Below are 66,510 nucleotides of genomic sequence, written 5' to 3'. Positions count from 1 at the left end.
TCAATTATCTTTCTGGCCCAATTAATTTTTTTTTTTTGGTGCTAATGAGGTGGATAAACCACACGAAATGAAACAGAAAAGCTAGGCTACAAAGAAAATCAAAACAACACGAAGTAAATGACAGGAAAAATAAAAGAACACACTACTACCCTACAACCTAAAAAACAAGGCCCTCCTCTCCTTCAAGCAGCAATCGCAGGCACCTTTCGAAGCAATCCCACTCCACTGAGGTCCTCCAATAAAATAGCACGAAGACCCACGGGGGCCGCCTCCATGAGCACGAGTTTAGGTTCTAGTCCCACCCCATAGTTTGCCAACCAATCCGCCGCTCGGTTAGCTTCTCTATAGCAATGTTGTATCACCACTCGCCACTCTTGTTTTCGAATCATCTCTTGACATCTACGGATTATATGGTAGTAAGGAGAGCTAGGTTGAAGGTCCCCTAGCAGGACATTAGCCACGACCTTCGAGTCGACTTCGAGGATAACTTTCCTGAACCCTTTATTCCATGCAGAAGCCATCCCCCTAAGTGCAGCTAAGAGTTCCGCCTTAGTACTTGAAGCTATACCACAGTTTGCCGCAAACTTAACATACCCAATAGTTCCCCTTGATCTCCCCGTATAAGTCCACCCGCACCTGCTTGACCAGGATTACCTTTTGAAGCCCCATCTATGTTGATTTTAACCCATCCCTCCCATGGGTGTTCCCACTTAATAGTCACTTCCCGCTTTCTCCTTCTACCCTCCATACTATCCTCCCTCTCCATAGCTTTCTTGATCACGCCATAATGAACCCAATTTGGTTCTGGCCCAATTAAATATGGGAGGAAGTTGAAATTCATAAGATACCAAACTCATTATTGAATCTGTAACCCCCCACAAACCTCAAACAATGTGAATGTAATAAGTAATGAATTGAGTAATTAAAATAATTAAAGAATATTTATTTTATTTAGATGTTAAATGGTTGAATGAATTAATGGAGAATCAATTTAATTAATTTGAAGGTTTAGGAAGGGGAAGGTAAAGGGACTGAGAATACATAAAGGTTGTAGGTTGAGGAAGTATGAAATTCAACAATTCTTAGCCGCTTTGGGTTTTTTCCTTGATGAATAGAAATGACATGTGGCAGAATAAGGACTTTAATGGGAAAAGCCACATGCCAAAGTGAGGGGGGTTTAGGTTTTCTTTTTTAAATACTAGGTATTGATTATTTTATTTTACTTTATTATATAATTATATTTAACCTTTCAGTCACTTTGGGCCTTTTCACTCAATTTTTGGGCTGTTTTAACGTGTGGCCCTGTGTCGTGTCCCACTTTGGACATGTACAGGGCCGGGCCTGTTAACACAACAAAATGCGCGCGATATAAAATCGTTGGGTAACCAAAAATAACATGTGACACTACATAAGTAACACACAAAATTAAAGTAACATACGAAATGAAAAAAACTTAGACAACACTCAATTTGAACAAATAACATATTTTGCATGAATTAACTCAAGCAACAAAAAAAAACTGGAGGATTCACACGGACATCAGGCCCGACCCTAGGGGGTAGGCGAGGGGTGCGACCGCCTAGGGCCCAAGGCGGAAAGGGGCCCAAAATAATTGTCTATCCAGTAATTTAGTACTAGTAATAAACAACACATTAAATACACATGTAATTTCCTTGGCTCATTGGTAAAAAGCAGGTTCTAAAGTTTGATATCTACTAGAGGTCTAGGGTTCGACTCCCCTTATGTACGTACTCGGTTCTAATTGATATAACTATATGTGAGCAAATGAACCTTTATTTTCAAAAAATATCTCATACTTATATGTGAGCAATGAACCTTTATTTTCAAAAAATATCTCTTTACGCATATTAATTATCTTGTAATTAAGTGAGTAATTATTTTATTGAAATATTTCAAGAAATCGACTAGAGCCGGATTTTGAAATTCTAGGATCATGCAAAGGAGATATAGTAAGTTTTAATTGATTTGAATTCAACAATATAATGAACTAGATTTTAGCCCGTGCGATGCACGGATTTTATTAAATTATTAAGTTAAAATAAAACTCCTATATATACCAACTCCTATATTTTATATTAGATTAAATTTTTATTTTTATTTTGGATTGAATTTCATTTTACATTTATTTTTTAATTATTAAAGTGTTTGATTTTAGATGAAATTGTATATGCGTAATATTAATAATTAATTAATAAAAATATCTATGTGTAGCCTAATTATTTATCTACATGGCACCCGACTTTTTTAATTCAAAAGTAATTTCAACATATTATTTTTAATTGGCCGAAAGTATAAGATTTCCTACGTGGCGCTCTAATATTGGATTGGTGTTTGATTTTAGATTGAATTTTATTTTATATTAGTGTTTTATTTTGGATGAATTTTATTTTAGATTTATTTTTTAATTATTAGAGTGTTTGATTTTGGATGAAGTTTTATATATTAGTAATTAATTAATTAAAATATCTACATGGCACCTAATTAATTATCTACGTGGCACTTGATTTTTTTAATTCAAAAATAAATTAGAAGTCTTATTTTTCATTGACCGAAACCAATAGTAATCCTAGGTGGCGCTCTAATATTTCAGCAAATATGTCTCCTTTATATATATATATTAGATTTCACAAAAAAAAATATTATTTCAGTTAAAGACGTATTATTTTGGAAGGGGCCCAAATCCCTTATTTCCCCTAGGCCCCTCAAAATGTCAGGACCGGGCCTGACGGACATAATCATTTTATATTCAAAAAAAAGAATAATTTGTACAAAGTATGTCTCTTTCTAGTGGGTTGTGTACTTAAGGACACGCTAATAGAAAATTCGGCCGGATCAGGTTTGACCGCTTGACTTTTTTTTTGGGATAGAAGCATCTTAATTATCTTGGAAACTTCTATTATATTTTTTCAAATTTTGTTAACTTTTTATACATAGATAATATTTTTGAGGTGTACACAATATACATTTAATTATACCAGGATAGAAAAATAAGGAATAATAAAAGTCGTTTCCGTCCCAAAGAAGTTTCATCATAGAGCGCAAAAAAAGCCATCCATGGCATGCTCTTGAATTACATGTTGGAAATATAGTTTTTTGCAAGTGGAATACACTACCTGCACTATATTGTTCCAACAAGAACAATATAAACACGATAAATCATTTATTTTTTAAACATCTATAACTATGTTATTCCATCAAAAAAAAAAAAAACTATGTTATTATTCCAAATTAAAACTACATCTTATATATTGACATGTTATCTCATGATGGTGATACATAGATTTCATTAACTACTAGAAGAATTCATGTCATTTGGCTAAATATTTTTGAAACATTCATGTGTGTAAAACATCAATTTGCAAGCATATTCCTCACCAAATAAACAACTAAAATTCAATATGCAACGTAGATCTGCATGGCATCGAGTATCCTCGTTCGATATATAATCATATTTGAAATTCTCAACCATTACACTTTCAATAATGCACGCCACTTATCAAAATCATGGGAAAAAAATATCCTTAAACATTAAGAAAATATAATAATAACAGTCTTATGCTTATGCTTATACTTAAGTTGAGCTTGTGCTGAACACTCTTAAGAAGTCAACATACCTTCCACTACCACAAATCAAATCGAATGAATGAATGAACTTTCAACAAATCTAGATTTTCAACAACTCTTTCTCCCCTCATTCTCAATCATTATTAGAGACAATGAAAGTTTATGCTTAGATATGGAAATTAAAAAATGGATAAAATGATAAACTTCAAGCAAAGAAATGTCGATTTTTAGGGGCTCAATAATCAAAGATTCCATATTTGATCCAAGAATATACCTTTTCAAATATCCGAATTTTTTAATTTACAGCTGCTACAAAGTGAAAGTGTGTTCTTCATTCATTGTGGTATAAACTTTCGTGCCTAAAAAAATATGCTCTTCCAATTTTCAACATTTGAAATTTTCCTTTTTAAAACTTTTTATTTTATTTTGTTGTTTTTCTTTGTTGAATATGTCACTTTCTTTGAATAGATTCCTTTTTTCTTTTTTTAAAAAAATTAATTGTTTTTGAAAATAAAAAAGAAATGTTCTCATTGGTTGGTGGGCAAAGTCAGCATATTCTTTTGCTCATAGGATTATACCATGCTTATTTTATGCGCAAAGGACGGTCCAATTCAGCTGGGCTCGGCTCGGCTCGGCTTGAGCCGGTTTGTCCAAGCTGAGTTTTTTGGCTACGTATTTTTCTAGCTCGAGTAGCCTAAGCAAAATTTTCTTCCTTATACTCCCTCCGTCCCGGAATACTCGATCCGGTTTGACCGGCACAGAGTTTAAGGGACTTGAATTGACTTATTTAATTTAATAGATAGTACTACCTCCGTTCCTTAATGTTCTTTACGCTTTGGAATATGTGTCCAAAGTGTGAAAACTTTGACCGTGAATTCTCACTGTTATATACATCAAAATGTTATCATGTAAGATCTTGTTAGATTGATCTCATTATGTATTTTCAAAATATCAAGTTTTTATAATTTTTTCACATACGGAAATGGATATATAAGTCGTTAAATATTGCATTGGAGTCCGTGCAAATAGTAAGCGTAAAGAACATTAAGGAACGGAGGTAGTAGTTGATAGTGGAGTATTATTTTAATGTAGTTAGTGGGAGGTGGGTTAAGAGGGGTGGGGTTGGGGGAGAGTAGGGGTAGAATTTTTAATTATTTTTTGTATGTAGTAGGGGTAGGTGGGTTAATAGGGGTGGAGTGAGAAATAATATAATATTGTTAGAATATTTACATTTTTAGAAACAGGTCAAGTATGAAGGGACGACCCGATAAGGAAAACAGGTCAAGTATTCCGAGACGGAGGGAGTATATGACAAAAAATTACTCCTTTAAACGAATTTTGTTAAACTTTATGAAGAAATACGGTATCTTTGTAAGTCCTTTGAATTTAATGTCAGAGTTTTGTGAGCTGAGCTCATATCAGTTATAAGCTGAAATTCGATGTAAATGAGTGGCTCACAAAAATATATGTTCTTTCTTATTTGGAATGAGCTTGTGCTGAACACTCTTAACACGCCATATCGTAGCTTCAAGCAAAGGAAAATATGGCGTGTTGGCGCCATTAAGTAATTTTTATATGGTTGATGGCATTTTAATGCATCTTATCTTAACTGTGATTTATGTTAAAATCATTGGTCTAACACTAACCCATGTAAGAGAAGAGATTGACCACATATAAGTCTGACGAGTTACTTTTTAAAACTAATCGATGATAGGTGTAGTAGCCCCCAATTTATATGTTAGTCAATCTCTCTTTACTTCTCCAATGTGAGATAACTAGTCTCATACCTACTCCGTATAAGTTTATGAGGGAGCCTGCAACTTTTTCTTGTAAATTCCCTAGGAACGTGAGATTAACATAACACGGAGTAGCTTTCTATGAATTGGCTGTAAATTGTGAGAGTAATTATATTTCGTATCTATTAAGATTGATACTCTAAGCTAATGTCCTTTTTTAACTGGAGCAGAGGTCATATTTTTTTTATTTACGTACATCATCTTATAAATTGTTAACTGGTTTTTGGGATCGGGCATCTTTGGGATCATGCGATGTCCCATGTTACTACATTAATAACTGTTTGGGCTCCCAATTGACTCTCAATTGGGCCACTAAGTCCAAAGCCCAATGGCTCTAAACAACAACATCGAACCCACCAGTGGCTATTCAGCCACCCATTAAGGCCCAAGGCCCAATAGTAATAAATGACCTATGGGCATTTATTATGCAAACACTATAAATAGGCCGCCAAGGCTCACACCTCAAGGTACGTCCAATTTACCGCCTTAAGACTACTCTTCTAGAGAACTTCTCTCTAGAATCCGAGCATCATTCTTACTTAGGCATCGGAGGGGCTTTCCTCGGAAACACCCCCGAGGCTAGTGACTTTGCTCTTGTGCAGGTGAATTCGGACTCCACTCATTCAAACAAGCAAGATCTTCAACACATACAAAGGGGCCTTCATTCGAAGCCCATTGTTTCCATCTTTACAACACCGGAACAATTTGGCGCCGTCTGTGGGGAAGAACACTTCAAAGCCTTTGAAAGACATCAATCACCTCTTTCCGCGAAAATGGTGAATGATGTTGTTAACAACAATGACGACGATATGATGGTGCGGTCAGATTCAGAATCTGACCAAGAGGGGCACCCTCAATCGATGGCGAGGTCACAGCCAAGCAGAGCTACGACCGCCACAAATGCAGGACCTCCGATTCCAACTAGGGAAGAGCTCACTGCGGCCATGACCATCATGCAAAACTTCCTCTTCAATGAGAAGCAGCAAGGACTGGCAAATGACCGCAGAGAAGAGAGGAGGACCAGGCGAAGGCTGAACGAGCCACCCAGTGCGGAAGTGTCCAGACCCGAACGAGAACTCCTTCCCTTGACAGGTACACACTTGACGTCGAGGTGGATGGAAAGCACGTGGGACACCCAAAAAAGGGCACAACAGCAACCAGATTGGTTTGCGAGACCATCGCCTACTCCAACAGCTCTCCAAAGCGAATCAACTACTCGTAACACTCGGATCCGAAGCTCGGTACTCAGCAGGTTGAGGCCCTCGGTCCACTCAAGGTTAAGACCTTCGATCCATACGAGACTCGGGGTAGGTGAGTCGAGCAGATCTGGCGAACGACCCGAGGTCAGTAGCCGAGAAAGAAGAAGAGACAGGAGGCATGATCGAACCCCTAGCCCCCATCGTACGCCCGAACGTTCTAATCACAGAACCTCGGCAAACGAAGGCATCAGGGCTAGACTCGGGAAAAGAATCATGACTCCTACGTCATCCCCTTTCTCAGACGAGCTGATCATGGAAGAAATACCGAAGGTAAGACTGCCAGCTCACCTAACCTACAGCGGAATCACAGATCCGAGGGATCATGTCATCTCCTACGAGCAGCAAATGTTCTTGAGTCCCTACTCCGAAGCATGCTGGTGTAAATACTTCCCAACCACGCTAACCGGAGTGGCGGGAGAGTGGTTTAGATCGCTGCCGAAGGGATCGATCAAGAGCTGGAAAAAGCTGAAAAAGAGATTCTGCACACAGTTCGTGAGCAACAATCGCCCCGAGCGAACCACAGCAGAACTGACCTCAATCCAACAAGAAAGAGACGAAAGTCTGAGAGAATTCATGGCCAGATTCATGAAGGAATCAACAAACATACCAAACTTGCAGCCAGACGTGGCCATCTTCGCCTTGAAGCACGCGCTCCAGGAAGGGAAGTTCCGTGACGAACTCTCAATGAAGAACCCCTCCAGAATAGCTGACGTGCTCCAAATGGCTGATGCGTTCATCAGAACCGAGGAGTTCAACAAGGCCGCTGCAAGACTGAAAGGATCGTCGGATCCGAGAGACACAAAGAATACCCAGAGCAAGCCCGAGGGTAGCTCAAGGAAGGGGAAAGAGAAAGTAGGAGCTAGAGAGATGAGCCCGAAGAAAGACGGGAGAAGGGGTGAACTTCAACCCAAGTACACCAACTACACTCCACTAGCTCTGCCCCGAAAGGAGATATTCAGCCTCAACAGAAATGACGAAAAGTGGAAACTACCTGGGAAGCTCAAGTCCAACCCAGCTCGGAGAAACAAGAACAAATGGTGCGAGTTCCATGATGACTTCGGTCACCATACCGAAGAATGCAACTCGCTGAAAGACAACATTGAGGACCTCGTTCGCCGAGGCTACCTGAAACAGTACTTGTTAGACCGAAGGGAGGAAAAAGAAAAGGCCGCAAGCGGCAAACAACACGAGCAACCCCAGAAAAGGGTCTACGAAGCAACAGGGCACAAGAAAAATGACATCCTAGTGGTGTTCGGGGGACAGAAGTCTGGCCAGGCCAGCAAAAAACACCTAAGAGCCCTCTCCCATCGGGTCAACTTCAGCGCGGTGGGAGACAACCAGCCACACCCCCCGAACATGACCTTCACTGCTGATGATTGCTTCGGAGTCCAGTACAAACATGACGATCCTCTGGTCATCTCCATGGACCTCAATAACCACAACGTACATCGAGTGTTAGTCGACGGAGGAAGTGCCGTCAATATCATCTTCAGAAACTGCTTCGAGCAGCTGATCCTCGAAGAGCCAGAGGAAGCACTGACGAAAGTCAGTTATCCTCTGATCGGATTCAACGGATCCGCAGCTATCCCTCGAGGAAAGATCACCCTGCCAGTCACAGTGGGCGAAGGCCAGGCAGCAAAAACCCTTCGGGACGAATTTTTGGTGATGGACTGCGACTCCGTATACAACGTAATCATGGGGAGAACCATGATTCACAAGATGCAAGCAGTCCCCTCCACATACCACCAGCTGATGATATACGTCTCGGATGCAGGATTCGCCGAACGAATCAGAGGTGATCAAGAAGTGGCGAGAAGAACCTGCCACACTGCTGTCCGAAAGCCCAAACTAGAGGACGGCCCCGAGGAAGAAAAAGGAGCTAAGGGAGAGGAAAGCGAGGCAAAAAGGAGAAGAGCAAGCACGAGCAGCTTGTCTCCCGCAGAAGTTGATGCCCGCCCCGAAACCCTATCTCCCGAACCAGATCAAGAAATGGAGGATATCTTCCTCGAAGAGGATTCAGACAGGAGCGTCCGAATAGGCAAGGGCCTAAGCTCGGGGCTCCGAATCGATTTGATCCGATTACTCAGGGATCATAAAGACATCTTTGCATGGTCAGCAGCAGATATGCCAGGGATAAATCCGAAGCTGATTTGTCACAAGCTGGACGTCAACGCTGAAGCTCGGCCAGTCAAGCAAAAAAAGAGGAACTACTCCTCGGAGAAAAACAAAGCCATCGCCGAGGAGGTGAAAAAGTTGCAGGAGGCCGGATTCATTGAACCATGCATGTATCCGAAATGGCTGGCCAACGTGGTGATGGTCAAAAAAGCGAACGGCTCCTGGCGAATGTGCGTAGATTTCACAGACCTGAACCGAGCCTGCCCCAAAGACTGCTATCCCCTGCCAAGGATAGATCAATTGGTTGACTCCACCAGCGGCCATGCACTGCTCAGCTTCATGGATGCCTTTTCAGGCTACCACCAAGTATTCATGCACCCCGATGACAGAGCAAAGACAGCGTTCATCACAAGCGCAGGAGTGTTCAACTACAAAATGATGCCTTTCGGCTTGAAAAATGCCGGAGCCACCTACCAGAGGCTAGTTGATCACGTCTTCGCCGACCAGAAAGGGAGGAATGTGGAGGTCTATGTGGATGACTCCATCGTAAAAAGCATCAAGGAGGAAGACCACGTCAAAGACCTGGCAGAGACCTTCGGAAATCTGAGGAAATACAGCATGAAGCTGAACCCAAAAAAATGCGTCTTCGGGGTGAAATCAGGGAAATTCCTCGGATTCATGGTGAGCGAAAGAGGAATTGATGCGAACCCAGACAAAGTCCAAGCGGCATTGGATTTACCCGAGCCGAAGACCAAGAGAGATGTGCAGAGGCTAACCGGCAGGTTAGCCGCACTAACAAGGTTCATATCAAAAGCCTCGGACAAGGGAGCCCCCTTCTTCAAAGCACTGAAACCAAAGAACCTCCCCGGAGGAGAAGCAGAACCAGTCAAGAAAAAAGGGGTCCCGAGGAAAGTGGATCCCGAACTGATATGGGAACAGGAGCAAAGAGAAGCTTTTCAGCAACTCAGAGCCCACCTCGCTCAACTGCCGACACTGGCCAGACCAAAGGAGGGAGAAACCCTGTACCTATATGTCGCAGTCAGCCCTGGAACCGTCAGCGCAGTGCTTCTTCGGGAAGAAGAAAAGAAGCAACAGCCAATCTACTTCACCAGCCGAACACTCACAGGGGCCGAAACCCGATACCCACTCATCGAGAAAGTCGCATATGCAGTAGTGGTAGCCGCACGAAAACTGAGGCCGTACTTCGACTCCCACCAGATCACAGTGCTAACTGACCAACCGCTCGAAAAAGTACTCGACAAAATAGAGAGGTCAGGAAGATTGGCTGCCTGGGCCTTCGAACTATCAGAGTTCGGCATCAAATATCAGCCGAGGACAGCAATCAAAGCACAAGCATTGGCAGACTTCTTGGCCGAATGCTCATACCAGGAAATGTTGGATGATACGAAAAGCACTTGGGAGGTCTTCACTGACGGATCTTCCACAATAAACGGCTCAGGAGCAGGAGTTGTACTGATCCCCCCGACGGGGAAAAGCATAGAGTATGCATTGAAGTTCGGCTTCAAAGCAACCAACAACGAGGCCGAATATGAGGCCGCAATCGCAGGGATAGAGCTTTGTTTATCCCTGGAGGCCGAACATGTTTGCCTCAAAACTGATTCCCAGCTTGTAGCCAACCAGATCCGAGGGGAATATGAGGCCAAATGGCCCAGCATGACAGCCTATTTAGCAAAAATTAAATCCTTAACGTCAAAGTTAAGATCCTTTGAAGTCATCCTCATCCCCCGAGGACAAAACACGCAAGCAGACGCACTGTCAAAACTCGCAAGCTCAACACTCATCGACTTAAACAGGTCGGTCCACGTGGAAGTTCACCAAGAGAGAAGCATCGACTTGCTACCCACCACAGTATGCAGCTTACGTACCGAACCTAGCTGGATGGACGCAGTAGTTGCATACAAAGAAAGGGGAGAACTTCCCGAAGATAAGCTGCAAGCGAGAAAACTAAAAAGATTCAACAAATGGTTCATCATCAGCGCCGAAGGAGAGCTCATGAGGAAATCATTCTCTGCTCCGCTGCTAAAATGTGTGGGTCCAACAGACGCTGACTACATCCTAAGGGAAATCCACCTCGGGATATGCGGAAACCACATCGGAGGCAGGACATTGGCACATAAAGCCCTTCGGGCTGGGTACTGGTGGCCCACTATGGTTTCCGAGGCAAAGCAGATGGCAAGGAAATGCGAGAAATGCCAAAAGTTCGCACCAGCCATCCATCAACCAGCTCAAACCCTACAATCAACGCTGTATCCATTACCATTCGCACAGTGGGGGTTAGACATCATTGGTCCTTTCCCCTCAGCGACGAACCAGAAGAAGTGGTTGATTGTAGGAGTCGACTATTTTAGCAAATGGATCGAAGCCGAAGCTGTCTCCTCCATCACCGAACCTCAGGTCCGCAAGTTCATATGGCAGAACATCATCACAAGGTTCGGCATACCAAGACTGATGGTCTTCGACCACGGGAAACAGTTCGACAACACCCCGTTGCAAAAGTGGTGCAAACAGTTCGGCATACACCTAGCGTACTCGGCAGTCTGTCACCCACAAAGCAACGGGCAAGCCGAAGCTGCTAACAAACTCATCCTCAATGCACTCAAGAAAAGAGTCGAAGATGACAAAAACAAATGGTTAGAAGAGCTACCCGGAACGCTATGGTCCCTTCGGACCACTGAGAAAGAAGCTACCGGGCAAACACCGTTCCACCTTGTATACGGATCCGAGGCTGTAATTCCTGTGGAAATCGGAACAGAAAGCCTGAGGATCCAGGCATACAACAGGTATGATGGGCTCCAAGGAGAAAGCAACAATCAACTTCTATCCGAAGCTCTCGATCTACTGGACGAAGCTCGGAACGATGCAAGGACACTCAACGCAGCCTATTTGCAGAGGGTCAACAAGCATTACAACCGAAGAGTCAACGCCAGACCCCTAAAAGTCGGTGATCTAGTACTCAGAAACGCCGCCTCGGTTCAGAAAGGACGGATCCATGGCAAACTCTCAGCCACTTGGGAAGGACCATACATCATCCATTCCGAAAAAAGGCCAGGCACGTATATGCTGAAACAGTTAGATGGAACAATTCTGAAGAACCATTGGAATACCGATGTTCTCAAGAAATATTTTGTATGATCTCTGTCTGTAAACCAAGTAAGTTGTTTAATGAGAAGAGGAAAGCCATTGGCACCATGTGTTTCATTAAACTTATCTCTATAATTATTGTCCCTTTATATATATATGCAGCCTCGGATCTGATCAATCCGAGACTAAAAACAGGTTGACTTTGCCCATTCCTTGATAAAATGCAAGAAATGACCAAATCATACACTTCAGGGAATCGTCCAGAATCCTCGGATTCGCGGTACCCTAATAAAATTTGTTCGCAACAAACAGTCGCTCGAATCAAGTTATAAAACTCCGGCTCAGATCCACGGATCGCCGAAGGCATAACTAAAGAGGCAGACTAGCGATCTCTTGCCCAGGTTTCCGAACCACAAGAGATCGGAAGAACAATCCAAACCTCTGAGCAGATCGACGGATTTGAAGAGTCTGGAAACTAAAGAGTCTCTTAGCAGATCTACGGATTTGAAGAACTCGCAAAACTAAAGAGTCTCTTAGCAGATCTACGGATTTGAAGAACTCGCAAAACTAAAGAGTCTCTTAGCAGATCTACGGATTTGAAGAACTCGCAAAACTAAAGAGTCTCTTAGCAGATCTACGGATTTGAAGAACTCGCAAAACTAAAGAGTCTCTTAGCAGATCTACGGATTTGAAGAACTCGCAAAACTAAAGAGTCTCTTAGCAGATCTACGGATTTGAAGAACTCACAAAGTCAAAGAGTCTCTTAGCAGATCTACGGATTTGAAGAACTCGCAAAAGTTAAAAAGTCTCTTAACCGATCTACGGATTTAAAGAGCTCGCAAGATCAAAAGGTTTTTAGCAAGTCTACAGAAAGAGGAGCTCGAGAAATCTACGGATTTAAAGACCTAAAATTGCGAAAGAACAAGTTGAAAAGAAGCAGCCAAGTAACAAACATTCATTTTTTATTCAATATTTGGGGGAAGTACAAATACATTGAAAACCTCAAAAATTGAAAACAAAATGAAACAGTTAAAATCGGCAGCCATCAACAGACAATACCGGCCTACCGAAGTACTAAGAAAGCAAAAAGAAACGAGTACAACGCAGCGCCGAGGCAAAAGGGGGAAAAGCAAGCACATATTCGGAAGTCCTCAACTGGAACCGACCGACTCTGAAGAAGACGACTGCCCGAGTCCCTAACTCTTAGGAGTCTCAGGAGCGGCCCCCAGGGGAGCATCCTTCGAAGAACCCCCAGCAGTAGTATCACCCTCGGAAGTGGCCTTCTGGGCCCGAGCCTCTGCAAGAGCAGCTTGGCGTTCAGCTTCAGCTTCATCTCGATCAGCTTGGCATTCCACCAAGTGGTCCTCGGCCTGCATCCATAGGGGAACTTTCTCGTTCCAAGGGAAGTGAGGCATGTGCTTCGCAAACATGCGCCGAGCACCCAGGATGCCGTTCCAGTACTGCTCTCTACACTGATCAGCAGTGTAGAGGTTGACTCGCTCCTGCTCCAGCTTCCGAATATAGTCATCCTTTTCCCGAAGCTTCAGCCGAAGGACAGGCACCTTATCAGCTTGCTACTGGATCAGCTCCCGATGCTGGACAAAATGGTGGAGCCTTAACTCCGCCTCTTTATGCTCCTTGTCGGCCGCTTCAAATTTAGACTTCATCTCCTGGAAGAGTCTATCTTTTTCCTCAAGTTCGCTAGCGAACTTAGCGGCCATATCCTTCTTTTCCTCAGCAAAGGAAGCGATCTTCTCAGCATCCTCTTCAACTAGGAAGATGAGCTGGCCAACCTCGGTCCCGATCTTCTCAGCAGACTCTCTAGCCTCGCGACTATAATGAAGGTACAGCTGCTTGAGTCCCGTAAGCTCGGAGAGGAGTTGCCCAGCCTTCTGGTCCAAAATGGGAATATCACGAGCATAAGCCTCACGATATTTCCTCAGTTGTTTCTCCTCAACCGAGCTACACTCGGAAGCGAACGAAGACCAGAAAACAGCCTGGGAACGAGAGAAAGATGAGCAAAATAGGAAAAACATAAAACAAAAACACAACTCAAAGAGAAAAATCTAGCAAATTACCTCGTTCAGATAGTACTGGGCCATCATAGCCGGATTCCTCTCTTCGGCCCCAGGAACCCTCCACTGCGGGTTAGCACGAAGCAGATTCTCCCGAGCAGCCTCGGGGCCCACCAAGGATCCCACGTGGGCCAAGGGGTCCTCTCCCAAAATCGGAGCCCTAGCATATCGAGCCATCGCCTCCCTTACTTCTTCGGGGATCCGTTTTAGCGGAACATCCGAACAGGGATCAGCATGGATCAGCCTATCCAGGGCCGAGGTAGAAGTAGAGCCCAAAGTTGAGTGGCGCCTCTTCCTCGTCAAACCTTGCTCGGGCTGCTCCTCCTCTCCAGCAGAGGGAACCTCCTTCTGAACCTCGGGGACCGCAGCTTCGGGGCCCGAGAGATCTATCATCTCCTTGTCTGGACTCTTCTCTCTCTCGAAGGGAAGATCAGCAGACTCCTTCTCCTCAGCTACCTCAGGGACAACCAAACCAGGAACAAAATCGGCTTCAATCGCCTCCATCACCTCGGTGATATCCTGGATTTCGATCCCCGAAGCAGCAGATGGTTTCAGGGGAGAGGGGATGATATCTTCCTCGATCAGCGGCTGATCCACGGGCGGCGGTTCAGCAACCACCACACTCTTTAACTTCTGCCCCGGCAAGGGCATGAAGTGAAGAAGATTCTTAGGAGGAGGCATAACTTCCGAAACCGCTTCCTACATAGCAAGCGTTCAAAGATTAGTTTCAGAAAAAGGGAGAAACGAACTACAAAAACTCCAAGTCAGAACAAATACCTTCTCCGAGGGCTGAGAAGCCTTCGCTTTCTTCGGATGCGTGGAAGGCCTCAAAAGAGTGCTACCCTTCCTTTTGCGTTGATCCTAAAAAGGGGAGACCAAGGGTCAACGAATATAAAAGAAGAAAAAGGAAGAAATAGAGAAAAAAGCGGGAAATACCCGGTTCCTAGATAAAGAGATATCTATCCGAGCCGGAGATGAAACCGAAGGAACGGCACGCGGCACAGCGTCAGTCCCAGGACCCTAAAAAGATGGTCCAGGACCAAGACGTTAGCCGACGGCCAACCGAAAAGAAAAAGACAAACAGAAAATCGAGCCTATAAATGAACACTCACCGGGTCCGAAGTTGTCTTCAACTCAGGAAGCACAACCTTCACAGGAACAGCTTCAACAGAGGAGGCGGAATCCCACGGATCAGCTCGAACTTCGGATATCCGAGCAACCCCCGAAGGAGACAACACGTAATCCTTCAGACGAGGATTACGAGGGTTATCTTTTCCGAACTTGTACTCGGGAGCCGGGTCGTGAATAGTCTTCAAATCCAAAGAAATGCCCAACTTCTTAGGATCAATGCGGCTAAAGCCGTACTCTGCAAAAACAAAGCACAAAACATGTCAGCAAAACGAAGCAGGAAAGAGGACAAACTCACTGAAAAACGGTCTCAGCCGAAAGACACCTACCCCTGTCAAAGATCCTGCTGAGACCGGCAACAGCAAGAATGTCCTCCCTCAAAATGTAATTGAGATTCGGAAGCCAGCTAGACGGCAGTCGATGGTTATCCTCTTGAGCCAAGAACCACTGGAGGAGGTCCACATAGTGGCGATGGTTCCGATCTGGAGCTGCCACACCCCTCATATCAGGATCAGGAGCCACGAACCACTTCGGAGGACGATAAAAGTTGGGATGCTTCGGATCCGTCGGCACACGGACGAGCAACCACTCCGTTTTCCAATTGTGGTCAGAGCTAAGGTAGGGGTACGCCGTGATGTAGTTCGGATCCCCCCTCTTTCGGGACTTCTTGTTGACAATGGTCCACCAACCATACCCATCACCCTTGGAAGCATGGTTGAGAACCAGATCGTGAAGATCCCGAAAAACAGCGACAGAGCAGGGGAAATTGACGAAGTCACACACCCATCTAAATCCGATTATGTGCCTCATAGATTTGGGTGTGAGCTGGGCCAAACTAATGTTGTACGACACCAAAAGCTCGGATACGAACGGATCCAGAGGAAAGCGGAGACCATTCTCCAAATGGTGAGTATACACGGAAATGAACCCCCTCGGTGGATGAGTCACCCGAGGACGCTCTTGCTCAGGAAGCTCGCACCAATACCCCAAGGCATGCTGAATTCCGTATAGCTCCTCGGCCTTCCGATGATAATTCCCTAACTTCGCTTCCACCAACCAGTCACCGCTGACCGATTTCTCCAACGGACCGTCGATCTGCGTGGTCTCATGCAAAATTGAGGCATACTTGCCCTTCGGATCAGCTTCCGTCCAATGAACTGGAAACTCGGAGTAACGACGACGAGCACCCGAAAAGCCAGCTCTCTCACCAGAGGTTGCGCGTTCATCTTCGGAAGCATCCCAACCAATCGAACTCTTCTCCAACGGCCTCTCCGAAGGTCGACCCCTCGAAGATTTCGGTAACCTCCCCGAAGGCACGTTCTCTCTCTCACTCGAGGAGCCAACAACGAACTTGCTTTTGCCCCTATTCTTTGCCATGGTCGCGAAATCTCGATCTAGGGTTTAGATTGAGGGGTAGAAGGAAGAACGAAGAAAAAAGGAGAACTCAGAAACAAATTACCTTTTTCCGAAGCGGAATTCGCCGATAAAGCGAACAACACAAGTTCCCGAAGTCTAAAGTTGGCCGAATTTCGTAGATCTGAAGAAGCAAATTGCACTGCGATCGCCGGAATTTAGAGAGAGAACGGGTTTGAAATAAGGAGTAAAAAGTTCAAAAGGAGCAAAGCACCCAGTATTTATAGAAAAGAGAAAGGGCGCATCAACTTCCTCAAACCCACGATCTCCATGACACAGTACAATTCCCAACACTTGTCATCAATGCAAATCATCCCTTTTCAAAAAAGAGAGGGAACTTTCGGACTTCTGACAGCTGGAAACCCACCCATTTAATTCTAAATGGACCGGGTCTGGGGGGCATGTTGTTTGGGCTCCCAATTGACTCTCAATTGGGCCACTAAGTCCAAAGCCCAATGGCTCTAAACAACAACATCGAACCCACCAGTGGCTATTCAGCCACCCATTAAGGCCCAAGGCCCAATAGTAATAAATGACCTATGGGCATTTATTATGCAAACACTATAAATAGGCCGCCAAGGCTCACACCTCAAGGTACGTCCAATTTACCGCCTTAAGACTACTCTTCTAGAGAACTTCTCTCTAGAATCCGAGCATCATTCTTACTTAGGCATCGGAGGGGCTTTCCTCGGAAACATCCCCGAGGCTAGTGACTTTGCTCTTGTGCAGGTGAATTCGGACTCCACTCATTCAAACAAGCAAGATCTTCAACACATACAAAGGGGCCTTCATTCGAAGCCCATTGTTTCCATCTTTACAACACCGGAACAATAACATTTACTTATACTTATTTTTTGTAATATTAAGATGAAACATGCAAATATGCAATAGTTCAATGGTAAAGGTTCTATTATTTAAACCCCACTTTTTTATGTAGGTTAAGATTACAGGGAGCGAACGAAACCACTTGTTAATTGGAACAATACTCCATCTATTTGAAATTAGTATAATAATTGACACTCTATGTATCTATCTTTTGAACTAGCTAGTAATAGATAAGTGAAATTGAATTACCATTAGAACGCCAATCGAATTCTGTAAGATCTTAAAGAACCACCTTTGAATATTAGGACTATCTCTTCTATCATTTTTACTTTGAGATCTATTGGAGAGTGGGTGGAGATTGGGAATGCATATGAAATATATTTGGAAACTCGAAGCAATTAATTTGGACAAACATGGATTGATCATATTATAGACATTTACTCTGTAAAGTATTCCATATTATTGGAATTGGGGAGTGATATAAATTGGTGTAGATAATTGAGATAGTATTCGAATAAATGGATACTTATAAAAAAGGGGGTCAATCAAATATATATTGAGTAGTTGATTTTTTTCCTGTGTATGAAAATGACATACGCAAGTCTAGTTGAACATGACCTTGAATGTGCGTTATCGTTTGATTTAGCAGTCACCAATGTAATATATAAGAATTAAAGATTTTAAGAATACATTTGCTAACGTACGAAAAATACAAGTCTTTTAAAATCATACCTATATACATAAAATAACAGCCAAGAAGAATATTCCAACAATATACCCATAATATTATAACATAGAAATATTGTAACTAGAATACTATTATAATATTATAGTCCTATTTACTGGTGAAACTGCTCATAGACTAAAGACATCAAGATAGTGCTCCTTCATCTATGAGAAATTTGCTTTTTCAAAGGAAGTCCACAAAAGAACACTAGGAATTGCTTTATTTTAATATCTTAGCACACATACTTTGATTGATATCTATAAGTATATAAAAAATTATATGACTGAGAACAATTGCATGAATACAGTACGAATATACGTTACGTACCCCTTATTTAATTAGCATATGACGTTACATTTTCAAAGGATATTCTCCTTATTACACTGAACTGTCAAAAACATACTACTTACACTAAAATGACAACATATCACATATCTATTGCATTACTTTTCCATTACAATAATACAACTTTGCTAAGATTTGAAGACAATCACCCTTAAATTAAGCTAATCAAAACCTTATTAAAATTAGAAGAGAAAGAAGATACCATAACACCAAAAGCATATTCCACATGGAAACTACTAATACTTGTAAATATCACACCACTATTCCAACTAACTAAACTACCCCCAAAAACTTAATTCTAGTAAAGCCAAACAACACCTTACCTTAAGCCACCTCACAAAAGCCACTCTCCTTCTTATCTCTTTATTTTTATTTTTGTTTTTTATTCTATGCCAAATTGCCAACCAATTTGCAATTTTTTTTGGGAAAATAGAATGGAATAAAACCACGAAATATACTTCTCCACACATGAATTTGATGGTTAACTTTGATGGTTAAATCGATGAGAATAAGCCAATCTTATATATGCGGTAAAAAAGATTGATTTAGAATACGTTACATTCACATATCTTTTACTCATTTTTCCTAAACTTATCTGAACTTAATGAAACTCATTTTATGGTGCATATTCACCTGATTTTCACATTTTTTTAACTTATATTATCTGAATTTAATTGAACTTAACAATACTTGTTTTAGTTATAAATTGTACTTGGTCGAACTTTTTTTAAACTTATCTTACATAAATTTATCTGAACTTATTTTTCCTCAAATAAGTGAAATTAAGATGAACAGAACATAACCTTAGTTATAAATCATACTTGGATAATTCTTGTTTTTCTTAAACGTTGAAATAAGTGAAAGTAAGATGAATAAAACATAACTTTATTTAAATTCGGTTGGATACGAAATTAACTTATGCATGTATAATAAAAAGTTTGAATTATGTTTTCGGATTACTCAGAGGTTAACCTATTTCGATCAATTTAACCAATTTCTTTTTTTTTTTTTTTTTTTTTTTGTTGAAAATAGAAAGGAATAAAACCAAGAAATATACTTTCTCCACACAACATGAAATTAAAAAGAAAAGGATATTCCCACGTAACAATTTCGAATATTCTACTCTTTCTCTTCATCTTCATACCGTTTATATGATTCTTTACCTCCTCCATTTTTTTCTCTCTCCTCTACTACCTCCATCTTCACTTTCACGTTTCACCATTTTCTCTCTCCTCCAACAACAATCAATAAACCCTAAATTAGCTAAATTAATCTCTGCTCGTGATTATCTGATAATTTTCTGACGTTTTGCCGGCGATTTTTTGTTGTTATTGATTGATAGATCAGATGAAATTTGGGAAGAGTTTGAGCAATCAGATCGAGGAAACGTTGCCGGAATGGCGAGATAAGTTTTTGTCGTACAAAGATTTGAAGAAGCGGTTGAAGTTGATCGTACCGAAGAACAATAATAGTAATAATAATGTTAATGGCGGTGGTGACGAGAGCTGTAATGACCGTCCGATTAAGCGGCAGAGGATTGACGGCGAGGAAGCTATGACGAAGGAGGAAGTTGATTTTCTTAGATTGCTGGAGGATGAGCTTGAGAAATTCAATACTTTTTTCGTTGAGAAAGAGGAAGAATACATCATCACATTAAAGGTATAAATCCATCTGTTTGTTGTAATTTTGATAATTCCTTTTGAAGTTTTTGTTTAATTATGCTAAATTCAGCGGAATTGAGATGAATTTTAGGTTGAGTTTGTTGTTTGTGTGTTGGTGCTCTGTGGAGCTGTAAAAATGGAGGAAAACGGAGTGTTGAGCTGGAATTTTGGCTAGAAACTACGTCGTTTTACTGTTGAATAAGCTGCGAAAATTTGATTCTTTGATTAAGATGAAGATCTGCTTGTGTTTAACTGTTATGCTGTTGTAAGTTGTGAGATAATTTTTGGCAATCTGTCTGTCGTTTCAAGTGATATGAAATGTCGTTTTTGTATTTTTAGAAACTTCTATGATCATATCAAGAAGTAGGTCCCACTGTTTACTTTGAATGGCTTCCAAACTTGCCAGCTGTCTAGTTACTATTATTGGTGCTCTCTATCCAGTCTTGGATTGTTTGTAACTTTGTATGGTGTAGCAGAGGTTTGATTAAAGAAGGAGATGATGTTGCTTAATTAGGATCATATCAAAATTAGTGTAATTAATTAAGAAGTTATGTACGAAGTATAATTTTAGAGAGAATTGAAGTGGATACTTAGTTGTTGGTTGGTCTTTGTTTATAGGAATTGCAAGATAGAGTGGCAAGGGCAAAGGTTTTTAATTATGAAGAGATGCTCAAAATTAGGAAGGAGATTGTGGATTTTCACGGGGAGATGGTTTTGTTGGAAAATTACAGTGCCCTCAACTATACAGGTACCTTCCATCTCTATAACTTTACGCTACTATTGACATTAAAATTCTTAATTCTACGTGGCATGTGGAAAAATGGCATTCATTTTTAAAAGAAGCAAGTACTAGTTTGCTGGGAACACTGGTTTAGGAGCTACATGTTACGGAGTAGTTGATACGGGAGTAGATGCTTATATTTCGCGATACTATTCCACCACAGGAGCTAAGAACGAACAAATCGGATAAGGGTTGGTTGAATACTTGAATGAATGTGGACGTGATATGGTAATGAGGTTGCCACTTTCTTGCTTGGATATTCCATTGGCATATGGAATACAGTCCTTTGAATATGTTCCCTATGGATTGACTAGTAGGAGACCTTACGTGGTTGTTATAGAGAATAGTAACTTAGTAACCTTTCGTATGTGTTCAATGAGAGTGATCGTTTGTGCACTAAAAGGGTAAGTTTCACGAAGTAACATATAATTGGATGGAAAGTTGCGTTTCCTTTACTTTTTGTTACTAGTAGATTGGCCTAAAAAGGAAGATGGGAGTGGGTTGAATCTTGTCTTTGTGTGAATCAATAATAATTCTAGGTAAATGGCAGTGTTTCCAGGCTAAGGATATATCTTAGGTGGTAATATTGTCTCATTTGTCAGCAAGTCAATGAGAGAAGAGAAAAACTATCTTTTTGCTTTCGTCTGACTATGTTTATCTGGTTGATTAGTCTCCCAATATTAAAAAGAAAAGAAAATCTCAGCTAATGTTATTTTTGTTTGTGTTCTTTAAAATGATTATAATGAATTGACCTTTATATATACAATTATAGACACAAATTTTATGCGTATCTTACCGGTGCTTTAAAATCAAAATCAATTCAGAAACACTTGAATACAGAGTAGAAACTACTAGTAATCTTTTGTATTTTTAGCTAAATTGAACTTGTATATCAGTTGTGTTGTGTTTAAAATTGATGCTAGTCAATTCAGTTGTTTTTTGTTTAAAATTGATACTAGTCAATTCAGTTGTTTTGTGTTTAAAATTGATACTAGTCAAATCAGGCAAAAAAGGATATGTGGTCCTGGCTCTGTGTTAGAATTTTTAAGAAAATAATTTTATTTTTGTTTAGACTATTGTAGAGCTTTAAAGCTAAGAAGATGGGAATAATGAGAAAATGAAGATCAGATAGAGTGATTTAAACGTTATGTTTGGTGATCATGACTCTACAACCAATTTGTAATGATGTCGGATAAATCTACATTGTTCAATGAAACCGGTACATGACCTTGTAGTCCCTTAATATGTTGGAAAGTCAATATTTAAGGATGTTCATGACAATTGTGGATGTATTCGATGGACTATATCATGATCAGACCTCAGTCATGCCACAACTCACAACTTGTCTTGATGCACTTTTCAAAAGATAGAATAAAGGAGGGAAAATCTTTAGGAATAAAGAAAGTAATGTACCAAAGTAACTTCTTTTTAACAAAAACTTTTGTTGGGTAACTTTTACGGAGTAGAATACAGGTTCCTACTATTACTCTTTCCTCTTTTGGAAGCATGTCGCTTAGTTGAGAACATTTGGTTTGGATGATTTGAGCTCCCATTATACCTTTAATAACAAGATACATACCTTCATTGCGCCTTGCCTTTATTTATGAGTTGAACAGTTGGACTGTTGGATGTTTCTAAGCCCTGTTAGTGCAATTGTGCAAACTCCTCTGATTTCCCTGTATAAGATTTGAGATCAAGAGTAGGGTGTTAGTCAGAAGACTCGAAATTTTAGACCAAATATCCTTTTATATAACCTTGTTTTAAGCTATTGGTTTTACGAGGGTACTGTTCTCTTGATTTTTCTACTACCTAAAGCTGCTCCTTTCACTGGACAGTTAACCTTTTTATGCTTCCCACTTGAGAGACTTCACACTGGATTTAGATATCCAATTTAACTGTTTTTCTTGTCAGCATATAGTTAGGCCTTTTTCTTGAAAGTGGGCTTTTAACTTTTAAGCTGATTTCAGCTGATGGTGGAGGCCTTTAGGGGGTGTTATAGGAAACGAGATTACGAGAAGCAGGAAATAAGATTATGAGCTACTTGATGGAAGTTTACATGTTTTTCCATTGATGTCTGTCGCTGAATAAGCTATAGGATCCTTAATTAACACCTTTGAACCCCAGAGGGGAAGATAAAATGCAGGGAGATTCCTAGTTCCTTGCTTTCTGCTGCTAAAACATGAATAACAATCTCCTTTGATTGCCAGGACATTTTTTTGTGTTTATGAAATTTCTATTTCGCACCAAAGTGTTTGAAATTTCTGAGCAAATTTTCATGTCCATGTTAGCTGTCTTTAAATCAAAACAACCTAGATCGCTGTCTCTGTTTTATAGTGGTCGGCTCAGGGTTTTTTTGGTTTTGTGTGACGGTAGATTGTCTAGATGCTCCAATTTTGAAGGATGGGCAAATTTTTCTGTGTGTAAATGCAATAATATAGTTACTAACCGATTTAAGCTTTGATCGTTATAAAATTGGGGAAAATTACAAATTGCTGGATGTTAATGTGTTGGATGTCCTCTTTCCCTTTGGCTTGATATCTTTGTTTAAGCTGCTTATAGTTTAAAAATCCCTTTAAAACTTTCTCTTAAAATCTGACCTTTTCTTTTGCAGGTTTAGTGAAAATTCTGAAGAAGTACGACAAAAGAACTGGTGCACTAATTCGGTTACCATTTATCCAGCGGGTCTTGCAGCAGCCTTTCTTCACAACTGACTTACTTTACAAGCTTGTCAAAGAGTGTGAAAGAATGCTGGACGTTCTGTTTCCCGTTGATGACGAGCCAACAACAGCCTATTTAGGTGATGGTGATGATTGTTGCGAGCCTACAACCAGTTCCACCAGCAATAGTAACGGCCTGCTTAAATGTCCAAAGGAACTTGCAGAGATCGAGTACATGGAGAGCCTCTATATGAAGAGTACTATCTCAGCATTGAGAGCCTTGAAAGAAATCAGAAGTAAAAGCTCGACTGTGAGCATGTTTTCACTACCTCCCTTGCAACTCGCTGGTGTAGAGGAGACATGGAAGAAGATACCTATTCTTGAACAAGTAGCGAAATAAACTACTTGCTTCTAGAGGGGACTAGGGAGGAGACGTTACTCTCGTCTCCTTCGTGTAATTTTTTTTTCACTGTATTTTTTTGTCCCTCTCTTATGTCATAGATACTAACACGAGCTGTAATGCTCTTTACATCTTACTTCAATTACCACTATCAGGTATACTAAAAGGCATGAATTTATGCTCTGTATGATAAGTTTAATGTTAATGCAGAATGTATAAGTTTCAGAAGAAGTTAGCTTGCTGATTACGAGTTCCATCCATCTTTTATGTTTGAGCACAGCTGCGAGTCCAAACTCCAAGGCTTGATGAACCTAGTGAGCCACTACTTGAAAGTAAAATCTGTTATGACTTATGAGACAGTATGGAGACCTGTTGTAAGCTGAGCTCAAACATTAAAAAGCAGTTTGTAAAGTATATATTTCACCCTGTGGCTGCAACAACTGTTCTTTGCCTATTTTTTTCGCCATCAACCTGACTTGAATTTTGATGTCATAACATTCTCTGCGAGACTGCGACCATATGTAAAGATGGTCGTGGATCGTGTCGGGCTGTGTTGAATTGGCGTGCCATAGGCCTGAATGGGCTGGACCCATATATATCAAGTCCATTTGTATTGTGTCACGTGGCGATGATTTCAAAAGGGAGATCCATGTACGGCTTAAGCCCACGTGCATGGTGTCGGACTTTCGTGCCTAAGCCTAATTTCATTTAATTTAACCTGATTTGTTGTATTGGGCCTCATCGTGCTTTTAATGCGCACTGAGCCCAACACACTACTTCGTGCCTGTGCCAAACCGTGGTTTTTCCATGTCGTGTCGTGCCGTGTCTCAGGCTGGTCCAGCCAAGTGCCATCTTTAACCATATGCTCAGCAAAAATCACTAAGCTTTTCCAAGCAACAAGTAATCCTATCTCTACAATTATATACGAAATACAAGGAACCAAGTATATGCTAGATATGGGTTCGAAGAGAATATGAAAACTAAGGGTGCGCGTTCCCTTCAACTTTTTTTTTTTTTTTAAAAAAAGCAGAAGTTTTAGGTTTAATAAATTCAGATAAGTTATAATTAGGTCATTTGAAGTGAATATCTTATGAATTGACTCTGTCCGGTTTACTCTCTTACAACCAGGTCTGATCATGTTCAATAAGTTCCAATCAGATTTGATCGTTTCATCTAGAGGGAAAAAAAAGGGTGATGATAAAGGTCGCAACTTTCGACAAGTTTGAATTGTCGCAATCCTACATGGCGTATTCTTAGTGGTGCCACATGGGCGCCACATAGGTCATGAGTCAACAAAATATTTTTACTATCAATGCTAAATTTTTACTATGAAAATATGTAATTAAGGTAGTCGATACAAAGAAGGAAATAAATATTTAATATATGTATAGTAAATATATATTTCCATTTTTTTTGTAAATTTAAATTAAAACACAAAATTAAAATTTAATTATATATTTTGCGTAATTAAAAAAATACATTAATTTATTATCTAATAATATAATTTAATTTAAGAAATTAGTAATATCAAATAATCGATTACTGTAAAATCAAGAAAACAAAAACTAAATCAGTACGGAGTACTTTGTTTCATTCTCATATGATGTCTTTCATTGTGGCCAAAGAAATTTTTTTTTCGGAAATGATAAAGGTCGCAACATGCGACCTTTAAGCCGTGTCACAGTGGTGACATGACACGCCTATGTGTCATAAATGTATTTGGAAACTAAAATATTTAGATTATATAACTTTTATACATGTCATAAAAAAGGTAGGAAAATCTTAATATTTTAATTTACAAATTGAATAATGTAATTTTTTATTTCAGAAAAATAATTCTAATTTGTATAGGAAATTAGAAGAAAAAAAACACTTTTAATTATTTATATGATATAGGAAATTAAAGTAAAAAATACATTTACTAATTTATACTTAGAAAATAAAAAATACAGTACATTAGAAAATAAAAAAATAGGAAAATGATTTCGTCTTTATACAGTACTTGAAGTGTTGTTCTTCCTCTCCGAAAAAATTATTGGTTTATTAGGAAAATGAGATTTTTTTTTTTTTTTTGAAGGAAAAGAAAACTAATCTAATGAGAAGATGATGCCTGATTGTGGTTTTGTTGGAAGACTTATTGGAATAATATCACATCTTTACGGAGCAACTGACTTCGTACTCCGCATTGGTTTGATAGCAACATCTGACTTCAAATTAATTAAGCGACATTCACATATTCACTGCTCACATGAAATATTACCTAATCATTAAAATTAAAACATTATTTTAAAGTAATATATAATTATGAATATTTATTTACCTAAAATATATTATTAGATTATAAATTAGTGTATTTTTTTAACTAAATTGATGTATTTTTTTAATTGCACAAAGTAAGTAATTAGATTATAATTTTTATTTTTTTAATTTGTAATTTATAAGATAAAAGGAAATATATATTTACTATGAATATAATAAATATTTGTTTCCTTATTTGTATCGACTGCCTTATTTATATATTTTCATAGTAAAAATATTGAATTGATAGTAAAAATAAATTGATGACGTGTAGCCTACATGGTGCTTATTTGTACCAATGAAATGCCGACACGTAAGATTGCGACAACATTTTGTTATCGCAACTTGCGACCTATATCATCGTCCTTTTTTTTTTTTTTTAAATAACTTCTTTTCGTTTCCTCCTCTCAAACAGATTATCATTTATCTAGTTTTCCCTCATACAATGAATAGAAGAAGACATTGGGGTTTCGTTAAAAATAAATAAAAAGATCAAAGAGAGAACATCATGGGATCGAAAATAATAAAAACAGTAAATTCAATGGAATGATATATTTCAACAATTAGTTAGACAAAGTGATTTTCTAAACAGTACCGAGTATGTTTTAATCCTAAATCATAAAGCTATTGATTGTTGGGTGGATGATAGATTATACTGATGGAATTTTAATTGTTGTGGTGGGTTTGGACGGATAAAGAAGCATATAATAATTTATTTGTTTTGAGAAAATAATGTTAACGGATTTTATGAAGCAGCTTTTTCTTGTTGCAAAATTATTTTATTGTAAATTATCTTATTCAATTTGTAAATTAGGATATTGAAATTTTCTTCCTTTTTTTCTAACATGTAAAATATGGTATATAAGTTAAATATCTTATTTTTCCATTTTAAAATATGACATGTAAGCGTGACACGTCATCATTATGACGAGTCTTAAAGGTCGCATGTTGCGACCTTTATCATTTTGCAAAAAAAAAAAGCACCCTAAAAGTGGGTTCTCCTTTTGATTGTTTTTATAAACGCGTTGGAAGGTATAAAGAAAAGAAAGGGCGCCTACATTATCCTCCTTTATTCCCCAATCCCCCCACTAACTTATCTATTATTCGATTATTCTCCCTTTTGAATTACGCATTACATCCATGATTTCCGGCTGATTAGTAGCTATATACGGGTGGTTTTTTCCCTCCATCCCTCTGTTCTGCTCTGGCACTGGTTTCCGGCTGTTTTTGCTCGATTCTAGGCGGCTGATATGGTTGCTCGATTCTAGGGTATTGTTGTTGATTTTGCTGTTGTGGCCGGTATGAATTGGTAGGGTTTCCTCCCACCGAGTTGTTGTTACCATTTCCCTGCCTTGCCCTATACTGTGAGAAATACCCCTTTCTGACCATATCCTCAATGTTGTCTTTGAGGTCTCTGCAGTCCTCTGTTAGGTGGCCGTGCTCATTATGGAAGTCACAGAATTTCTTGACATTCCTTTCCCTACTCTGCATTGGTGGCGGCCTTCTCCAGCCATCCATCTTGTTGTTTATGTTATAAATTGCCGCCCGCGGTGTGTTCAGCGGAGTGTAGTTATCAAAGAGTCCTCTGGACTCCTTCTGTCTTGCCGGCTTCTCTGCCCTTGTGGATTGGCATTTCTGTTATTCTGGTTTCTCTGGCCTGCCCCTTGCTGATTATTGCTCTGATGAAAATTGTTTCCTCCTTTTCCCGTCTGTGGGTTATAGCCTGGATTGTACCCGACATTTCCGCCGGTTGCCACTACCACATTGGAGATCTTCATCATTTCATCCCCCCTGATGTACTCGTTGGCCTTGTGCAGGACGTCACCCAGATTGGTGTATGACTTCCGGCTGAGATATTTCTTGAATTCGCACTCTTGCATTCCCCTCATAAGAGCCAGAACAGCAACCTCCTGCTGCAAATTGGGAATAGTGATTGACTCGTTGTTAAAGCGGGTGAGATAATCCCTTAACGGCTCTCTATCTCTTTGAGCGAACGACATCAACTCTCCCGATGATTTCTTTCTCTTCTGTTTGCTCACAAATCGTGACAAAAACGACGCCTGCAGCTGTCGGAAACTGTATATGGAGTGTGCCTCTATGCCCTTATACCAGCTCGATCGCTGCCACTCCTAGGAGTGTGGATGGGAATACTTTGCACCACATGGCATCAGAATCAGTGTACATCATCATGTGCTGTTCGAATGTGGTGCAGTGATCCTCCGGATCTGTCGTCCCATCGTATCTTCCTGTCGGGATTTTTATCCTTTCCATCCTTTCTTCTAGGATTTCTCGGCACAGGGGAGAATCCTTTGGCTGGATTGTCTGCCGTCTAGCTATCTGTAGAACCGGCGCTCTTCGTTCATATTCCGCGGTGGGGACTTGCTCTGTTTCAGGCCATTCTGTTTCCGCCGGATCCGAGCGCTTTCTTTTTTCTGGGGTGTTCTCTTGATTCAGGGCGGTTAGGAGATCCCTAACAGGTAACTGGGGGACCGCCGACCTGGTCTTTCTTAGACTACCGACTGACCCTGGCTGCTGCGAAGCTGGTAGCTCTGACAAAGCGGCCATCACCGCTGACAGTGTTTTCAATTGCTCTCCCGTGAATACTTCCGACAGGGGAGACAGGCGCTCCTGCAGCGTCTGCTCCAGCGGAGTTTTCGGTTGCTCTCTGGCAGGGCTTTCTATTTCTAACTCATCATCATCCTCCACTGCGAATTCCCTTTGTGCCGGTATCGAGGTGTTTTTTGTTATTGGGCTGATAACTGATTGTGCTTGTGACGGATGGACGGGGTTTAGAAGTGAGGGTTGAAACTTGGAGGTTGTCGCCGGTTGTGGGGTTGTTGCTTTTTCTTGACTTTTCTTTGATTTTTTACCGTCTTTCTGTGAGAAATCCATGCTGACTGTTCTACCGTTTCAAGGGATAAGGTCCCCTCCTTCTAGCGCCAATTGTTCCGGGTGTGGAATGAGAACAGCTGACTGTGGGATACTGGATTCCTGTCGAGATTGCCGGTTGATATCTGCACAACAGAATGGATTAACTAGCCTCGGGGGTGGTTCGAGGATCCCCCCTCCGATGCTTAAGTAAGATTACTGAGAGATTAAGAGATGATTAAGAGATGATTAGGGAGTAAGAAAGAAGTGTGTTTAAGTGTTTGTGTACCTCATAGCAATAAATGAGGTGCTCCTTATATAGACCAATCCAAGGGTACGATCTGGTAGGTCCCTTGTGGTTAGATAGCGACCTGTTGATAGTGACCCTTGGTTGGTTGTCTTCATGATAATGCCGGTAGGTTGTCTTGCAAATAATGCCGGTAGAGGATATTTACCTAAGATGACCAGATTACCTGCAGGTTAAGTTTACATACGGGGAGTTCTGCCGGTACCAGGTGATGCCGGTAGGACATCCCGTACAACAGTCACATTAGGCCAGATAAAAGCTCGCACTGCACAACAAATCCAATTACTCTTTTTAAGCAAATTAACTATATCAAAAGTCAGAAATATGACATAAACCACCATTTCATGAATGGTCCTACACGTTTTCCTTAATATTTAAAACATGATTATTAATCCCATAATGCTGTACGTACGTCTAATATATTGGCCTGAGCCGCACCCATTTGGAGGAGAGATTCACAAGACCGAAACACCGTGTTCTATCTTAAAACCATATGGTGATAAGATGAGTCGCTTCTTACCCTTATAAAGTGAACACCTTAGTCCACTTTTATCATCAATGATGGTTCATGGGGCGTGATCTTAACATATAACTCTTTATTAGGGGGAAAAAACCTTGACAAAATAAGTTTCTTTTATATAAACGTTTGACTAAGCAGTGGCTCACAATTTGTGTAATACGTACGTGCACGTCACTTTCTCTTATTGGTTGATATAGATTTTTCACTTTACTTTCCTTCGATTTGTCCGTTGCAATGGAAAGATCCTATAAAGTAATATAAGTAGATAAATAAACGTCTTGTTTGACGTACAAGCAATATAATCAAATTAATTCATTGATAAGGCATATAACATCTAAATAGAGATTTGAATCTAACAATTACATAACAATTGAATCAAATGAAAATTCCATTTCATCAAATTCGAAGCTACGACAATTGCATATCGAAGATTCTTTCCTCTTTTGTATCTTTGCATATCGAACAACCTTCTTCAACGAGGGGGTCTATAGATCTGTTATAACCACGATAAGAATGATTTCCGTCCAATTCGATAAGTCTAGACGCTTTTACACAGTCTAAATATTAGCTATAGGCCATAATCAACATATATTAGTATAAAATAATGAAATGCAAGGAGGAGTCACATCATTAACAAAACCATTATATCCATGCACCATCTTTATAAGCCAACGCCAGCTAGTGCAGTGTATAGTGGAAGCTGAGTAGCTAGTGAAAGTGTGAAACATATCACGTTTTACAACTTGCTTGAGATTATATATTTAACTCTTAGTGTTTTTAATTTGGTCACTTATTGTTAACAACCATCACAAAAATGGAACAACCCAAAGTTTTATGCTTCTTATTGGTCTTAATTATGCTTGCTAATTCTGCTAAATCCCAATTAAGCATCGCTTATTACGCTTCGAGTTGCCCCCAAGCAGAAGGGATAGTAAGATCAACTGTTCAATCTCACTTCAATTCCGATCCTACTATCGCTCCTGGCTTGTTACGACTCCATTTTCATGATTGCTTTGTTCAGGTATTTTCGATGACATTCTCTTTATTTTGCCTATAGTATTCTCGTTAGGAGATAAATCAGTGGCGAATACATGAATTTAGTAGGGGACAAATGAAAAGGTACTCCGTAATATTTAACGTAAATATATTGTAGAAATATATGTACAAAAACCAACACATAAGTACTTGATACTTGACCATGATATATGCGTACACTTGCATAACACTTGGCTTAGTTGCACTTCAAATTTGCACTAACACAGGTAATTAAGGGTTGGTTATTAGCTGGTTTGATTATTTGTTAGTTTATATTAGTGGTTGACTTAATTATTTGTGTGATTATTCAGTAAATTAGTTGTTTAATGTGTAAAATGATCATTAAAAACGTCGACATAAAATGATATAGGTTAGTAGGCGGTTAAAGATCTAAATTTTGCCAATACTAGACCAAATTTGTCATCTTATACCACCTTATTCAAATCTATAATGCAAAAAGCTCTCATATTGAGCCTTTCGAAAAATAAGCTTTTTCATCTCAAAACTCTCTCAATTCCAAATCTCTCCTACTCAAACACTTCAATTAGCCTTTTAAAATAGTCAAACCTATATTTCAACTCATCATGCTCTTTTTCTCCAAACCCCCTGTAGACACCGAAATGAAGTTCTAACATTAGGGTTTCGGCAGGCTCAGATGGAATAAGTCACAAAGACACCATCACCTCCCTGGCTCCCTACTATCAAATAATAGGTATGCAGTATTGGAATAAGTCGACCAGACCCCAGTATTAACAACCCTAGAAGAGAAGAATCAAGAGAGTTACGAGAATTGTAATCTCAAAAACATCAATAAATAATATATTCAATATTCTTTTGAATTTTTATGGTTTACACCCCAAAAATAAAGTTTGATTAATTTGTTCATGTAATAAGGTTAATATATATATATATATATATATATATATATATATATATATATATATATATATATATATATATATATATATATATGTTATGATCATGTAGGGTTGTGATGCTTCAATATTGATTTCGGGGACTTCTTCAGAAAGAACTGCCTTTACAAACGTGGGATTGAAAGGCTTCGACGTAATTGACGATGCAAAGGCACAAGTCGAGTCCGTGTGCCCAGGAGTTGTTTCTTGTGCTGATATCTTAGCTTTAGCTGCTCGTGATTCTGTTGATTTGGTACTCGCCTACGAATTCATATATGTCTCCTTGTTATATTCATGATTCTTTCTTACTATAATTAAGTACTACAACGTACTAATATGAGTTTGACATGAATTTATTGAACAGACGGGCGGGCCGAATTGGGGAGTTCCACTAGGAAGACTGGATGGGAAGAGGTCCTCTGCATCTGATGCTGTAAACTTGCCTTCTCCTCTGGAATCAATTGCTGTTCATAGGCAGAAGTTTGCTGATAAAGGTCTCAATGATCATGATCTTGTTACACTTGTTGGTACGTCCTCGTCTTTTGACTCTTTGTCTTAATATCTTTAACTACATATTAATTAAAAGTAGATATATTGAAAAAGTATATTTAGATTTATCCAATAACAATTAAAAGATAGCTTAGGGATGATATTCATGACCTGATATCGAACAAAGTCTACATCATTTGCTCATTACGACTATCTCTGCCCCATTAAAAAAAAAACAAAAGACCATGCATATATTTTTACTTGTAAGTTGTAACATTAGTATTATATATACTACCTCCGTTTCATAAAAATATTTTTAGTTACTATTTGCACAAATATTAAGACAAAAGTAGAAAAGTTGGTTGAATATAATAAAATATGGTTAAAGTAAGAGAAATGTGAAAAGTATAATTCTTAAATGGACTTGGTCCACACTAAATTTATTGTGGACCATGTCTTAAAATAAAGTTAACAACTTGTACCTAATTTGTTTTGGCATTTTATTAGGATTATTATGGGAAAAAAATATCTAATTAGTGTCGTTGATACATGTTGTGCTTGTATAATGTGATTTAAAGTCATAATTCGCTTTTAAAAATAAAGGGTTACTATGCTTCAAAAAATGGTTACTATGTCTAAAAATGTTGGTGTTTAATTTATTATAGTTACTATATAAACAATAAAGGTCACTATGAGGGTAAAAAGGTGCTAGTGAAAATTATTGATTTTGAGTCCACACTAATATTATTGTGGACCAGATCCACGCAAGCATATTTCATGTGAAAAAAGGTGGATGTGTAGAAGAAAAAAATGAATAAAGTGGAGAAAAAAGAAGAAAATTGTAAATGTTGTGGGGTAAGAATAATTTAGTAAATTTCCATGTCCAAAAATAGAATAAAACAAAAGTGTAAAGCATATTATGAAAAAGACTAAAATGAAAAGTATAAATATCATTTTGAAACGGAGGTAGTACCTGCTTTCCGAACCAACCCATTATTAAAATATTTGCTCGCTCGGCTTGGCCGGCTGGCCCTAACCCGGCCCATATAAGTACTTCGTATTATCCTATATATGATCCTCAAGTTTGTGTCATCTGTAGGTGCACACACCATTGGACAAACAGACTGCAGATTCTTCCAATACAGACTATACAATTTCACACCAACAGGCAACGCTGATCCTTCAATTAACCAACCAAACATAGCCCAACTACAAACGTTGTGTCCCAAGAATGGCAATGGTTTAACCAAGGTGGCATTGGACAGAGATAGCCGGACGAAATTCGACGTAAATTTCTTCAAGAACATTAGGGACGGAAACGCCGTGCTCGAATCGGATCAAAGACTATGGGGTGATGATGCAACTCAAGCAATTGTGCAAAATTATGCAGGAAATCTTAGAGGGTTGTTTGGTGTTAGGTTTAATTTTGATTTCCCTAAAGCTATGGTTAAGATGAGCGGCATTGGTGTTAAGTCTGGTTCTGATGGTGAGGTTAGAAAGATGTGTTCTAAGTTTAATTAATTGAATGTTATTTTTAATTTGGTTGTTCCCAATAAATCATTTGTGTCTTAAAGGTACATGTAATCTATGGTCTCTATGTTTCAGAATTAGACCTATAGATAAGCCGAACACAAAAGAAAAGTTAATTTCAAATGATAAATTGTTGTATTTTATCTTCCTTATGTATGTGTGTGGCAATTGGCATTGTCACACAATCAACAACTATATACTCCGTAACTAAGTACTCTCGATTCCAAATGCTATGTACTTGCGGACATAAAGATGGTACACGTCCCTTGGGCCTTAACATGCCTGGCTCAGACAACCCTACTTATTATGTTTTGGGGGTGGGCCATAATTTTCTAAATAGTACGGTTGAGACACAATCAAGCCCACATGCCCTCAAGACTTCGAGAGCATATACTCCGTATAAAGTAATCAAATGAAGTCTTGTCCTAGTAGCCTAGTAGGTAAGACTAAGAGCATGTCTAGAATAGATTGAGTTTGAAGAGGAAGTCTTATTCTATAATTGCTAGAGATTTAAAATTTACTCACAATATAATAACACGTTTATACCAAACAACATAATTTGATTGAAGACGAGTAGTTGCATTTTCTCATGTGGTACCAAACAACATGGTTTGGTAACGTAGTTGTATTTTTATTTGGTACGAAACAATATATTTTAGTCAAAGATAAATGTTATTTTTCATGGGTCAGACTCAATTGATTACCCGAAATTACCATTTAGCCATTAGTATACCACCCGAAGTTACTATTTTGTCCTTAGTATACCATTTCTAATCTCTACTAGTTAGAGAATTAGAAAACCTCGAGTTTGAATTCCCTCCCTCATTAGTCATTAGTAATTGTATTGTGCATTTTTGACATTGTCTATTATCCTTGTGGCTCACTCGTACTTTTTATTTTTTTATTTTTATCATTATACATATTAAAAGGAAAATATTATTACGGCGTATTTTAGAATAAAACTAGTTTTGGATCTGGGCCATGCCCTGTGTTACTACAATAAGACTTTCACATTTAGTTTGTTTTTTCTTGCAATTATAACATGAAACATATCATATCCTAGTGATAAAAGCATTATTGTTTGAACTCAAAATTGGGGGTTCGAACCTTATACAAACCATGTTTAACATTTTTTATATATATGAAAATTACAAGACTCACACAGAGCCATGTGTCACACATACTTTCTTACAAACTCTTTTAAATATATAGTACAAATATTTATAGCAGAAGGACCTGATCTATTGCACCCTTCTATACACTTAAGCGGTGCACAAGCCCAAATAGAGGCCCAATTTCAATCCAGCATGTGATTTCAGCCCAAAAAATCAAGGGCAAATTTCATATTAGCTATTCCCCTTGCAAAGTTTTAGGTGTGCTGTGCATATCAAATTTGTTTGGATCATTTTCGGATCGGGTCATCATGACACTTGTTGATGAATAATTTGTTATTATGGTTCAAGTTCTTGTAAGTTGTTGTAGAAATTATGACTAATAACAACAATAATTAGAATAAGCTTATCTGTAATGTTGTGGTGTGACACTAATTAGTGCCCTAAAGTCGAATTTGCCTCGCTAAGTACACACAAACTCGTAGCAACCTATCCCCAGAGATACACGACTCCAACCATTCGGTGTACGACGACGAATTAGATTCAAAACACCCTTAAACAATGCCCAAAATAGTGTTGGTTTTGTGTTTTCATTTCGGAAGAGATAAATAGATTAATTTTCTGTGTATCTTTTCTGGAAGGGAAGGTGGAGTTTTATAGCCAAAAAACGGTCAAGCCAGAAAACGGAAACATAATCAATTAGTCCTTCATCGCGTCTGTAATCGAAGCAACAAATCAGGAAAAGATATTTGACGGAAATAAAATCGCCAAAGCAATCAATTAACCGTTAAGCAAATCACGCACCGGTTATACGACGAAAAATTATAACGGGTAGTAAAAAGGACCGCACCCACACCCGTGAGTGCACCCTCGCCCGACCCAACCCGAGCCTAGCTAGCCTGACCCTAGCCCGGTGTGGTTACTAGTCCCACCTTTCTTGTTTTCTAACAAGTAATTATAGGGTAGTGGGATATATAAAGAAGGTAAAAAAGACGTATTTTATCAATGTGGGGTAAAGCAAGTTTACTTCTTTTGAAGCATTACATTGGAGGAAGAAACAACTCCAATATTCCCGCACATGATTCAAAAGAACATATGCTAGTATGTCATACATCCATGTAAGGTAGAATTACCTTTGAACCTTGCATGGAGATTGTAGTAACATATCAATGCTCCAAACTTTTCTCAAAACAAGAAGTGTTCTCGCGAACTTTAATAGGCAGTGCCCCCACAAATTCCTTTCACGAATGCTCTAGAGGTCCTAAGCCAAGGGACCTCATAGGGGGTTGGGCGTAGCCCCCACATTCACATAGGTAAGTTCATCAGGTTTATACTGTCATAATTAAACTACCTCAATAGACTATGAACTTATTAAGAGCTTTAGCTCAACCTTACACATATGACAGAAAAAAGAAATGCTACATTACTTTATTAATAGGATGGTAGTAGTATACAAAACACGAGTTCTTTTGTGACTTAGTTTGACGCATTGAACTTAGATTTCTCCAAGATGAATATCCATCACAATTCACTCTTCAATGGGCTTGAAACCTATTCCTTGTGCCGACTCATGCACCATTTTCTACAAAGGCCTTTGGTGATAGGATCTGCAATATTCCTCACTGGTTTTACATACTCAAGTGATATCACATTATTTCTGATCAGATATTCAACAATAGCATCCCTCGCGCGAATGTGCCTCCTTTTTCCATTATATGATTAATTATTTGCTACTCCAATTACTGTCCGTGAGCCAAAAAACGGCCAAGTCAGAAAATAGAAACACAATCACGACCAAAAATTATAATGAGTTACTAAAAATGGTCCCACCCCAACCCGCGCCACTCAAGCCAAGCCCGGCTCGATGCTCGAGCACGTGTGTGGCTACTAGTCCCACCTCTCTTATTTTTTAACAAGTTATTATAGGGTTGTGGGATATATAAAAAAGGTAAAAAATACGTGTTTGATCAATGTGGGACAAAAGCAAATTTCCTTCTTTTGAACCATTACATCAGAGGAAGAAACAACTAACTCTAACTAGTATTTAAACCCGTTATGTAAAGCCATTGTTTGAAAAAGTGAGAACGTTCATCACGTAACGACCTTGGCGTATCATAAAATTTCGTTTTCTCTAATATTTTTGTCAAATATACGTAAATGGTTCGAGTTCATTATCAATAGTTGTCGAAGGGTTTTAATTTGACGAAAGAATGACAACATTCATAGAAGAAGTATGTGAAATTATGAATGAAAATGTCGTCATGTGACAACATAATGTCATGTTAATTTCAACCTTATAAAAGTCTATAATATAATAGCTTGGATTAAGGATTGAAATCCTAAAGGGAAAACAGGGGATACACCCCAGAGGAGTGATTACTAAGAACACAAGATGTAATTAGCTTTTTAAATTTGGTGTTACGACGTTGCCACTACTAATAATAATTACGGTGGTGTTACGTGTGGCTAATTATCTCTTGTGTTCTCAGGTCACCCCTTTGGAGAATATCTTCTTTCTTCAACATCGATCATTCGTGAATCAAAATATCAATTGCTCTTTTTCTTTTTCTTTTTTTTTTCTTTTTTTAATATTTAATGAGTTCCATCTTGGAGGCACCAGAAATTTCAAAAAAGGGACGGAGGAAGTTCATTAGAGATATCAATGGTTAGAAAAGGTTTGATTTTACATTATTATTTGGGTAATATGACTAATGAGTCTTTTGGTATCCATTTCGGTTCACTCTAGATTCATTCTCCAAGCTATGCTAATTGGTAAGTTGGTCATATAATATATTAGGGTATTGAAATTAAGGTTGTTTTGATAATTTTTTTTTTTAAAAATTTAAATATTAGATTATTCAAGTTTAAGAAATTCCCTCTAAAAACAATTGTTAGATTAAGTACATTATGCTGGACAAGAGCATGTACGATGTGCATTATTATATTCTTAGTTTAAAAAGATGTTGTAATTGAGTTACGTGACTTATCGTACATAGACTCTCAATTTTAATCACTAGACCACTAAATTATTGGTTCCTAGTTAATGTTTTAATGTGTGGAAACTCCTTTATCGAAATAATTTCTTCTTTTTCTAGCAGAGAGTGATCGAATTAAACTTTGAAGGTCAAAGGAATATATGAATTAAATAGTGATTGAATATTTTGCTTTTTGTTGATATTGCAGCGAAGTGATTGAACTAAATGGTTAGAAGCCCTCATTAATATTTGAATATTAAAGGAGGAAGATGAAGATGGATATTAAATATTACAGGAGGAAGATATTGTGGATGATCCGAATATGTGTCATTTGTTGGCCTTAACTTTATATTCCCAAGCCACTAGATTTTGAGGAAAAAAGACATTGTCCTTGAGCGCACCTTACTACCTTAGCTTCTTGAAGTGTTATCCATCATTGGATCATCCACATCCATAAACTCACAAAAAACAAATAACCACAAATTTCTTTTCCAAAAAGTAAAATTTCAAAATGCCATAAAAAAACACACAACTCCCATACCTTTTAAATTTAATTGTTACAACTCCATACATACACCAATTATCCATTTATCCAATGTATGAAGTAGATAAAACTAAATAAAACCATGACATTACAACTTTACAAAAAATAATTTATTTATAATTATATGCTTCCTATATTTCCAAATAGTTGTATCATTTTGACTTTCATATATATTTGTCAAACGTATGACTTTTACCATCGATATTTATAAATATTACTCCCTCCGTATTTTTTTAAGAGATACACTTGGTCGGGCACGGGTATTAAGAAAAATAATTGAATGAAATAAAATAATAAAGCAAGTGGGGTTGGATAGATATTTTAATAATTAAATATGTGGGGACCATGTCATTTTGGTGGGTGGAGGGTGGGGTGAGTTTATGAAAATATTTGTTTAATAGGATGGTGGGTGATAGAGTATATTAGATGTATTATTTAATTAGATGGTGGGGTTGATAAGTTACTAAAAATGGCAAGTGTATCTCTTAAATAAATACGGCCGGAAAAGGCAAGTGTATCTCTTAAAAAAATACAGAGGGAGTATAAAAAGTTGACTTATTTAAAATTAAAATACATAGAAACAAACCCAATTATATTTTACATAATAATATTTTTTTTTAATTAATTAGTAGAAAATTATGGTCAAAGTAAGATAAACAAATAGCGTCGGAAGTTAAAATGGTGCAACTAGTTAAAATCGGAGGTAATATCATATACTTCATATTATATTATTTTGAATAATGAACGCAAATTAAAATTCGGGTCCAACATTATCAAGATGGATATAACACAATAACATTTTAAAGCTTAGCTAGCCTCTAACTTTTTTAAGTAGCTCTCATTTAGCTAAGTGTCATTTTCATTATCTACCTAGGGCCCTTTTGGGTGGTGATTGTTAAAAAATGATAAATTTTGTGATAAATTCAATAAATCGATATGCGGTACGTGGATGTATGAGAGTGGTCTAACACTTATTATTTAAATCAATCTTACACCCCAAAGAAAATAATAGAAATTAATTTAAAATAGAGGTGTTTTAATTTTATAGAGGGTTTTTTCCTAGCGTAAATGTCTACTATTAACGGCTGCCTCACCTCTATCTCTCCTTCCCGTACTCAATTGAAAAATACCTCCACTTTAAGGCCAACTTTCATTGCTAACAGCAGGGTTAACCCTTCTTCTTCTGTTCCTCCTTCCCTTATTAGAAACCAGCCCGTTTTCGCCGCCCCCGCCCCTATCATCACCCCTACTTTGGTACGTACATGTGCATTTTAATTTTTCGTAAATATTTAGTCATTCCCGTGTTACATTGTTATATAAGTACGTAGTAGATAACTAGATACATATTGGGTGACAGATATGTACTTAACGCGCATGTAGACATTTTAAGCCTCATTGTTAAATTTGAATTGCGGTTTTTTTTGGGTTCAGAGATAAGAAGTGTTACGTTATTCAAAATGAAATCTATATACTTAGCTAAGGGGCGTTTAGTTTCACTGGAACTGCAGTTTTCAATTTTTTGTTTTATGATTTGGATGTTGCATGATTTAAGTTGAAATATAAACTTAAAATTAGTCATAATTATATAATAATCATGTATGTTAATTTTTAAAACTGATAACAAAAAATAGAAAATGTGATTTTCATATTCTTGTTTTTTATATTTCAAATGAATAAAAAATGACACAGAATGAGCCTTACTAATTAATTAATTAACATCGTTTTAGTAAATTTGAGTCCTTTTTGTTTGTTAATTTTGTCATTGGCGTAAATTCATTTTGTTCTTCTTTAGACATTAGGACAGACAATGATATTGTATTCGACCTCTAATAATAGAATTTACCATGCATTACATACTTGTATATATAATAATCTCAAATTCTTCTTCCATGGAATAACGGTTCGAAGTTATACATTTTGCAGAAAGAAGATATGGCATACGAAGAAGCCATCGCTGCCCTTAAGAAGCTTCTAAGGTTTGTAAAGCTTGATGCTCCTCTTTCTTTGTTTTTAATAAATCACGAGTGAAAAGATGAAATTGGTACACAACTGTTATAGGAGAGTTAAAGCTTCATACTTTTGTTAAGTTGTAATTAATTTTAACTAATTTGATGTTTAATATACATAATACCATTTTGGTGCATTAATACATTGTATTATTGGATCGATGTCATTTTCCTCTACGAGCTAGCTAGCAATAAAGTGGTCATGTTTAGGTTGTGCATGGTAGGGACGAATTTAAATAAAAACGGGTGGTATACGTAAATTCATGCAAATAAAGAAATAAGAAACCATGACTACCACATATTGTACATTTGCATTGCCTCCCCATGAAGATGTACGCATTTGCATATTACCAGTCCCTAACATATACATTTAATTGTTGATATCTATAATTATGAAAATTCATATTTGAAACAAATCTAACAAAATAACAATGATTTAAAAAATCTTGTTTATAATTAAACTACAAAAAAATGATCACGCGCAAGAATAATAAATTGGTACATTTTCAAGGAACAAAGGCAGTCCATTGGATAAGATTGAATTGGATATGCAAACTCAATATACTTGGTACGTATTTCTCTGTTTGGAGGGGACAAAAGGGATATGAAATATGTCAAAGGTATTTGGGGAAAAAAACATTGACAACTTGAATAAAGGGTTTGAATGTTTAATCCTTATAGAAGTATAAAAGACGTACGAGTAGTATATAAATTGTTAAAGGACTTGCAGACTACCAATATGGTTGAATAATTAAAGTAGCTTAAATTATACCGTTGGTCTCGGATCACCCAATAATTTTCGTATGAAAGCGACTTTTGGAATTATAACTCTTTTGATATGTGACCGATTGATGTTGTGACATGCTGTTTTTTCCCGCAATAGTAAAGTCAATTCACTAATAAATGGTGACATGTTTATTAATTGCAGCGAGAAGGGAGAACTTGAAAATGAAGCCGCATCAAAGGTGGCACAGATAACATCTGAGTTAGCCGACGGTGGCACACCATCCGCCAGTTACCCGGTTCAGAGAATTAAGGAAGGGTTTATCAAATTCAAGAAGGAGAAATACGAGTAAGTTGTTATTTTATCATTTAATTTGTGTAATGTTTATGTAAAATTCACATTTTGCCAAAAAGGACCTTTTATAACACAAATTTTGCGAGAAAGGACCTTATATAATTTTTTTTGTGAAAACACACCTTAAAGTAATTTTTTTTGCGAGAAAGGACCTAAGGAAATTTTCCGGCATTGACTGAGCTTTTCCGGCCATTGGCTTGCACGTGAGCAGCACGCGTGGCTTACGTTGGCTAAAGACATTGATTTTCCCGAGTCTTGAATTTTTAAACTTGATTTTATTTCGACTTTTTTTTCAACTTTAGGTTTTAAATCTTAGAATTTTGGAGGAAAATTGGGTGTAATTAGCAAAATAAAGCCACACGTGCTTCTCACGTGCAAGTCAATGGCCGGAAAAGCTTAGTCAATGCCGAAAATTTACTTTTGGTTGTCTTTCGCAAAAAAAAAGTACATTAAGGTGTGATTTCACCAAAAAAAAATTATATAAGGTCCTTTATCGCAAAAAAATTTACATTAAGGTGTGATTTCACAAAAAAAATTATATAAGGTCCTTTCTCGCAAAATTTGGATTATAAAAGGTCCTTTTTAACAAATTTGCCTAATAAATTAGACTGAAAATATATGGACATATTTATTTGTAGGAAAAATCCAGCATTGTATGGTGAGCTTTCTAAGGGCCAAGCTCCCAAGGTACTTTACTTAATTTTAACTAAGCTAATTAGCTAGATATATAAGATCAACTTGGTTATATATAATTAATTTCATACATAGTACTCGAATAAATATGTTCATCGTACAACTGGTTGTACCATTCACGAGATATAACCCGACTGTTGATCTATATCAAAAGAAAGTGATAGATTTTTGAAAATGGTGCAGTTTATGGTGTTTGCGTGCTCAGACTCCCGTGTGTGTCCCTCGCACGTACTAGATTTCCAGCCCGGTGAGGCTTTCATGGTTCGCAACATCGCCAACATGGTGCCAGTGTTTGACAAGGTATTGTTCAAATGTTTAACACCAACTTTAAATAAATTTACTACTCGTAAATAGTGAAAACATGGACGTAAAATGAAAACAAAAAAACGAGTTAAGTATGTTTTCCGGGCAGAAGTTTTGGAGTATGATGATTTCTTGTTGATGATATTATATATCTTGTACACAGGACAAATACGCTGGAGTCGGAGCAGCCATTGAATACGCAGTGTTGCACCTTAAGGTGAGTAGAAACGACCCAGTTCGTCATCTTTATACACATTGAAACGACTCTAATTATACACATTGAAACGACTCTAATTACACATTGAAACGACTTTAATTGTAACAATGTTGTTGCCAAAGGTGGAGAACATTGTCGTGATTGGACACAGTGCTTGTGGTGGAATCAAGGGGCTTATGTCTTTCCCAGATGCAGGACCAACCACAACGTAAGTTAATCATATACTACTAATTTTGTTAATACCGTTTATTTCCGAAGCTTATTTAGATAATTAATCCAAGTAATATGTACGTACGTAGTAGGTGATTAACGAAAAATATTTACAATTTGGCTAGTGATTTTATTGAGGATTGGGTCAAAATCTGCTTGCCTGCCAAGCACAAGGTGTTAGCCGAGCATGGTAATGCAACTTTCGCTGAACAATGCACCCATTGTGAAAAGGTTAGGTCTTTCTTCTTCTTTCTCATCATATTACGGCTTAAGTTTATGTCAAAGGATCAACTCAACCAAAAGCTTAAGCTGATGGTTGAAGCCTCAATATTAGTTTTATACTCCATCACGCCGCCTCACATGAAAGCCCTTTGGGCTTGAAGTGTGGATGCAGTATAGGCATCCTTATACCCAGCGCGAAATATTCCACTTTGAAATGAGGGGTGGATGAGATACCATGTCAAATGACCAATTCAACCAAAAGCTTAAGCTGATGGTTAAAGACCCAAGATTAGTTTTATACTCTATCAGTTTATTATCCGTATTGAACTACTCTGTACTAATGCATGCTTGACTTATTATATATATGTACCTCAATTTCAGGAAGCTGTGAATGTATCTCTCGGAAACTTGTTGACTTACCCATTTGTAAGAGATGGTTTGGTGAAGAAGACTCTAGCTTTGCAGGGTGGTTACTACGATTTTGTCAATGGATCATTCGAGCTATGGGGACTCGAATACGGCCTCTCTCCTTCCCAATCTGTATGAACCAACACAACCATTTGACTGCATGCTAATAATGCATCCCCCCTTTACCTCGTCTTTTCATTTCTTCTCCAATCTTTCTATATTTCTTTGTATCATGTTGTATATGTAATCATCCATCTTTGCCAAAATTAAATAATAAGTTTGTGATGATGATCTGATCTGATCTTATCTTATCTACTATATAATGTTAATGCAAATATATATGGAGATAATTAAACGGCTTCTTCGATCATCTTTGTCAAATTGTTGTTTGAAGTAAAGATCAATGGAAGATACTTCATTCACTTTATTGCATTTTGCTTCCTTAATTTCATTTTTAGGTAAAAGATGTCGCGACAATACTCCATTGGAAGCTCTTTTAAGTTACATGCATAGAGATGGATTTGAAGCAAAGATGGGCAATGGTTATATCTTATCTACCATGTTGGCCTTTCATTCCGATTCTCGTTTTCAATGCAGCGGTTCTAAATAACTCGGGACTTTCAGTCTTCCATGTATATGCTGCTCCTTCCGTTCCAAAATAATGATGAAATTTCAAAACTTTACCCGTCCAAATATATACTCTCTTGGGTTTTTTTCTACTTCCTCCCGTTCAATTTTCTTTCAGTTGCAACGTTTTCTATTTCTGAGACGTTCCATTTTAGTTGCAACTTTTTTATTTTTGATAACTTTATCCACTTAACTTGACTAAATTATCCTCATCCATGTTCAATAAATCCACGTCTAAGATTGGGTTAAACAGTAAAGTTGTAACTGAAACCAAACAGAGGAAGTATTTGACTAATTTGAACCTTTGAAGTTCAATCCAAATCAATATCATTCATACTCCATGTCTAAAATCATGACATAAACTCCGTCCCAATAACGACAGAAAGGCGGAAAATAAAGAAATGAGCACAATACTCCGTATTCCACGTATATTGCACTTCATCCGCATCTAATATTTTTATGGAATTTTGGTCAGAAATGATTTTTATGGTTAAAAAATTATGATAAATGACATTTTTAAAAAAGAATTGTGAAATTGGACCCAAATCAGTTTTCTTGTTGTGAATAGAGACCAATATCTATTTTTCGGCAGTCAAACTCATTCCTCTGGCATTGACTACCACGTGCACTGCACGTGATTCCTTAAAACGAATATTTTTTAAAAAAAATTTATTTCCCTCTAATATTTAACCCCCTTAACTAAATTCAGGAGCTCCAAATTTTTTGTATTTGTGAACTCTCAAAATTAGGGTTCATATGAGGTTATCCCTTTGGATGAATAGAAACCACTCTTTGGGACGATACTAATAGGCAATGATTTAACAGATGCGAAAACAAGTACCGAGTGTAACACATATATTTCTCTAAACAATGCCCGAAAATTGGAGGGATTCCATCAACAAGCTCCAAGTAGAAGATGGCTAACCCGGGAACACGACTCATATTGGTTTGATTCGCTATACTCTTAAAGTATTGGGGTGAAATTTTGTTGTCCATTTCGTTGTGGTACTTCTTTCGGTATACATGGTTTCATATCACCATTAGAGCAAGGAAGATATAACTTACTGGAAAATTCCACCATGAGGGAACTTGTAGAATATGAATGTAGAGTACTGAACTCAAGTAAATGAACTCAACCGACCAAATGCAACACACATATAAGATGACAAATTCATCTTGTATAACAGCAACAGGACTAAAAAAAATTAGAGAATGAACCGAGAGTTCAGAAATTGGAGGGAATTAGACTAATTTTTTTATTCGTTTCAATGAATCACGTGCAGTGTACGTGGTTAACGCCGGAGAAATGGGTTTGACTGTCGAAAAATGGGTCTTGATCCCTATTCACACAAAAAATCTGATTTTGGTTCTATCTCACAACTTTTTTTTAAAAGGTCTTTTGTCATAATTTTTTGATTATAAAATATCTTCTAACAAAAAATCCTATTTTTATCTATGTAGCTTACGGATCTAACAAGATTAGATATACATGACTACATTTTTCTTTCTTACGAGTAAATCACGAAAGTTTGTGAAATACCATTAGGTAAATCGTGTAAAAGTCAATATGATACAATTTTCAAAGAAAGGAAAAAATATTAGATATCTTAATCCATTCACTTTTCAACTTAATATTGAACTGACACTCAATTTTATTTACTTGGCTTCCAAAGATAACATTTTCAATCAAATTTATGGTCGGTCAAAATAATACTACGTAGAAGATAATTAAATTCACGTGTCATGCCCGTAATGGATAAAACTTTAACCTATTGTGTGCAAATGAGCCACAAGCCATCTTTTGTAAGTGGCCATATTCCTTAAGCCCACTTTAACTGAAGTTCTTGAATTATGGGGAAGGCTGGTGGATTGGTTGGATAGGATCTCTACTTCTTTAATGTAACTAGCTCTTGAGCCCGTTCCAAGAACGGGCAATTAGTGATTATTGAACTGTCTTTTAAAATTCTAATTTTTGGAGGACATGTATTTGAGTAGAAATACATGATTTAATAGAGGTGGAAAATTTAAAGGTTAAAAGAATATATAAAATTAAATTATAGATGAATTAATAATAGTGTTAAAGAAAGAGATGAAGTGAAAAAGATTGAATAATGTTATATGAATTAAAATTGAATGAAGAAGATGAAGTGAAAGAGATGCTAGAGTTGTAAAATATAAACATGAGAAACAATTGAAAAAATAAATGATGGATGAAAAAAAGGGATGCCACATGTCAAATGATGAATGAAAAAAGGGGATACCACATGTCATCTAAACATCTATGGTTTTGCTTTTTAAATACTACTAGGTTTAGATAGATTTTCTTCAGCTATTCATTTACAACCCTAACTTTAATAACTACTAGTTGTGAAGTCCGGTCTTTGCCCCGATTGTACGATAATATTTTATGCATTAATGAGAAATATAACCAAATTCTTTGAGTCTATGTTTTTTCTTCCTCTACATAAAAAATCAATTCATTGCTAAACAAATCTACTTAATACATATATGTATAATGTAAGCTGCACGGAGTAACTTTCTTAGGTGAAAATCTCTTTAACTACTCGGAAAATCCAATAGCAAATATTATTATTTTTGAATAACTCTTCTTAAAAATCTAATGAAACTCAAAAAAGAAAACAACTAAAAAGTCTCAAATTAACAAAAAAAAACCCAAGATATTTTGTGTGATGTTTATCGATGATTTTCAAATCAACATATTTTGATAGTTCTTCTACTTAATATGATTATTAAAAATAATTTCATACAAATTATACCTGAAAAATTCAAATAAAAAGAAATACAAAGTATGACTACCTTCAAATTCAAAACGAACTGCTTAGGAGTAATCTAATGATGATAAATAAAAATACAAAACTATAATAAACTGATAAGAATAAAATAACTTAATTAAAATAAAAATGAAAATACATGAAGTGATGATATATTGTTTTAAGAAAAAAATTGAGTTTATATATAATGATAATCAGTATTTTATTTTTCTCAAAACTCTATCTATTTACTTTTTTATCTTAAAATATTATGAAGTGAATTTTATCCTTTTACCATATTTATCTATTTACTATTTTTTTAAACTAATTAATATTCGATTTTATGACTAGATTTTCCAACGTGGACGCTCTCAATGCTCTTGAAAATTAATATATATATATATATATATATATATATATATATATAGGGTCCCCCTCCAATGAGAAGGACATTAAAATGGGAAGAATAGGAAGCCATCGTAGCCGTAGATCTCGCGAAATTCTGAGCCGTAGATCTGGCGCGTGAAAAAAAACGCGACAAACCCCCAAACCAAGAAATAACGCCACATAATTTCCCCCCAAACACCGACAATTCTCTTTCTTCTTTCGAAAACTCTTCAATGGCGAAAACCTAGGAAATCCAAGAAACAAGAATTAAAGAAATCATGAGCAATTCGTCCATGGCTGAAACCAAGAATTAATTCTTCCAACTCGTTTTTATCATCCTTCTTGCTAAGCTATTCAAATTCGTCCATAATGGAAGGTACTTTTTTTAATTTTTAGTTGAAATTAATTAGCTTTAATTTTAAAACTAAACTTTCGAAATTATTGAACAAATTACAAATTAATTGTGAACATGAATTGATTAAAATTGCGTTAATTTTGAATGAATTTTGCATAAATTTTGATTGTGTCTTTGGTTGTTCATGAGAAATTGAAAGGGAGAGTAAACCCCTGTTTTTAATTGCGAAAATATTAAAATAAATGAAACAATAATTAATTTATAGTGAATAGAGTTGATTAGTAATTTTGAATGAAAATTGCGAAAATTAGGTATGTAAATTGCATAAATTTTTAATTACTCATGTTGAGTTTTAGGAAGGGTTTAAAGTCCCTGCTGTTTGGTTTTTGAAGAAACAAAAAAGAGAGTGCAACTGATAATCAATTGAGCAAAAGAGCAAAATTGTTTCAACTGTTTAGGGTGTGAACCAATTGAGCAAATGAGCAAAATTGTTTCAACTGTTTAAGGTGTGAACCAATTGAGCAAATGAGCAAAATTGTTGCAAGTATTTAGGGTGTGAACCAATTGAGCAAATGAGCAAAATTGTTGCAAGTATTTAGGGTGTGAACCAATTGACCAAATGAGCAAAATTGTTGCAACTGTTTAGAGTGTAAACCCCCAATTGAGCAAATGAGCAAAGTTGTTACAACTATTTAGGGTGAATCAATTTTGCTCATTTATGCTAATTTTGCTCATTTATGCTAATTACGGAAGCAAAACTGATTTTTTGGAAATTATTTGCTCATTTGTTCAAATGAGCAAATATGGACAAAATCAGTAAATGTGTGGAAGAAATTATTTTGCTCATTTGGTCAAATGAGCAAATTTTAGCACAGGCAGTAACTGCCTGGAATATTAAATTTTGCTCATTTGGTCAAATGAGCAAACTTTACCACAAGCAGTAAAAGCCTGAAATATGTAAATTTGCTCATTTGGTCAAATGAGCAAATTAATTTTGCTCATTTGGTCAAATGAGCAAATTTTAATTTTGCTCATTTGGTCATTTTAATTTTAATTTTAATTTTGCTCATTTTAATTTTGCTCATTTGGTCAAATGAGCAAATTTTTGCACAAGCAGTAACTGCCTGGAATATTAAATTTTGCTCATTTGGTCAAATGAGCAAATTAATTTTGTTTTGCTTGAATCTGATTGTTACTGCTTTCATTTAATATATGTAATTATTTTTGGCTTGTGCATTGCCTATTTCAGTTCCTACTGCAGTTCCTACAACAGAGCCTACAGAGCCTGCAAAGGAGGGGCCTGCAAATCCTACAAAAGTATCTACAGTGCCTACGACAGTCCCTATGGAGTCTACAACAGAACCTATGGAGCATAGAACAGTACCTACGGCGCCTACACCAGTCTCTACAGTGCCTACAGAACAACCTACACCAATCGAATATATTCGAAGTCCTAGAGCAGAAACATATCTGACTCAAGATGGAACTAGGGAATGGATTCCATATTGTGTTGAAGATAAGAAACCACGTGAAGGAATGGTATTCAAAACTTTAGAAAAGGCTATCGAATTTTATAAGGAGTATGCTGTAATATGTGGTTTTGACGTTCGTTCAGCTACGGTATACAAGAATAGCAAAGGTATCATTCAAAAGTATTATCTTTGTAGTAGAGAAGGTATCTTAGAATCCGAAGGTAATTATGATGAAAAAGGGAAGCGACGCCGTAAAAGAAACTCAAAGCGAGTTGGTTGCAAGGCTAGAATCATTTGGAATCTTATCAATGAAGATGGAGAATACAAAGTTACCAAATTTTTTGAGCCTCATAACCATTGCCTAGCCTCTCCTACATCCATGCCATATTTGAGAAGTTCAAGGAAAATGACGATGGTTCACAAGAATTTTGTGAATAATAATACAAGAATGAACATTGGACCAACGAAATCTTTTCGGCTATTTAAGGAAAATGTAGGTAGTTACGACAATGTTGGAGCCACAATGAAAGACTTTATGAACTTTCATAGAGATTTGAAGGAGCACATCAAGGGTGATGATGCTAAGATGTTAATTGAGAATTTTATACGAAAAAGAGATGTTTTCAATGGGTTCTACTTTGATTATGCCCTAGATGAACATGATCATGTTTCCCATCTGTTTTGGGCGGATGCAACTAGCCGTAAAAATTATTCATTGTTTGGAGAGATGATATCCTTTGATTGCACCTACGACTCCAACACATACTCAATGGTTTTAGCTCCTTTCACCGGAGTAGACCATCACAAGTCTTGCATAACATTTGGGGTTGGTTTACTTTCTAAAGAAGATGCTCAATCATTTGAATGGCTTTTTAGGACTTTCCTTAATGCTATGGGAAATTGTGAGCCTAGATATTTGATAACCGATCAAGATCCGGCAATGAAAGTTGCCATAAATGAGGTGTTTGTTAACACTCGCCACCGACTTTGTTTGTGGCATATAATGAAAAAAGTTCCTGAAAAAGTAGGCCCTGAGCTCAAACAAGATGAAGATTTTCTTAAGTTGTTAAATGAGTGTGTGTGGGACATGGAACAAGAATCCGAGGAATTTGAAGCTACTTGGAACTCGCTTATGGTTCAATATAACCTTGTGGAGAATGGTTGGTTCCAACATATGTTTTCAATAAGAGAACATTGGATACCATTCTACTTTAGAGATCTCAGGTATGGCAGCATTTTCTCTCTTTATTAATATGCATTGATGTCAAATTTTGTTATTTTGTTAATCTAATTTAATCTCATCAAAAATTTGATATCATTTCTGCTTATTTACTTTCTGTCAATCTGTTTTTTTTTGGCACCTTTCACCAGTTAAGTTGTGATGTATGGTGTTTACTTGAAGTCTAGCTTAAGATTAAGTTGCTGAGAATGCTCTTTCCAGATCAGTTACGTCCTGCATTCACTTTTTTGAAGTCTTCTTGTATCCTGTCTTCTTGAATCCTGCCTTATTAGATTTGTGGGTTTCTGATTTTTTCTGTGCCTTTTTTGATTAATTAGGTACAACTTTTGTTTTTTTTATTAATTATTCTTGCTCCTTTTCTATAATTGGGGTGTTGTTTTTTTATTGTTCAGATGATGTTTGCATTTTGTGTAATTCAAATTTGGTTTGATTTGGGGTTTTGGAATTGCATTCATCTCAATAAATTTACTCATTTAAACAAATGAGCAAAATATATTTACTCATTCATAATCAGAAACTTTAATTTCTGCAAATGAGAAAAATTCATTTACTCATTTGTTTAAATGAGTAAAATAAATTTACTCATTTAGACAAATGAGCAAAATAAATTTACTCATTTAGACAAATGAGCAAAATAAATTTACTCATTTAAAATCAGAAACTTTAATTTCTGCAAATGAGCAAAATTCATTTACTCATTTGTCTAAATGAGTAAAATAAATTTACTCATTTAGACAAATGAGCAAAACAAATTTACTCATTTGGCTAAATGAGCAAAAAAGGTACTCATTTTTGGAAATGAGCAGAAATCTGTCCAAACCATAATAGTTACTTGTGTAGAAAATTTACTCATTTGTCTAAATGAGCAAAAATATTACTCATTTGTGCAAATGAGCAGAAAAATTTTTGATTACTTTTTTGTTTTAAATGTCATAAATTTCATATGTTAAGCTATTGAATGCAGGTTAGGAGGCATTTTAAGAACTACCTCTAGATCAGAAAGTGAGAATAGTTTTTTCAATAATTTCACCAATCCGCATGTGACACTTGTAGAATTCTACATGCGTTTTGAAAGTGCAATGGATGCACAAAGGCACAAGCAAGATAAGCTAAATACACAATCCATTCACTATGTTCCTCAATTTATAACTCCATTGCCTTTGGAGAAACATGCAGCTGAGGTGTATACCAGAAAAATGTTCTACATGTTCCAGGATGAGGTGTACAAGGCTTGTTTCAGATGTGGGATTAGTTCTATTAGAATGGAAGAAAATATTGAAATCGCACAAGTCATGGACCATTCTCGACAGAAAACAAGTAAGGTAACATTTAATTCTGGAAATCTCATGACATCATGTTCTTGCAAATTGTTTGAGAGATTGGGGATTTTATGTAAACATGCAATATGTGTTTTAAATGCAAGACAAGTTACAAAGATTCCAGAGTACTACATTCTTGATCGATGGACAAAAGAGGCAACCAAAAGGCCAATTTTTGATATGCATGGTAACTTCCTTGAAGAATGTAGGAAGATGAACACAACAACTAAAATGTTAGGGGAAGTCTGGTCGGAGATTTTTAACTGTGTAGGCCTTGCAGAGGGAAATGAGGAAAATTTGCAACAATTTCTCGATAATCTTAGAGATTTTAGTAAGAATTTGGTAGAAAAAGGAAAGTGTGTGCCAATGACAAAAACTCAAGAGATGGAGCTTTTTGTTGGTCCTAGTGCGTCTTCTAACCTCAATATCCAAAATCCAATACCATCAAAGAATAAAGGCAAGAGACATAGAATAGTAGGAGAAAAGGAGGCAGCAATTGAGCAAAGTCAGAAACCCAAAAGAAAATGTAAAGCTTGTGGGGCATATGATTATCACGACAGTCGTAACTGCCCGAACAAAACTACAACCTAAGCAAGGTAACTGCCAAATTAAATTCAGCTTATTTACTTTCTGTCAATCTGTGTTTTTGGCACCTTTTCACCAGTTAAGTTTTGATGTATGGGGTTTACATGAATTCTAGCTTAAGATTAAGTTTTGATGTGTGGTGTTTTCATGGAGTCCAAGGGAATTGTGTCTACTTTGTTAATGATGATGATCTCAAATTTGTATCTTCTTACAGCCTACTAGATGATAGGCAAGAGTATATATTGACCATCAACATCAACACAATTATTCTTTTAATACCTTCTTACTGTAAGTCTCCTCCTGATTTTCTGCTGGTGGGCAAGTTTTCCCTAAATGTTGATGGTCAATATATACTCTTGCCTAGTTGTTTATTGTTGTTAGCTCAACATATTGCATTTTCCTTTTGGAGAGGGATTAGAATTAATTTACAGAGGGTTGAAGGAGAGGTGTGTCAGGAGGAGGGGGGTCGGGGTCGGGTAAAGTATAAAGTAAGCTATGATAGATTCCTGGATTACTGGGTGCGATTTTGAATTTTATGTGCTGATTGGGGGTAATGATCACGAGTAAAAACCTCAAAATCTTAATCCACTCTGCAAGATGGAGTAACCATTTATTGTTGTCGGTTCTGTAACTCGATATTACTGTAAGGGCTAGAGGGGAAGATATTGTCTCTTTTGCGGATCAGAAAGTGTGACTAGTAATAAGTGTTTTAACCTAGAATTATTTATTTCACGTGGCAAAGATAACAGAATGGTTACTCTATTAATGTTACGTTCGTGATCTCTTGATCACCCACCCATCTCTATTCTGTTATAGTTGCTGTGTGTAATTCTGTTTGGTTATTGTAAACCTCTGACTGGAAGTGTAATTCTGTTTGGTTACAGCCTACTAGATGATAGGGTAACCTTGTTTTCACAATGCCCCAACTTACAAACCCCTCTCAAATCTCCTGTCTGGTTTAATCTGATGCCACAACATCAACATCAACATCAACATCACAGGTTAGTAATTAATGTACTCACTCGATCAGTATTCATTCATAGTTGTGTAATGCTCTTTCCGGATCAGTGGACATTATTTACTAGAAACATTCTCTTTGGCTCTCTCAGGTAACTAGGAATCTAGAAGCAGTGGACATATTTAGGCACGTAGATGATCGTCAAGAAGCTGCTGAATGCTTAGCAAGGGAAGCTTTGGGAAGAATGAGCAAAAGCAACATAAACATTTCCTGCTTAGTTATTCTTTTCGAGTACAATTTTGTACATTTTGGAACGTATTTAAGTGTAACAACTAATTATTGTGGAATACAATTGGCACTGGAAACAAATGAGAAAATATTTTTGCTGTGTTTATTTCTTGTGTTACATCTTGCACTGCTTAGTTCAGTGTTCTATTTATTTCTTGTGAACTGCATTGATGATCTGAACTGCATTGTTCAGTAGAGGAGTGCAAAACATAAGGAATATTAAAATTTGCTCATTTATAAACAAATGAGCAAATATTTGGATTCGAAACTTAAATATTTGCTCATTTAGAATAATGAGCAAATATTTAGAATCTAATCTATATTTTTTGTTCATTTAAATACAATGAGCAAATATTAAATTGAAATTCAAAATTTTCTTATTTAAAAACAATGAACTAATGTTTAACTTTTAACTTCCAAATTTTGCTCATTTCCAATCAATGAGCAAATATCGAAGTTCGAAATTTAAAATTTGCTCATTTAGAGACAAATGAGCAAATGTTTAGACTCCTATTTGCTCATTTAGTATTTGCTCATTTAGAAACTTTAACATTTGCTCATGTAGTATTAATGAGCAAATGTTTAAATTCCAAACTTTAAAAATTGCTCATTTAGTAATAATGAGCAAATGTTTAAATTCCGAACTTTAATATTTGCTCATTTAGGAACAATGAGCAAAAGAAAAAAACCGAACTTCAAATATTGATCATTTACAATCAATGAGCAAATATCGAACTTCGAAATTTAAAATTTGCTCAAATATCGAAATTTAAAATTTAAAATTGCTCATTTAGTAAAATAATGAGCAAATGTTTAAATTCCGAAATTAAAAAATTGCTCATATAAAACCAAATGAGCTATCAAACACCAAATATAAATTAGATCTTTGATATTTGCTCATTTATAAATAATGAGCAAATGTTTAGACTCCTATTTGCTCATTTAGTAACAATGAATGAAACTTTAATATTTGCTCATTTAGTAATAATGAGCAAATGTTTGAATTCCGAACTTTCAAAATTGATCATTTACAAAGAATGACCGAATGTTTAACTTTCAAAATTGCACCTATTTCTTTACTGCTGAAACAACACTACTACAACCAAGATATACAGAATCCCCTCGAGAAGATACTGACTGAACAGTTACACCAATCTTAGGTATCTTAAGACCAATACCAGATGGCTGACGGAAGTCAAGGACGCTAATGGAATCAGCAGTGCAGAACAACCCATCATTTCCTTCTTTGCAGAAATTAGAAGAATATGAGATCATCTTTAGCTAACTCTGGTTTTGCCTTTGATTTTCTTGTCTATAATGACTGATGCTTCATTGATATCACTTTTGATTATATCCACGCAATATTTGGAAGCAAGTTTGTCCATTGTCAATAGCTGCAAAAAAAAACATCCGTTAATCAAAATTTAGTGGCGTTGACCTAGTAAACAGCAAACACCCTTCCATGTTGCGATGAACTTGAGTACTTGAAACAAAAGGAATTACTTTATAAAAAAATTCCAGAATTCTGATCCAAAAACTGCAGATTATTTGGAGGAAAGGTTTATAAAGTAATCTACAAAAACTGCAGATTACTTTATAAAACTGCAGATTATTTGGAAGCAAAACTGCAGATTTTTCATTAATTTTGCTCATTTGATCAAATGAGCAAATTAGTTTTGTTTTGCTTGAATTTGATTGTTACTGCTTTCATTTAATATGGTTGGTAAAATTATGGTGCATGCCTTACAGTAGAAGAGTAGAGATTGATTTAAGAAAAATTTTGAACAAGAAATATATCACTAGAAGAAAACAGTAGAAAGCAACTATTTTCTACTAAAAATACTATCAATATTAAAATACTTACATCGTTTTTCTTCAAACCACAATCCCATTTTTTCACTCCCATATAGGCCTCCATGTGCCGCATAAGAGAAATTCCACAGTATTCGTGCGCAGCATCAGTGGATTGCCAATCAAAAGGCAGCAGACAAGAAGTCATATTCATGATATCTTTCTTCAACAAGTTACCTTGTACCGAGCCCTGATTTCCCATCACGTGGGCAAATGCATACCTCTGTATAAAATATAACACGTGTATTAGTAAATATCAATAGCTAAGATAAACAAATGTAAGAGATTATAATTGTATACCAGGTTCTTCATAAGGTTACAATAACTTGGAAAACCTTCAACCCAATCAATCAAATCCATTGAATTTAGGAGAGTGTTGAAGCAGACAAGAAAATAATGGGCAGCCCGACAAACAGGGAAGAAATACAACGCAATATCCTTGATTTCAAACCGACTTCTCTTCAATTCTTTGTCTGCTGCTTCTAAAAACTTTGCATTCCTAAGTTTAACAGATTCCTTGCTAAATTCCAAAATCATTTCCTAAAATGATAAAAAATAGATGTAAGAAATAAATAAAAGACGATATGTGTTTATGTTTAAACAATGAGAATATTGAGCAAATGAATAAGCTGATATGCAATAATAGGGGTGCCGAAGCAAAGCCAACATCGATTCTGCAAAGTTTGCTCATTTGGTCAAATGAGCAAACTTTGGCACAAGAAGTAACTACCTGGAATATGTAATTTTGCTCATTTGGGCAAATGAGCAAATTTTGGCACAAGCAGTAACTGCCTAGAATATGAAAATTTGCTCATTTAGTCAAATGAGCAAATTTTGCAACAAGCACTAACTGCCTGGAAAATATAATTTTGCTCATTTGGTCAAATGAGTAAAATAGAAGAAGTAACTTTCTGGCACAAGCACTAACTGACATGGCTACTTAGTGAAAAATGAAAACTCTGAGTGAAATAGGGGGTTGGGAGACTACAGGAGTAGCGTACTCAAACAGTTTCTCACCAGAGAGGCAGAAACTAATTCGTTTAGAATATTTGTAGCAATGTGCCAATGTTTTGTTCAAATAGCTGAATGTCCATCCCTTGGCCTTAAGACAGGGGAGGGGGACTAAGCATTCTGATAATTCAGGAGATGATATAGCCAATGCCCTAAATGAGAAACTTAAATGCAACCAAAATCATTGAAGATTTTTTAACAAGAAATAAAAACTTACTGCTGGTAGACAACTGAAAAAGAAACGAGCTGGTGAGGAATCAGATTTGTACTGTTCTTTGGAATTTAGAATCAACGACCAAGCGTCAATTATGGGAGAGAACATTCCATTGCCTTGTTTGAATGACTGAAAATGAAGCCTTGTCAAAGAAAATTCATCACGTTCACCAACTTTCCACACAAAAAGTTTTTCACTGAAAAAAAAAATCAAGTAATAAATCAGAATGTAAGTTAAATGACTTTTTTTTAAAAAAAAAAATGATAAGAAACATACTCAGCAGGTTCTTGAGGGTTTATCACATAATCCACAATGGCTTTTTGTGCAGGTGTTAGCGCACTTTTTATATTCACCATTCGATCCTTATATGGTGAGCACAAAGACTTCGACAGAGTAACTTCCCTATTCTCCACCTTCTGCCTTTTGTTTACCTCACAGGGTCCTTTTCCTTTTGTTGGTGAATCCCTCTTTTTCTGATTCCTCCTTCTATCCAACCTCAGTTCTCTTTCAGCCACTTCTTTCTCTAAAAACACGGCTTCTTCAAAAATTGCATTTTCATGGAATTTAATAACAGTGTCTATCCCTGGCAGAGTATCATCCACCTCAACCTCGTTATCCTTCAAAATTTTGTGTAAAACATCAGCAGCAATTTCAGAAACAGTTTCATTAAGCGGTGAGTCAAGACCAAGGCTAAAGGACGGGGGTACCAGCTCCTGTGCACATCTTGCATTTTTGTTTCGTATCCCTTTTTCAACAATATCATCCCAAGCTTTAATCACAATCGGATTCCTCCAAAACTCATCATCTTCATCTTGGCTAAATCTTAGAACAGACTCTTCACGAGGAATTTCAGCACGCTCTTCACGAGGAATTTCAGCACGCTCTTCACGAGGAATTTCAGCACGCTCTTCACGAGGAATCTGCACAAAAAAAAGAATCAGAAATCTAAGCAGCTCTATGAATCAGTCCTTATCTTTGCTCATTTGAACAAATGAGCAGATGTTTTTGCTCATTTGAACAAATGAGCAGATTGTTTTAAATAAGCAGATTTTTTTGCTCATTTTAATTTTTTTTTTGCTCATTTGAAAAGAATGAGTAAATTTTTTTTTTCATTTACATGAAATATGAGTAATTTTTCTAATATCTTCTTCTTCCTCCTCCTCCCAGACCACCCAGAAACTCTACCAAAAATCCTCAATTTAATCAATCCCAAATTCCACACAAAAAATGTAATAACTCAATTAAAAATTACTAGCTCATTTCTAATATTCACAAAGATATATTCACCGACAAGTTAAGGATGGCAGCGAAAGAAAGAGGGTTGGAAACAAATATATTCTACTTTGATCAAAAAGCTATTAACTGGGAAGACTATATATTGAACACTCATTTTCCTGGTTTAGTAAAATATGTCTTCAACTGATCAAAACCATTTGCAACAGCAAAAGTAATTAAGGTGATCGATAAAAATTATACAAAGTCGTAATCATACCCCAGATTGATTCTCTGTTATATTTGGATTGGGAGTAACAACATTCTCTGTTTGGTTGACGTTGTTTGTAGAAGAACAGTTGTCCCACACAACTGAAGCTGAATCTCTCAAGGACTGAATTCTTTGATCATCTGGGAAATCAGAATATGCTTGTTGCGCCTTTAGCTGAAACTTCTCCATTGCCATTGCAAGTTCATTAGCAGCAACAGCCAACTCCAAAATACAATCCTACAAACATGACACAATAAGCAAAACTTTAAACTCGAACTTTAAATGAGAATATTCTGATCGAGGAACTAAAACAGGCTTAGGGAATTCAACTCAAATCCTATGATGGTGGTGAAATCAATGTGATAGAATTGAGGAAGTTTGAGGATTGTTGATTTCTTATTTTTGACTCAAACCTCTGTATTTTTTCATTGCTCGTTTGAACGATTGAGAAATCAATAAGCACGTATACATGAGATCAGCATAAATCGAGGGAGTGGGAAATTGGGTACACGAGTCCCGAGAGGATAAATACGAATTTAATCAGGGATGCATAAATGAGTAAATTACATTCAAATTTTGCTCATTTGTGCAAATGAGCAAGTTATATTTTGCTCATTTGGACAAATGAGCAATCCAAATTTTGGTGATTTGTTAAAATGAGCAAGTTACATTTTGCTCATTTGGACAAATGAACAACTTACATTTGAATTGCGCATTTGGACAAATGAGCAAGTTATATTTTTCTCATTTGGACAATTGAACAATTCAAATTTTGCTCATTTGTCAAAATGAGCAAGTTACATTTTGCTCATTTTAACAAATGAGCAAGTTTCAGAATGCTCATTTTAACAAATGTTACTTACTTGTTTCAACTGAAACTTGTTCTTCTCAACAGGAGGGTTGACATTTTCTACAATTTGAGGGGCTTCATTCTCTTCAGGACAAGCAGAAGCGTTTTCCTTCAAGAAAAAAAAAACAATCCGTGTTAATATAGGGGTATAAAGTGCTTAAACAATATGAAATAAAAATATACAAAAATTAACCTTTGATTGATATTCAGGAACTTCTTGTTCAGTCGGTACATTTTGTTCGGGATTCTCATTTTCAATAACCTCTTCTTGTTGCTAAATAAAGTGATAAAAAGTTAATACTATTCAAACTCAAAATAATAAAAAAAAAAAAAAAAAGGAAAAGCAGTTAAAAAGGTATTGAATTGAATACCTTTTGAGTTCCAGATGTTTCACCCTTATCTACTGCATCATTCATCCCGTGGAATGCAATCCTACCCAATTCGATCTCAAGTTTTTCTCGTGTGGATAGCATATTACAATTCCATCCTTTTATTATAGGCAGTGATCTTTCAATACGCACTTCCTCTAAGGCAACTTTATCCACATAGAACAGCTACAAAAAAAAAAAAAAAAAAGATTAGATGATAAATAAGAGAATGTGAATGAAATTTATAAAAAAAAAAGAAGAAGAAAAAAACAGTAATTACCATAAGAAATACCAAAGATCCAGCAAACCATCTTCCCTCTACCTCTTCCCAGTACATCTTACTGTTAACCAAGCATTGAAGCACAAAATTACACCAATTCAAATTTTTGATTTGACTCATTTCCTTCAAATAACGCAGAATCCAGCAGTTAACAAATTGGTTCTGTCCTCCATGAATAAGAGTCGAAGTAACAAGAACTACGTAATTCCTCAACCACATATCCGAAGATGCTTTACTTGACTTCAAATGATCAGTAAGAACCCCAACAGGAATCAGTTGAGTGAAAGTCTCCTTCACCTTCACATTTTCACCTTTAACTGCCTTAACTTTTTTTGCTTTTTTCGCTGCTTTCTCCTTCATGAACTTCTTGAATTGTTTCTTCCAACAATCCAAGATTTCTACGTCCTTACAATCATTATCCAAGTTGATCTCTTCAACACCTAGAGGAAGCCCCAACACCTCGTGCACGTCCTTCTCAGTGATGAAGAATTCATTTCCGTGAATTCTTAAACAACACGTATTAGCATCAAAACTCTCCACAAGAAACAAACCTAGATGTAGTGGCAGTTTGGAGATTTTCAAAGATAAAAGGTCCCCAAAGCCTACATTCTCGATTGCACTTCGTTGAGAAGCAGAAATCGTCTTGTTCAGTTGAGCAATACTATTCTGGGACATCCTTGTCAACAACTTGGGTAGTTCTTTCTTTATAGGTATTGTAGGTTTCCTTGCAATATGTTTGAACGATACTGTTCGCAAGCTACATTAAAATTAAAAAAAAACACATTCATAATCAATTATTAAATTTTGCTCATTTGGTCAAATGAGCAAACTTTGGCAGAAGCAGTAACTGCCAAGAATATGTAATTTTGCTCATTTGGACAAATGAGCAAATTTTGCAACAAGCAGTAACTGCCTGGAAAATATAATTTTGCTCATTTGGTCAAATGAGCAAATTTTAATAGAAGAAGAAAGTTTCTCATATAAGTTATGTTGCTCATTGTCTCAAAATGCAGAGAATGAAAAGTTTAGTACCTCGGTTTAGCAGCTTTTGAAGCAGTGACATTTTCATCTTTAGGCAACTTCGGTGTTGAAGTGTTATCAGCCATTTTACATGTATACTGTTAAAAAAAATATCAAAAAAAGTCAATAAAATGGAATTTTAGAGTAGGCATAGTTGTTGATTCAGAAATGAGCAAAATGGAAGCAAATGAGTAGTTATTTATTTGCTCATTTTAAATAAATGAACAAATTTCTAAAATCCGAAACAATAATTTTTACTCATTTACAAACAATGAGCAAATGTTTCAATTCAAACATTAATAAAATGATCAAGATTTTCAAGAATGAGCACTTTTCCAGACAAATTAAATGAGCAAATTATAAAACAAAATAAACGAGCATGATTTTCAGAACAATATGAAAAATGATCATTTTCATAAATGAACACATTTTCCAAAACCAGAAAAATGAGCAAAAATAAATATAAATGGCTAATTTTAAATAGTAATTGCTCAATTATTTGCTCAATTTCACAAAATAGTAATTGCTTATTTAAATATGACCTAAATTTATTAAAAAATAAAACTAAAAATAAAAAAATAATTCACGAAAAACAAAAAAACTAAATGCTATGTCAAATTAGATCTACACAATTTCACTTCAAACAACAAAAATCAACTACAATTACACATTATATAACCCTAAAAATTGAAAACACCAAAATCGCTCACTAAAGAAGAGGACGAAGATATTGAGACGATCGGCGATGAGTTAAAAGTCGCCGGAGTGGTGACCGTCGGCGAAGAGTTGTCGGAGCAGTGAATTTCGCCAAAAATTGTTCGCAATTTCCTCAATTACTACCTAATCACATAAAACAAGAATAAAATTGATGTTAACTACTTTTCAAATGAGAAAAATTAAAAACGAAATTAATAAATCATCAATGCAAACCATAACATTTACAAAAAAAACAAAAAAAACTCACAAATTTGAAGAAGAGAAGACAACGCGTTGATAATGTCACAAATTTGGAGATGGTGGCGGCGCGACGGTTGTAGCAAGTGACGAAGGAGAACACGGTGGCGAGTGAAAATGGAGGAGAGAGAAAATGAAGAGAGAAAACGTGAGTTCTGGAAATGAGGAGAGAGAAAAGTAAAACGCGAAAATGAGGAAAGAAGTTTGCTCATTTGATTTTTTCCATATTTACGAAAATGCCATTAGTAAACCGCGATTGATTTGTTTTCAGCGGTTAGATTTAATCACGATGAACGCACACGATTCCTTCTCATTCTTCTCATTTTAAGCTCCCTTCTCATTTGAGTGCAATTCTATATATATATATATATATATATATATATATATATATATATATATATATATATATATATATATATATATATATATTGTAATTGAGATTCTGATTCTGATTCTATACTCAAATAGTTAATTGGCATATATCTTCCGGAAAGAAAGCACAATTACTAAGATGCAATTGACTGATATCTTCTTCAACGATAACTTTTGTGTAAGACTGTCTTACCGGAAATACCACTTTAATTTCTTAACTAATTGGTTTCATTGCTTAACTAATTAGTTTTAGTGCTTACCTAATTAGGTTGAGTGTTTAACTAATTGTTTCACATGTTTAACTAATTACTTTCAGTGCTTAACTAATTGAATTAATTGCTTATCTTATATGACACCAATGCGGTCTTTTACGTAAGACCGCCTTATATAAAAGTTTGTACTTCTTCAAAGCTTTGGAAAATGCACACTTTAAATTTTTTCTTGACAAGATGATGGACATTCGAGATCCTCATTCAGTTATGCTCCACCTTGAGGGATATTAAGTGAGAGAATGAGAGTGTAAGATTAAACACAATATTGATCAATAAATAGAGTTGTTTGCAAAATTATATATGACGGTTAATTAGCAACTTTGGGTGGTGATAAAGGTCACAAAATTAAAATGCATCTCAATCCTATATATCACTCTTTAATGATATCACAAGGGTATCACATAGGCCGATAGTCGTGACTCATCAAATTATTTTTTATTATCAATGTCACTTTTTACTATGAAATATTTAAATAAGGTAGTAAATAAAAAAAAAGGAAACAAATTTTATTAATCCATATTTTTTAGTAAATATATCCCTCAAAATAAGAAGTAAATATACATTTTCTTTTTTTTGTTGATGGGGAAGAACAATATCATAAATAATCAACCATATGACATCTACTTGGATAAAAATATCTGCATACCACATATTCAAATAAAACACATAACTGTTACAATCAAAACAATTACTCCCTCGGTCTCTTTTTGTTCTTTACTTTTTCCATTTTGGGTGTCCTAAAATGTTATTTATACTTCCTTTTATATTATTACATAAATGCTTTAATATTCTATCAAAATTTGTGTCCAATAATTATTTTAACGAATTAAATTCATTGGGTCATTAATCACTCACAATTTTCCATAGGGACATTAAATATTTCTCATATTCCCAGTATCAGAATTTTAATAAAAGTGAAAACATTATAAATAAAGGCAATTTGCCTTGTTTAAATAAAAAAAAATAGAGGAATCTCAATGCACATTAATCTATACTAATATATTAAAAGGCGTTTGTGAAAACGTATATGTGTCACGTAGACTCCCTCCGTATTACGCCATGTCACCACTAAGAAGCATCATGGTATGTTATTGACAACCAAAAAAACATGTAGCAAGGATCGAACATCAAACCTCGTGGATTAAAAGTTCCACTTCCTACCATCTCAACTAGCTACAATGTTTGTCATATTTTCATATATAAATGTAATTGGGCACATTTTTAGAAAACGTAAACCCGACTAAAAGTAAAACCCGGAGCAACGCCCGGGCCACACACTAGTTAGTGGTTAAAACGCGTGCAAAAAACCAAACCTAAATAACAAAAAGAGAGGGATGGAGTACTATTTTGCATCCTAGAGCACATCTTATACTCCACTGTTTCTAACTTGACGCGGGCAGTGATTTTCGATGTTTTCACATATAAATGAATAGAATTCATTTTTCCATTTAATTTTGTGGTTTATTAAATGATGAGTCCTTTGAATTTGACAGTATAAATATAATGTCAGGATCAGTCTTGTGACTAAGAAACGTTTATCAAGTGAAATTGAATGTCAAATGTTGAAAATGGTCCTTGTTCGAAAGTTTTCTATAAAGGTGGATGCATAGAAAGCATTATTCGACTGGAATGCAAGATGACTAGTAGTTCTATTTCTTGAACTATATAGACATGGAAATGTCATTATCATTTGCATAGATATTTACTTGAAAAGATTAGTATCGGACTGACCTATGAAATTTTACTGTAAGAGATGTAAAAATATGTCATAAGTAAATTTCATAAACTTATTAGACACTAATCCTCAATACCTGAGTGATTTGAGATTACTTGTTTAAGAACTACTTAATTTGGAGTTGCCAACCGTCACACCATAAAAGGAGTATGTAACGACAACCCTCAGGTAATCACCTATCAAACGAAGTCCAACCCCAAGATCACAAGATTCGTATTGTCCTCCCACAAATTGGGATGAGATGCCAAAAGTTCTACAAAGGCCACTGGAGAGCTAGAAACTATAAAATGCATGGCCGAGCTCAGATAGAACATAGGCTATAATCATCTATTTATTTGAGTAGTTGAACTCTGACACCGAGAAATACCTCTGGACATAATGAGGATGATTGTTCTGACCTTATGTTCATGAGTAGGCATCAAGTGACAAAGGAATTAGGAAATGTACACTTGTCCCTATGGACAAGTGGGGGATTGAAGGAAATATGTCATTGCTCCAAGTTTGTATTTAATCCGAACTCTAATAAATGCGGTTCTAATTAATTAAGCAAGTTAATTATTTAGTGAGATAAAGTGATCTGAATGCCTAGATAGAGGCCACTACAGATTAACTGGAATTAATGTTATTAATGCCACATCTTACTCTTGACTGAACCCATAAGGTCACACAACTAGTACGTGAATGGATCAAGTACTTAGGTGAATATAATATTCAGTTAATACTCTAATATATGGATATTCGGAAAACATGGATGTTGGTTTTAGTGGGAGCTAAACAAACCATCAAAAGGAAAAATCGATAATACTGTCAGAAACGAAGATATTGCCGAAAACGGAAATATGGTTCCTATCGAAAAAATTATCTGAAATATAAATATTACCGGAAACGAAATATGGTTCGCATCAGAAATATAAATATTATCGGAAACAGAAATATGGTTCGAATAGGATATAATATTGGAAATAGAAATATTGCCGAAAATGGAAATATTGTAGGAATTAGAAATATCGCCAGAATCGGAAATATTTTCGGAAAGGGAAACATTGTTCGAATCGGAAATATTACCCGAATCGGAAAACGAATCGAAAATGCGAAGCTCAAGGTAAACCCACGAGCTGGCCGGAAGGCCAGGCCTATAAGCGTGCCACAAGCCAGCGCGCAAAGAGCGACAGGCTAGCGCGCAAGCGCCACCCCATGAGCGAGCGCCAGTGCACAAGCCCAAATCCAGCACACATGGAGTTGGGCCATATATGCATAAGGCTTGGGCACCAAGTTTACTTGCACGGCAAGTAACTTGGTCCACAAGCAATGTATTCGGCCGGCCGGTTCCACCTAGGGTTTTAGGGAGTTTTTCCTAAAACTTCCTAAACCTAAATTTGGATTTTGGCACCCTACGGTTTTCCTATTTCCTATATATATGTGTGTCCTATGGACATAAAAATACATGTGAGCTTTCATACTTTGTCTATCAACTGAAATTGAGATCCCGTTAATCTTAAAACCTTATACTGAGATTCTAGTTAGTCGAATTTAAGGCGGATACGAACGTACTGTGGACTGTCTACGGAGGGATGACATTTGGATTCCTAACCTTGTTCTTGTTCAGTTCGCGAGAAGCTAAGGAAGGCATGCATCATTAATTGTATGTATACTCAATTATGCTAATTGATTAAGTGAATTTACTTTGATTTTGGAAATTATTGTTTTTCCGCATGTTAATTAGATTGTTCTAACCTTACACATCGATTGACTCCTCAAAAGGGCTCTTGTAGTGGCTCTCCACTCTCTTTTTACCAGCATCTCTCTACAAGACACTCTCAAGAACTCCTTTCAAAAAACATTAACATTAGTTGGCTCTTCAAAAGACATCTCCAATCTCTTTTTTACTATTGATGGTCACATGTCCATAATTAGTTGTCTTTCACACAACCAAAGTTACTCTCTGTAGGGGAATACAGTTAAACATAATAACATGTGCGGAAACAATCCCCAAAGCCAGGAAACATGTATAAAGCACAGATTAAGCATACTTACATTCGAAGCGTATTTCCCTAGTAATTTGTCAACGAACACGAACTTAGAACTCAACTTGTCGTTCCTCTACCTGGTTCATCGACACGATCAGATCCGTCTTGATAACCGTAGCTTAGACAATTAATCAAGAGTGTTTTCTTTTTGGGAAGAACTCAGTTTGGAGGCACAGAGAGAATTAAGGTTCTCTGAGTGTCTAGGGTTAGAGAGTGATTAGATTGTGTATGGAAAACTTAGGTGCATAGGTTATTAGAATAACCTAACTAACTGGCCAAGCCAAAAGGCCATGACCGGCCAGCAGGCCCACGCGACACTCGACAAGCGAGCACGCAGCCAGCTGGGCCATGGGCCGCGCGCTGCTGCAACTGCGTTGTCGCCTTTGGCCCGCGCGCGCACACGCATCCGCTCGGCTTTGGGCCAGCGCTGCTGTGCTATGTTGCTGCGCACCATGCGCCCATGGGCCTCGAAT

At 36.7% G+C, this 66,510-nt stretch overlaps 7 protein-coding genes and 1 long non-coding RNA gene across 11 annotated transcripts; 5 read left to right on the top strand and 3 right to left on the bottom strand.

The window, feature by feature from the left end:
* Positions 1–13,053: 13,053 nt before the first annotated feature.
* LOC130467567 (uncharacterized) lies at positions 13,054–15,174 on the bottom strand. The gene is made up of 4 exons (XM_056836112.1): positions 15,045–15,174; positions 14,710–14,793; positions 14,238–14,631; positions 13,054–13,154 (listed from the first exon to the last, which is right to left on the bottom strand). Exons 3-4 carry the CDS (start codon positions 14,611–14,613, stop codon positions 13,054–13,056), a joined length of 477 nt encoding a protein of 158 aa, XP_056692090.1. The 5' UTR covers positions 14,614–14,631; positions 14,710–14,793; positions 15,045–15,174.
* Positions 15,175–19,507: 4,333 nt separating this feature from the next.
* LOC110799253 (SPX domain-containing protein 2) lies at positions 19,508–24,100 on the top strand. The gene is made up of 3 exons (XM_022004480.2): positions 19,508–20,029; positions 20,650–20,779; positions 23,424–24,100. The coding sequence occupies exons 1-3, from the start codon at positions 19,718–19,720 to the stop codon at positions 23,867–23,869; spliced, it is 888 nt and encodes a 295-aa protein (XP_021860172.2). The 5' UTR covers positions 19,508–19,717; the 3' UTR covers positions 23,870–24,100.
* Positions 24,101–30,581: 6,481 nt separating this feature from the next.
* Positions 30,582–33,982, top strand: LOC110799262 (peroxidase 25). Its single transcript, XM_022004491.2, has 4 exons — positions 30,582–30,883; positions 31,885–32,064; positions 32,176–32,338; positions 33,400–33,982. The coding sequence occupies exons 1-4, from the start codon at positions 30,677–30,679 to the stop codon at positions 33,819–33,821; spliced, it is 972 nt and encodes a 323-aa protein (XP_021860183.1). The 5' UTR covers positions 30,582–30,676; the 3' UTR covers positions 33,822–33,982.
* Positions 32,175–33,406, bottom strand: LOC130467955 (uncharacterized). Its single transcript, XR_008928080.1, has 2 exons — positions 33,274–33,406; positions 32,175–32,379 (listed from the first exon to the last, which is right to left on the bottom strand). It is a non-coding gene; the product is annotated as an uncharacterized lncRNA (long non-coding RNA).
* A 3,542-nt stretch (positions 33,983–37,524) lies between the features above and the next one.
* LOC110799261 (carbonic anhydrase, chloroplastic-like) lies at positions 37,525–44,317 on the top strand. Of its 3 annotated transcripts, none has more exons than XM_056837114.1 (10): positions 37,525–37,617; positions 40,385–40,437; positions 41,396–41,539; positions 42,184–42,232; positions 42,422–42,538; positions 42,705–42,758; positions 42,881–42,966; positions 43,094–43,199; positions 43,572–43,730; positions 44,057–44,317. In XM_056837114.1, the coding sequence occupies exons 2-10, from the start codon at positions 40,394–40,396 to the stop codon at positions 44,096–44,098; spliced, it is 801 nt and encodes a 266-aa protein (XP_056693092.1). In that variant the 5' UTR covers positions 37,525–37,617; positions 40,385–40,393; the 3' UTR covers positions 44,099–44,317. The 3 variants fall into 3 exon arrangements, with proteins under 3 accessions (XP_056693092.1, XP_021860182.2, NP_001413387.1); XM_022004490.2 differs by lacking the exon at positions 37,525–37,617 and adding an exon at positions 38,962–39,715; NM_001426458.1 differs by lacking the exons at positions 37,525–37,617; positions 44,057–44,317 and adding an exon at positions 39,307–39,715 and having other exon boundaries at positions 43,572–43,888.
* A 3,435-nt stretch (positions 44,318–47,752) lies between these two features.
* On the top strand, positions 47,753–50,846 carry LOC110799255 (protein FAR1-RELATED SEQUENCE 5-like). The gene is made up of 3 exons (XM_056836111.1): positions 47,753–47,759; positions 48,988–50,434; positions 50,843–50,846. The coding sequence occupies exons 1-3, from the start codon at positions 47,753–47,755 to the stop codon at positions 50,844–50,846; spliced, it is 1,458 nt and encodes a 485-aa protein (XP_056692089.1).
* Positions 50,847–51,584: 738 nt separating this feature from the next.
* LOC130467026 (protein FAR1-RELATED SEQUENCE 1-like) lies at positions 51,585–53,600 on the top strand. 2 transcript variants are annotated; one of them, XR_008927184.1, is made up of 3 exons: positions 51,594–52,365; positions 53,239–53,355; positions 53,464–53,600. XR_008927184.1 is itself a non-coding variant. In XM_056835529.1 (2 exons), exon 1 carries the CDS (start codon positions 51,647–51,649, stop codon positions 52,358–52,360), a length of 714 nt encoding a protein of 237 aa, XP_056691507.1. In that variant the 5' UTR covers positions 51,585–51,646; the 3' UTR covers positions 52,361–52,365; positions 53,464–53,568. The 2 variants fall into 2 exon arrangements, 1 of the variants encoding a protein (XP_056691507.1); XM_056835529.1 differs by lacking the exon at positions 53,239–53,355 and having other exon boundaries at positions 51,585–52,365; positions 53,464–53,568.
* A 1,068-nt stretch (positions 53,601–54,668) lies between these two features.
* Positions 54,669–61,847, bottom strand: LOC130467566 (uncharacterized). The gene is made up of 15 exons (XM_056836110.1): positions 61,642–61,847; positions 61,388–61,517; positions 60,690–60,775; positions 59,658–60,414; positions 59,381–59,563; positions 59,203–59,283; positions 59,023–59,118; positions 58,169–58,396; positions 57,384–57,596; positions 56,953–57,293; positions 56,680–56,872; positions 55,752–55,991; positions 55,465–55,674; positions 54,898–54,994; positions 54,669–54,841 (listed from the first exon to the last, which is right to left on the bottom strand). Exons 3-15 carry the CDS (start codon positions 60,761–60,763, stop codon positions 54,669–54,671), a joined length of 2,886 nt encoding a protein of 961 aa, XP_056692088.1. The 5' UTR covers positions 60,764–60,775; positions 61,388–61,517; positions 61,642–61,847.
* Positions 61,848–66,510: the final 4,663 nt, after the last annotated feature.

This window comes from Spinacia oleracea, chromosome 2, assembly GCF_020520425.1.
Source record: "Spinacia oleracea cultivar Varoflay chromosome 2, BTI_SOV_V1, whole genome shotgun sequence".
Taxonomy (NCBI): domain Eukaryota; kingdom Viridiplantae; phylum Streptophyta; class Magnoliopsida; order Caryophyllales; family Amaranthaceae; genus Spinacia; species Spinacia oleracea.
Note: the sequence above shows the minus strand (reverse complement) of the source record. Positions and strands in the feature narration are given on the sequence as shown.

Bases quoted from the DNA above. Each gene is read 5' to 3' on its own strand.
- LOC130467567 (XM_056836112.1), bottom strand. From the start codon at position 14,613: ATGCCTCCTCCTAAGAATCTTCTTCACTTCATGCCCTTGCCGGGGCAG. The intron at 13,155-14,237 runs GTTTGACGAGGA...CTGCTCTTGCAG, and splicing joins GGAGGAGCAGCCCGAGCAAG to AGGCTCGGGCCCAGAAGGCC.
- LOC110799253 (XM_022004480.2), top strand. From the start codon at position 19,718: ATGAAATTTGGGAAGAGTTTGAGCAATCAGATCGAGGAAACGTTGCCG. The intron at 20,030-20,649 runs GTATAAATCCAT...CTTTGTTTATAG, and splicing joins AATACATCATCACATTAAAG to GAATTGCAAGATAGAGTGGC. The intron at 20,780-23,423 runs GTACCTTCCATC...TTTCTTTTGCAG, and splicing joins CAGTGCCCTCAACTATACAG to GTTTAGTGAAAATTCTGAAG.
- LOC110799262 (XM_022004491.2), top strand. From the start codon at position 30,677: ATGGAACAACCCAAAGTTTTATGCTTCTTATTGGTCTTAATTATGCTT. The intron at 30,884-31,884 runs GTATTTTCGATG...ATGATCATGTAG, and splicing joins TTCATGATTGCTTTGTTCAG to GGTTGTGATGCTTCAATATT. The intron at 32,065-32,175 runs GTACTCGCCTAC...TTTATTGAACAG, and splicing joins CTCGTGATTCTGTTGATTTG to ACGGGCGGGCCGAATTGGGG.
- LOC110799261 (XM_022004490.2), top strand. From the start codon at position 39,530: ATGTCTACTATTAACGGCTGCCTCACCTCTATCTCTCCTTCCCGTACT. The intron at 42,539-42,704 runs GTATTGTTCAAA...TCTTGTACACAG, and splicing joins TGGTGCCAGTGTTTGACAAG to GACAAATACGCTGGAGTCGG. The intron at 43,731-44,056 runs GTATGAACCAAC...TTTCATTTTTAG, and splicing joins GCCTCTCTCCTTCCCAATCT to GTAAAAGATGTCGCGACAAT.
- LOC130467026 (XM_056835529.1), top strand. From the start codon at position 51,647: ATGTTCTACATGTTCCAGGATGAGGTGTACAAGGCTTGTTTCAGATGT.
- LOC130467566 (XM_056836110.1), bottom strand. From the start codon at position 60,763: ATGGCTGATAACACTTCAACACCGAAGTTGCCTAAAGATGAAAATGTC. The intron at 56,873-56,952 runs GTATGTTTCTTA...TTTTTTTTTCAG, and splicing joins AACCCTCAAGAACCTGCTGA to TGAAAAACTTTTTGTGTGGA. The intron at 55,675-55,751 runs GTATACAATTAT...TATTTTATACAG, and splicing joins GTAACCTTATGAAGAACCTG to AGGTATGCATTTGCCCACGT.